The sequence below is a fragment of the Magnolia sinica genome, chromosome 4 (genome assembly GCF_029962835.1).
Source record: "Magnolia sinica isolate HGM2019 chromosome 4, MsV1, whole genome shotgun sequence".
NCBI classification, from domain to species: Eukaryota; Viridiplantae; Streptophyta; class Magnoliopsida; order Magnoliales; family Magnoliaceae; genus Magnolia; species Magnolia sinica.
The window spans coordinates 20,775,441-20,847,529 of record NC_080576.1 but is presented as its reverse complement, the minus strand read 5'-3'; the positions used below and the strand labels follow the sequence as shown (position 1 = coordinate 20,847,529).

The window sequence follows — 72,089 nt, the reverse complement described above, 5'->3', positions numbered from 1 at the left end:
AAACACCTTGAAAATCTAGTTAAACGATCCCCGATCCCGAAGATCTCGGAATCGAATGGAGTCCAAAAACGGATTGATACCGAATCTCCAAAATATCAGGAGAAGAACCCTGTCATGGTAGGATCCTCCCCTTCCTATAAATACAGGAGATTTTCAAGGTGAAAGGTACGCAAAAACTCTCGCATAAACCCTCTTATTCGATCCTACACCTGACTTTGGCATCGGAGGGTCCACGGCTCTAGCCAGGGTCTCCTTTGTCTCCTTCTTGTGTAGGTGAAAGGATAGAGGAGGATGTACCAGTTTTTTGCATCAACATATATATATATATATATATATATATATATATATATATATATATATGACTTTTTAAATGAAGAATTGTCTATATTGAAATAAAATTAGTACAAGGCAAAAGTATAGACTTCGATTACAATTAGATATCTTTGTTAAAGATTATCGTTACTCATACGATAGAATTAAAACTATAATAAAGAAGGAAATATTGATTTGTTTGATTGGTTGGTACAGTACCTCTTAATTTAATCTTTTTACTATTTATAAATCTTTGTTGCCACTTCCCTTTAGATGCCTGCTCTTCCTTATTTTGTCAATTATGGCAGCTGAATCATTGTCACATCGGTCTTACCGCTTTGTCTTTTAGACTTTTCAGTCATACCCCTCTTTCCACTCGACCGATTTCGCCTCTTAGACTTCTCGATCACGCGCCTTCATCAGGTGGCGCCAGCTATACTTCCATAAAAATTACTTCAAATATCTCTAAGGATCTCACGCATGGTGTACATTACCCATGGAATAACACGTGTCTTCTTCTAATTGGCTTAGCCAGAATTATGGTACAATATCGCCCCCCACATCACTCGCCTTTAATTAAAAAGGTCAGAGCAACGTTAGTTTGTCGTTCGACACAATAAATGCACTACTCAATTGGAGAAAAAAATAAATCGAATTCGAACTTCTTGATCGAACTCGGCCATCTCAGTCGAAAAACATCAAATTCAACCATTTTGGTCGAACTCGACCATCTTCGTCGAAAAAAACATCAAAGTTGGCCATTTTGGTTGAACTTAGCCATCTTTGTCAAAAAACATAAAAAGCGGTCATCCTAGTTGAACTCGATCATCTTCGTCGAACACGGCCATCTTGATCGAATAACATCAAAGTCTATCATGATAATGGTGGCTGTCGGTCAATCCATTTACGATAAAAGCTTATGGTAGACCAAGGTGGTAGTTCGGCAAAAAACTTAACCCACCACCTCTTGGACTAATTACAAAATTTGGTCACAGTCCACGGGGCAAGGCTCGGTCACTTGAGATGGCTCGGGGCCTACCGAATATTGTTTCCCATTGTGAGGGATGTTTGTAGGAAAGGGTTGGCCCTCGTGTATTTCCGATCTCTGACCTTAGGAGCAAAATTTATATCTTTCTGTTTAGGTCGTCCAACTTGAACTGGTTGAAGAATACTTCGCAATTCCTGTACTGGAGAATGATGTGTTCCATTGTAAAATAGGTACTAACGCTATCGTTAGTGCCTCAATGCTGGTGCCAAATTTCTGACATAATTAGTATTAGCAGTTGGTTGAGGCAGAAATTGTTGCAGCATAGCAGGTGCTTTTTTAAAAAAAAATAGTCACCATCTGATTCAAGCCTTTAATCTGACTAGCCATCTACCTATTAAAGGTTTTAAGCTTGAATTTAAGATTGTTTACCCTAAGCTCATGACTCCTTTGCACCATGTTGAATCTCCATTTACATATCACGTAGTCTAGCCGTCATTATCTTAAGAGGATCAATACGAGATAAAGATGTCATATCCTGATTTGAAGGATTGGGTGCCGAGTTCTACAACATCTCAGGCATTGGTTGTACCTACATTTTCTCATATTGTGCAGGAGGTTCATTAGCACCAAAAGTGTTGCGACCCCTTTGACTCATATTATACCATTGCATAATAAATATTTATGATAACCTATTAATTTTTTATCCCATGGGGCATACAAAAAATTGTTGTCTTTTTACATATTAGATGTATAATTGATATTTTATGGCAACTAGGTAGTTTTTAAGTTTCACCAAGTGTGCCAAAAATTGTTATCCTTTTGCACGATGATGTACAATGGATGTGGCAACCAAGTAGTTTTTAGTACCACGTAGCGTGCAAAAAATTGTTGTCTTTTTATATGGCTAGTGTACAGTTAATATTATATGGCAACCAAGTTTTTTTTCCCCACCAAACGTGTCAAAAATTATTGTCTTTTTGCACGGCCATTGAATAATGATATTTTATGGCAATCAAGTAGTTTTTAGTCTCACCGGGCATGCCAAAATTTGTTATTTTTCGGCTTGTTTCTAGTCACGTGTGGTGTGTGCGGGCATGCCAGAACCAATTGTGCGGCTCAATTCAAACCGAACAACTTTGACCATAAGCACCAAGATAGACAGATATGTCGAATGTAATTATATATGATCGAGACGTGAGAAGATATGTTGCCTATTCAACCACTCACATGAGATTTATTTCAAAATGATCAGGCGACTTGTCAAAAGGTATGGTTCTTCCTTTGAAGATGAGTTGTACTCTACCTTTTATATGAAAGGACTTTTGGTATACTAGGCAATAAAAAACAATCACATATAAAAAGGAATACTCACATTTGACTACAATGAGCCTTTCTGAATGAAGAACTGTTTGTATTGAAACATAACTAGTTTAGCGTGAGAGCATAGGCTTGGATTACGACTAGAGATTATCGTTAAAGATTATCACTACCCCGAAAATGGAGCTAAAACTATAATAAGAAAATACAGGTTTATCTGTTTGGTTGCTTGGAACGAAACCTCTTGCTTTGTTGATATTTCTATTATTTATAGATCTCTGTTACTGCTTCCCTTTAGATATTTCTTCTTCCTTATTTTGTCGAATATGACACCTGAATTGTTGCCACGTTGGTCTTCTAGGTCCTTCCATCTATTCGGGTTCCTTAATTGTTCATTTTCACTCGACCGCTTTTCACCTTTCAGACTTCTCAGTTGTGCCCCTCTTTCTACTCAACCACTTTATGCCTCTCAGACTTCTCAGTCATGGCCCTTCATTGATGGCGTTGGTTGTATTTCCATAAAAAGTACTCCAATTATCTATAAGGATCTCATGTATTTTGTATATTTCCTATGGAATGACACGTATCTTCTTCTAAATGGCTTAACCATAATTAGGGTTCAACACATGTTATCTTTACTAGCATAAGTAAGTTGATAATCATTTTTTATTGGCGTTTCTAACTTTTTGATTTTTAGAGTTGAATTTAAGTCAGTTAACATTTTCATATTGTAATCCATCCATAGATAGTGATGGCCAAAATGCATGATGTAATTTTCTTACGTGACCACTCTTATAAATTAGATTCCACAACATGGACGGTTCCAATTGTCAGACCAATCATAACGTGTGTCCAGAGGGTGGCAACATATGTAGATCTTGAATCGTAATAGAGACAAACCACAAATAGAGTACTCAAGGGGTTATTTGTCCAGGTGGCCCTGTAAGGTAATGTGGTTGTGGCAGAGCCTGTATGGACTATAAATAAGGAATTCCAGCCCTGAATCTACTTCTTCACCTTTCGGATGACAAAAATATCCCTTTTGCCATAATTATGTCTCGTATGGCGGGTTCTCATCTCGAAAAGTTAAATATCTTTTAAAAAGGGACGTGAGCGTCATCCAATATTGAAATTTGGCCCACCCCTTGGCCAATTTGATCCGTTCATTTAATCGGACAATCATTAATTGATGGAAGAGTCTTTCCATATCTATGCTTAAAAGTTCTCTGTAGCCCACAACTACATTAGTGTTGTCCATTAATTTTGAATTATTTTCTCCCATGTGGTCCATATGTGATGAGTTTTGCCCTCAAACTTGAGCCGACAATATAAAATTAAAACCCCTTACATGTGAACAGGATATATTTGTTTCAAGACAGTCCAATGAGCCCCGCATAAGATGTGCATAGGTTTAAAACGTGAGGCCGTCCCGCACAAGGCCCGTTTGTCCATTTCATTATTCCTTGATTTTTTCCACAAGAGAGGAGGATGGTTTTTTTTTTTTTTAACTCCATTCATTCTTCCTTCTTGCTCCCTTCTTCATTCATTAGTTTCTTTTATAATTATTTATTAGGCTTTTTTTATTTGATATGAATGGTGAGGGTTTGAAATGGAATAAGGTGTGGAAGAATACTGTAATTGATAATTTTTTTTTATAATGGAATGATATTGAAAAGGATGAATTTTATAATACAAGAATGTTGTAATGCGTAAATATTGTAATGGATGAATGTGATAACACTGGAATGGATGAATGTTGTGATGGATAACTATTATAATTGATGAATTGTAATGAAATAATATCGAGATGGAAGTGTGTTGTAATAGATGAATGTTGTATGGTGGATCATCGATATTTACTATGGATCACCCATGTTTATTGCGGATCACCGATATTTTCACTCTGGATCGTCGATGGTCAGTGTAAATTGTCGATATTCACTATGGATCGGTGATATTCAATGTGGATTTTCGATATTCACCGTTGATCGCAGATATTCACTATGGATCGCTGATATTTTCACTGTGGATCACTGATATTTCCACTGTGGATCGTAGATATTCACTGTGGGGTAAACGCCAATAATTCATTCGTTACAGGTTTAATTTGAGTGATTTTATATTCATTGGAAAGATAATTTGATAAGCTTTTAAATGGCTTCAGAATTATCTCGTTTCAAGACAATTTGATTTTCCGAAAGTATGCTCAAAGTTCATTATTCACTGTGGGATGTCCAATATTCACCACTGGACACCGGTCCGACTAAAATGGCCACATCTTTACATGTCTGATTTGGGTGATCTTATATTCGTTGTTTAAGTAATCTGATGAAATTTCAAATGAATTTAGAATCAAGTCATTTGAACACAATTTGCTTTCCCAAAAGTAAGCCCAAAGTTCATGATTTACTATAGGATCGCTGATATCCACTATGTGGTAACAATCAAACAAAATTGGTCATAACTCGCTTATTACGTGTTCAATTTGGGTGATCTTATGCTTGTTGGAAAGCTAATTTGATAAAAATTAAAATAGTTTTAGAATCATATCATTTAGATATCATTTTATTGTGCAAAAGTGGGCCTAAAACTAATCATTTGGTGTTGCTCAAATCGTATATGTAACGAGGAAGTTATAGTCATTTGAAAGTTCATCAAATTAGCTTTCTAATAAAATGGTATCCAAATGAGATGATTCTAAAGGATTTTGAAAATTTATCGAGTTATATTTCCAACTATCATAAGATCACCCAAATTTATACATGTAAAGAGGGAGCCATGGTCATTTTTATCATACCGGTACCCCACAATGAATATTAAGGATTCACCTACTTTTGGGCAATCAAATGATGTCTAAATGAGATGATTCTAAAGTCATTTAAATTTTTATCAAATTACCTTTCCAACAAGCATGAGATTACTCAAATTGAATATACAATGAGAGAGTTATGGCCATTTTCATTAGACTGGTACCCCACAATGAATATTAGGCATCCCACAATGAAGGATGTACTTTTGGCCTACTTTTAGGAAATCAAGTAGTGTCAAAACGAGATAATTCCAAAGACATTTGAAATTTTATCGTAGTAACTTTCTAACGAGCACAAGATCACTCAAATCAGACATGTAATGAGAAAGTTATGACTATTTTCGTTGGACCAGTGCTCCATATCGAATATTTGCGATCCACGGTGAAAATATCAACGATTCACAGTGAAAATATCAATGATCCATTGTAAATGTCTACGATCCACAGTGAATATCGATAATCCATACTGAATTTGTCAATTTACAATGAATATCAATGATTTACACTGAATATCGATGATCCATAGTGAAAATATCGACAATCCATAGTGAATATGAGTGATCCACAATAAATATCGATAATCCATAGTGAAAATATTAGCAATCCACAGTGAATATGGCGATTTACAATAAATATGGATGATTCAACGTACAATATTAATCCATTACAACATAATTGCATCTCAATATTCTTCCATTACAAAAATTCATCTATTATAATAGTTATCAATTACAACTTTCATCGATTCATCTATTATAACATTATTCCATTACAAAATTCATTCATTACAATATTCTTTTATTTTGACATTTATCAATTATAAAAATTCATCTACTATAATATTTTTCTACACTCTATTCCTTTCACAAACACCCACCATTCCTATCGAAAAAAAATCTTAAAAAACAATTATAAAGGAAATCAAAGAAATAAGAAGTAAGAAGGAAGGGAGCAAAAAGAAAACACCATCCTTCTATCTTGTGAAAAAACCAAGAATCTAAGAGGAAAACGACCAAATGGCTTTCACATAGAAGGGTTCCACATTTTAAGCCATCCACATCTTATGTGGTGCTAGGATATCTTGAAGCAAATCCATCATGTCCACATTTAGGAGTTTTTAATTTTATATCGTCAACTCAAGTTTGAGGACAAGATTCATCACTAATGGTCTACATAAAAGAAAATAATTCAAAATTAATATACAACATTAGTATAGCTGTGGGCCAAGAAAGCTTTAAATGTAGAACTGATATGACCATTTTGTTAGTGCATGACTATCCAATTAAAATGAACGGATTATGTTAATAAAAGAGTAAGCTGAATTTTAATTTTAGGTGGGCCCACATCCATTTTTAAAAAGGAAAATTTACTTGTGAACATAATATACAGGAGGCACAACCATGTTAGGAGGAGATTTTCATCCTTAGGAAATAAAAAAGCAAATTCAAGGGTAACTCCTTATTTCTGATCCATGTGAGCTCCTAACAACCATGCCACGTTAAGGTTACGGAGCACCAGGACAAATAATGGCCACTCAGGGGAAAGAATGGGAATAGGTAGGGAGTTCTAACTGCGACATATGAACGAATGCACACTAATTTCTCCCGAGGGCAACGGGACACAGAGAAACAGGATCCAATCCGCTCATCAGGTGGGACCCGATAAGTAGATTCCTTTATTAAATATTATGACGATGGAATTGTTAGGTGGGCTACACGTTCGGAAAGTAAAGTGAATGTTGAGTGAAACAAAAATGGATTGGCTACTCCCCCTGCCACCAGCCGGGTGGCTAGTGATCGGTACTTTGTGGGCCCCACCATGGTGTGTGTGTTTCATCCATGCCGTCCATCCATTTTTACAAATCATTTTATAGCAAGAGACAAAAAATGAGATATATCCCAATCTTAAGTGGACCACATTATAGGAAACGTGTGTTGAATGAACATCGACCATTTAAAACTTTTTAGGGGTCATAAAAGTTTTGGATCAAGATGATCTTTGTTTTTTCCCTTCATCTGGGTGTGTATGACCTAATCAACGGATTAAATATCAAATAAACAGTACAGTGAGCATTAAGAGGATTTTAATGGGGGATATCCAATCACTATTGTTTTCCTGTGATGTGGTCCACCTGAGATTTATATCCCTATCATTTTTGGGATCAATTACTAAAATGATCTGTAAAAATGGATGAATAGCATGGATGAAACATATAAATCATGGTGGGGTCCACAGAGCACTGACCACCACCCACGGGGTTGGTGGCAGGGGAGTAGCCAATCCGTTTCCGAGAGAAACCAGCTAATACGCGAGGGGCTTTCTCAGTGGTGAGACAATCCCATCCAACCTACCTCGGACGTTACAGGTGGCAGATCGTGGGGTGGACGGGCGTTGTTTGGTGAACGACAGCAATCGGGCAATCCCAACGATCATTTCTGCCAACACCTCCCCGTCGATTGTCAACTGCTCGTCGGTTAAGCGTTTTCTTTGTGCGGGCCAACAATTCGATGGCGGTGATCGTCTGATCATCTTGGACTATTGGTCCATGGGTAGAGCTGGGCACCGGACCGAGTCGGATCGGATTTGGTCCAACTCGACCAAGTTCGAAATTTGTAGGTCTCGACCCGAACTCGTTCCGATTCGAGACCGGATCCGGGTCATTTAACTTGAACAGATCCGAACTCCTGTTGGCCTGAATCGATCCGAGTCCGACTCGGTCAGGAAAACCGAGTCAGATCGGATTGAGTAAGGTTTGGATAAAAAACCGATGGATGGCATGGATAAACCAAAAAAAGTTCAAGATGGGCCCCACATTTACTCAGTAGGGAAAAAACGGACAGTTAGCTTCTTGAAGAAGCTTTACACCACAGACAGATAGCTTCTTGGAGAAGCTTTACACCACAGACAGATAGCTTCTTGAGGAAGCTTTGTAACTGCCAAGTGGCTAGTCACTTGTCGGTATTCTGTGGGGCCCACCATGATGTATGTATGTCATCCATGCTGTCCATCTATTTTTATATATCATTTTATGATATGAAAAAAAAAATGAAGTATATCTCCACTTAAGTGGACCACATTACAGGAAATAGTGTTAAATGAATTTTGACCATTAAAAATGTTTTGGGGGCAATAAAAGTTTTGGATCAAGCTTATATTTATTGTTTCCCTTCATCTGGGTCTTTATGACCAAATCAACCGATTGGATTTCAAATAAATAGTACAGTGGGCCTTCGGAGGATTTTAATAGTGAATATCCATTCATTATTGTTTTGTTGTGGTGTGGTCCACCTAAGATTTATATCCCTATGATTTTTTTATCAAGCCCTAAATTGATCTGTAAAAATGGATGAATGGAATGGATGAAACACGTACATCATGGTGGGGCCCACAGAGCACTGACCATCAGCCGCGGGGCTGGTGTCAGGGGGAGTAGCCGATCCGTCTCCCTCCAAGTACTCTTGCTGTCTGTAGCTAGCACCAGCTATATAGCTGATCTAGTTATGTGTGGGGCCTACCGTCACACATACATTTTATCCACTCTGTCCATCCTTTTTACCAGATAATTTTAGGGAGTTATCCGAAAAATGAAGCATATCCAAAGCGCAATTGGAACACACCACCAGAAATAGTGTGAATTGAATTCTACCGTTGAAAAGTTCTTAGGGGCCACAAAAGTTTTAGATCAAGCTGATATTTGTGATTTCCCTTCATCCATGTCTGTGTGATCTTATAAATATCTTGGATGACAAATAAACATCACTGGGGGCCTTAGAAAGGTATCAACGGAGGAAATCAATACTTTCACTCTTTCCTGTGGTATTGTCCCCTTTGAGATTTTTATATGCTTCAATTTTGGGATCAACGACTAAATTGATCTGTAAAAACAGATGAACTGTGTGGATAAATGTCATGCACTCAAGGTGGGCCCAACAGAGTTTGCTCAGTACGATAAGAGCGTACTGAGTAAGTCAGTACGCAATTCGATTTCTCCAAGTACTAGCTAGCACCAGCTATATAGCTGATCTAGGTACATGTCGTGCGAAGACGAGCACTGACGCTCCTCGAGCTCCGAGTTGTACAAACGGTTCAAAGGAGATCCACGTTACATGGCCCCACAGTGACGTATTTACTATATCTACACCGTTCATCTATTTTTAGAGATCATTGTAGAGCATTATCCAAAAAATGAATCATATCCAAAGATCACCTGGACCACACCATAAATAGCAGTGGAGATAATGATTTTCACCGTTAAAAATTTTGTAAGGCCCGCCATAATGTTTATTTTACATTTAATCTATTCATAAGGTCACAAGTACCTGAAAAAACATATTTCATAAGGTCACAAGTACATGATTGAAGAGGAAAAAGAAATTTCATATTGATCCAAAACTTCTGTGACCCTAAACAGGGTTTCAATGATAGACGTTCAATCTCCCAGTGTGGTCTAGTTGATGGTTAGAGCTATCTTATTTTTTGTCTCAAGCCTTAAAATGAGCTCGCCAACTGGATGAACGGTTTGGATATAACACATACCTCGTGATCAGACCCACAAAACTTGCTAACGTTACCTGAGTCCATCCGCTTCGTACACTGATCAAGCTGCGAGTCTCTTTCTCTTTCCCTCTTTCTCTCTTCCAAACACAAGTATAAATCATTTCTCAGTACACTGATCAAGCTGCGAGTCTCTTTCTCTTTCCAGCAGATAAATCCAAGCCTTCTTCTTCAATAGAAATACAGAAGCAGATGTGGAGAGAGAATTACATATACAGAAAGATGGAGAGAGATAGAGAGATAGGGACGGGCTCAAGTGTACATTGGGCGGCAATTTTTGGAGCCAAATCGTAAAGCCTAGGTGGTAAAAGTAAAAAGAAAAAAAATATACACACACACACACAAATATATACGGTCCGGATCGGGTTGGTTCGAATCGGATCCAATCAGATCGGGTTTCGGATCGGGTCGGTTCGGAACGGGGCCCATCCGGATTCGATCCGAAAATAATTCGGATCTGGATTATGCTACCTGATCCTGACCATCAGTTCTGTTCGAATCGGGTCGGATCGGGCCGGATCCACTGGTTCGCATATGAAATGCCCGGCTCTAGCTCGAACTCATTTTCAAACTCAAAAAATCAGCTTGACTCGGCTCAAACTCAGCTTCAAACCGAGTGGAATCGAGCTTTTTCGAGTCGAATCGAGGGAGTAGTTTAGACTTTAATGGTGGTAATGATGCCCACTGTTGAAACATTATTAGGGCCCACCTTGATATTTATTTGCAAATCTAATTCATCTAGCATGTCACATGAAAAACACAAAAATCAGCCTGATTCAAAACTTGTGGCCATTGAGAAGCTTTTAACGGCGAGCGTTCGATCACCACTTTTCCTATGCTGCCGTCCACTTGAGGCTGGGGTTTGCTGCGTTTATGGGCTAATGCCTAAAACGAGCCGGAAATGGTTAAACGGCCATGGATAAAACAGATACACCATGGTGAGCCGCACAGCGCTGCCACAGTGGATTTCCCTGATAGTCACCAGCATATCTACTTCCGTCAGCTGCTGGTTGAGGAACGAGAACGGGTGAGAACTGTCAAGGGGTTTCCCCACATACTGCACGTGAGGTAGATCCTAGCGATTCATCACGCAGGGCTGACCGTAATACTGCCCTGACTCAAAAAATAGCCTGGTCCATTCATCGCCTGGGCCGCAAGTGCATTTATTGCAACAGGTAGGCCACTCTTTCTAATCGTCCATCTGATAAGTGGATCATCCTAATTTTTAGGCCCAATGAATGGAACCCGAGTACCTGTGACACCTATTATAAGCGGCCCATAAAACACCCAAGCTCTTTGGGCCACCATGTTTTATATATGAAATCCACTCCACTCATCAGATGCACTTCTTGATGCTAGACCTTGGGACCAAAAGTTATCTAGATGCAAAACTCAGGTAGGCCCACAGCACAGGGAAAAATGGAGATGGGGCGTGAATCATGGGTTTGTGTGTGAGGCTACCTGTGGTGTGAATCTTTCATCAAACCCGTTCACCCAGTGCGATTCGCGGAGATGAATGGAAGATACGCAAATAAGCCTTGATCCAGAACTTAAGCACGCCACAGCTCGTGAAATTAGAGCCTTCAGGCTTTAAGTGAGTTTTATTGTCATCATCCAGTAGATGGAGTCGATTGCAATCGACAAGATGGTTTACCCCAAAGAGCTGGACCAGTTTGTCTGGTGACCCCAACATCAGCCAGCTAACTGGTGTCAAAACTCATGTGGGCCTTAATATATGCTTTTTATCCATGTTGTCCGTCCATTTTACTAGCTCATTTAAAGGCTTGGCTTGTGCCTAAAAAGAAGTAAATTTAAAACGTAAGTGACCACACCACAGGAAATAATGGAGATTGAATGTTTATTTGCCACGTAGCATCTTCATTAAGTTACGTAACCCTGAGTAAAGGGAAAACACAAATTCCAACTTGGCCGACAAGTTTTATGGCATCTAAGAAATATTCAACCGCGCGCGTTCAACTCCCTTTTACTATGTTGTGGTCTACTTGAGCTTCAGAGTGCCTCATTTTATATTGGAAAAAATAGATGAGCAATGTGGATAAAAATATATATATCATGGCTGGTATTGAGGCTACAACCATACCGCATCCCAAAGAGCTTGGGTGTTTTAGTGGCCAAGATGGGTGCTGTAGGCTAGTCCTACTCTCACCTGATGATTGGAACCACTAGTGGGATTGATGCCACTCCCGATTCAGTCCGCCTGATTGGACATGGTTTGGCTGGTGACCCAGCACCAATTAGCCAGCTGGTGTCAAAATTCTACGAGATCCATTATGATGTGTGTGTTTTATCCAGGCTATTTATTCATTTTTAAACTTATTTTAGTGATTTTTCATTATATATGTAATCCCCGCAGTAAGTAATTATTACCTCTTCACATGCTTTGAAAACGGTGGATAAATCCATCCCAAAAAATTGGTGAAAAATGTTGACTTAAATGTAGATATATCTGCGTTATTCATTTGTTTTATCCAAACATTTTGGAGCATGAGCTGAAAAAAATGACAATCCAGCACATTAAAATAATGGCCTTAATTCATCCACTATTAAAAATGATTCCATTCATTGGATTCACATTGAGGCTTATTCATCATCTAGCCTGTTTATAGGGTTACATAAGCATCAATAGAGGAAAAACACAAATATCAGCTTGATCCCCTACTTTTAGGTCCCTCAAGAAATGTTTAAGGGTAGGCATTCAATTCTCACTATTTATGTGGCGTGTTTCAGTTGAACTTTGGATCTACTTCATTTTTGGGCTAATGCCCTAAATTCAGCTAGCATAGCGAATGGCCGGTGCGGATAAGCCACATACATCATAGTGGGCCCTTTATTTACAAGGTATTCACAAATTTTTTAATTTAAGTGCTGAAAAAGTAAGCAATCATGTCCAAGTAATTACAGTTGAGCTAAAAAAATCAAATCACACATGTGGACCACACTACAGGAAAACAAACAGTCCACTGTGATGTTTATCTGCTGTATAATAAGGTCACATAGGTCTGTACCAAGGGAAAACACAAATATCAACTTAATGTAGAACTAATATGCCCCCCAAAAGTTTTCATTAGGAGGAAATGAATCCCCAGTGTTTCGTGTGGTCCACTTGAGAGTTGGATCTACCTTATTTTTGGGTTAATCATATTAAATGAGCTGGTAAAATGAATGGACGGTGCGGATAAAATACATACTTCACGGGGAGGTCCACGGAGCTTTGAAACCAGCTAGCTGGCTGGTCTTGGGAACACTCGCCGAGCCGCGTCCCGCGCGATCCCGTTAGTAACGGCTCTTCGTTCTCATTTTCGGCTAACATGCGGTAACCACGAGTTCGTTTTGCCTCTGTTGCGAGTCAGACTGGAACTTGTGTCGTCGCCCACTGGGGCCTACAAGCTGATTGATCTGATTATCGGGTCCGTCCATTTTGTGGACTCTGTGCTATCCATAGATGAACTTATAAGGATGAAAAGAAAATCTTGTTTCTAGTATTCATCTGTAAATATCAACGGATAGGATGGTCACCGAAGTTTGATGGATAATCCCTTATCTATAGCAATAAGGAGAACATGGACGGTTCAAATCATCGGACCATCTCAGCATGTGAGGCCCAGTGGGTTGCGACACATGCTGGAATCTAAGTCGCGACGGAGGCCAAACGAACTCGCATGGAATTCAGCGACAACAGAATTCCCCTCCTATTCGTGTGGAGAGAGATCTTCCTCTCTTCATTTTCTACCGTGCGACGTTTCTATCGACAAAACGAAGTTCCCTCTATAAATGCCCTCATCCCAGCTTCTTATTTCCAGAAAACGAGAAAACGAGATTCTTTTTTTCTTATTCGTTTCTCTCTCCTTCATCTCTCATGGCTCCGATCCAATTCAAGCAATCTCCTACGCCAGCTCAAACCCTAGAGAGCTCCCAAGACGCTCGGATTCTCGTCCGAGAGACGTTGCGAATAAGCGCGGATCTCGCATCGTCCTCTCCGTACTCTCCTTCTTTGATTGCCGCAGCGAGCTGCGGCGAGAGGCCTGGGGTGAAATTCGGGCTGGTCGAGGCGGATTTCCTCGATTCGAGCCTGAGTGTCTTGTGCTGCGAGGAGATTGATGGAAGACGATGGAAGTACGTGGCTGCCAGAGACGGTTCTGGAGGGTTCCGGAAGAGTTCAATCCGTGCCATTGAATTGCATTCGCCAGAAGCTCCTTTCAACGTGAGTTGATTTCAGCTTAATTTTCTTTTCCTTGAATCTCATTTCGATGTTGGATCAAACTAATTTGCAATAACTAAATTCGATAAGGAGTGAATTACCTAATTGGGCTAGCTCCGCTCTGTTCACAACGAGGGAGTAGCCCCTAAATTGCAATTACTACAATTCAAGTCCAAGTTGAGCTCGGAATTGCAATTAGGGGTTTGGTTGTCATTTACAGGTTAAAACGGTGGCATCTTCAGTTTTGTCATTTTCACTGTATTGGATAGAACGAATTGCAGTTCAGTTCAACTGAGTGTTTAGAGGCTCGGCCGAACTTGATTACAAATTTACAATACTACAATCAAGTGTAAAAGAACAACCGAAATGGAGATGGGATTTGTCTAGACCTCAAGAAATGCTGAAGTGATTCATGTGAGAAGAGGTTGAAGAGGCACTCTTGATTTTTGTGAGAAGAGGTTGAAGAGGCATTCTTGCCAATGTGGCAAGCCTATTCAGGATGCTGGGATTGGGGCAGCTTGTTAGTTGGGACCCATTGTGAACTTGCCCCCGCCCATAAATCAAGGTCTACTCATTAGGTGAGCCACACATGATGTTGAAATAAGACTGTTGGCTGTGTTTTATTTTTTAACAGTCCATTTTTCTTCTACAAGCATGGTCCACCTGATAAGCAGACCAGTCTGATGTTTGAGCCAGGGCAGGTTCAACTGTAGGCCCCACCTGATGAATGGCCCAGATCTCATATAAAGTGTCTCACTTTAGTATGTATGCTGCTAATTGTCTCTCTTGTCTCTCCTTGCCCGAATTGCTCATCACTTTATGATCCACATATTTTCATTTTTGTAATGAAAAGACATACATTATGAATCAGCCATTCAACTCTGTTGCAGGATTTGATGTCGTTTGTTAGATCTTATGTAGTACCTGAAGGATTCCCAGACAGCGTCACTCCTTCATATGTCCCATACATGACATGGAGAGCCTTGAAGGTATCTCATTTACTTGTACATGAGTTATCGTTTGAATTTCAACTTTTAAAGGGAATGAACAGGGCCAATGCTGGGCCACAGCCCATCCAGTTGATATGAAGGTATCTCATTTACTTGGTATGTGAGTTTGAATTTCAACTTTTAAAAGTAATGAACAGGACCAAGGGTGGGCCACAGCCTATCCAGTTGATAATCAGCCCCCAAAATATATTTGATGGGCTGGATTCAAGGTCACTTTGGCTGATGGCTCCCACAATGTGATATGATCAAGTCATGGGCCCCAAGTGTGTATTGTTTACATGTGTACTGCTCATGCACTTACTGTTCACATGTGTGCACTGCTCATCCTTACACATGTATGCCTTAAGCGTTATTCTCTATTTCTGATTAGTACTCAGTACCCTTTTTTGTTTAAACTTGCTTAGCAAGCAACAAGTGGTGTTATAATCAAACTAGGAAAGTGGTGTGTGCAAGGTCTATATAAGCATGGCTATAGCTATACATGGTTATTTTGATGAAAAAGAGATAGACTAATTGTGGGGTGTAATGCTCCCAAAAATGGTGTTATGCGTTAGTTCTATCCTTGCTAGTGGTACGATGCCTTAGTTCTGTCCTTTCTAGTGTGGTGATGCCCTAGTAGACTGTTGACGTTCTTCAACCCCCCCCCCCCCTTTCAATTTCCGCTATTTTGTGTTGTTTTTTGGAAGAACTTCTACAGAAATTACTTCAAAATTGGTACGTAAATTTTAGATTCAAATTCTTCTCAATTTGCGCTCTATTTCCACTCCATACCACATCACAAGCATTGTTTATCGAATTTGTTACAATAAGTTTTCATGGCTCTGGTACTCTTTGATACTATTTTAATAATTGACTTGGTCTCTGTAGCACTTTTTTGGTGGAGCAATGGGTGTTTTCACAACACAAACACTGTTGAGTTCAGTTGGGATGTCTATAGATAGTTCCACTTCAGGTGCTGTTGCGATCAACTGGATTCTCAAGGTAATCACATAATCTACATGCTTGCAATCAGGGAGATACATCTACAATTTGGCGCTCTTTTTGTGTTTTAATGCAAGCTGTTTGGTGTTTGCTTCCCCAGCAGGAGATGCAATTTGTGCATTAGAATTAGGCATCATTTCTTTCTCATATTTGCTTATTTGTCAAAAATAGTTCCGTATTGGCTCAACTGAGATGGTTAACCTTAAAATGTTCTTTGATAATTGACGTAGGACAACTAACCACTTGCTTTAAAAGCTTGAATTGATAGAGCATGGCGAATCAATTCCTTTATCTCATAGCCCTGTCCAGGTCCTTGGTTGAACCCCCCTCATGGGCCTCACTTCGCATGGGTCCACTTCACATGGGTCTCGCCTCATACGAGCCACTCGCCTCACATAGGCCGCCCACCCTGAGTGTGCCCCCGCTTCACACAGGCTACCCCACTTGAGCCCGGTGTGAAAACGCTTTTGCATTGATCACCCTCGGTGAGGAGTATCGAACAGGAGACAACTTGACTCTGATATCACTTTTGACATAGGACAACTAACCACTTGCTCTAAAAGCTCAAACTAATAGCACGTGGCGAATCAATCCCTTTTATCTCATAGCCCAGGTTAGGCTCTCGGCCGAACCCCCCTCATGGGCCCCATTTCACATGGGTCTCGCCTCACATGAGATACCCGCCTCACACGGGCCGCCGACCCCGAGTGTGCCCCCACTTCACATAGCCACCCAACTTGAGCACGGTGTGAAAATGCCCCTGTATTAGTAATTTATGGTTGTCAAGGAACTAGTTGTTTCTTTCCATAATATGAGATAATTATTGTCTTATGTTTCTTTTGGAATAAAAATTTGAGTTTATTCCTTGTTTGACATTTGCAATTTGAAGTAGGCTCATGACCCTTAGGCTCACTATAGGTTCCAACAATGACCTAGGTCAAAGCCCACTGCGGACCTAACATATGTTGATTTTTGGATGGTTTATTTATAGATTTAGGGGCCTAAATCAAGGATTGCAATTTACTATTTCTAGAAAATATGGGGCTGATTTAAAGATGTGATTGGAGATTCAAGGGGGATATGTTTAAAGATATGGGACTGATTAGAGATCTAATTGAAGATTTTAGGATTTATTTGCTACATTTGCTTCTACTATTGTAGGCTTTTACTATCTTAGATATATTAGATGATTCGAAGTCAATTTGTTAGTTGGGAGGATTCTCGTTAAAGATTCACTTAGAGTTTATAGAAATGGGTGGTGGTGTAGGAAGTAGTCATTCCAATAATTTTCTAAGGGTTCGTTTAGATGCTACCAAATAAGTAGTTTTTTTAAAAACTAACGCAAGTTTTTTTTTTTACATGCACTCACACCCCACACACACCCACGCACTCACACCACAGTGGAATTTCACCATAACGGGTACTCGAACCCATGACCTCGTGTTGAAACTTTTGTGAGTCTACCACTGAGTAATAAGGACCCAACTTACGTAAGTTAATAGGTTACTTTTCTTAAATAAGTTAGTTTGGTTATTAAGCTTAAATAAGTAGCTTTTTAGAAAAAGTAACTTATTTTTTTAATTGCTATTCAACTTCCAAAAATAACTTATTTCCTTCATTTTCATTGGTGACACAACAACTTGAGAAATTATTTAAGAGCATATGCTCTCTGTGGTCATGAACCCCTTCTAAGTTCATGAGATTGGAAAGTCATCCAATGAATGGGTAGACGATCTAGTGGGCCCTCACATAATGATGGCCCATATTGAGGTAGCCCCACATGATGGACGATTTACATCAAAGGTCCACCCCTAATGATGGGCAACCCACACTGAAGGTGGGACTGGCATGATGGGCAACCCACATTGAAGGTGGTTCCACATGATGGCAATTAATAACGGTGGGTGTCACGCCCCAAACTCGGAAACCGGGCTCACAAAATTTTCGATTGCCGAATCCGGCGCCGACAGCCTCCGTAGTACCCCATTCTCGGCTCCCAGCGCCCATACACCAGATTCCGATCCTGGGATCCTACAAGGAGGATTTTCAATATGATTTTTTTTTTTTTTTGTAATGGAGCATAATCACAAGCATAACCAAGTCACAAAACAACAACACCACATATCCACTATATTGAAAACTTTAAGTACAATGCGTATGAAAGGGAAATACAATATAATGAAAGTAATAGAAACTCCAGAAGCTCGGTTGCACGCTCCAAGCTCAACGTTCCTGTAACCTAACGCCACCTGCACGCATCTATCGTGCATAAGCTTATAGAAAACTTAGAGGGTGGTGAAAGTGTGTGTAAGGCGAGTGCCAAGTGTACAATATCAGAGTAATGCGAAAATATGCGGGTAAGTCCATGAATGCTATCAACTATACCAAAGCTATGTGATGCAAGGCATGAATGCTATCGGCCATACCAAGGCCATGCGATGCGAGGCCTATGTAGCCAAATGTTATATGCGAGATGCAAAGCAAGCGTGCCAGTACTCATCAAGTACACATATCAGTACAGTTCCTCTCTGGATATCACCGGGGTCTAATACACCTCACACTGACTGCCTCCTCCCTAGCTGCACAGTCAAGCAAGTGGAAGAGACCACATTATCCGCCTGACCAGTAGTCTGCCAATACCTACCCGGCTCGTCAATAGCGGACTCATTTGCGAGCTGGTCAAACTCAGCCTAGCTTATAGCCCCCTCACTCGGGCGGATAAGGCCACACCCTCTTCCAATCGACCACGACACAGTGGGAGACACAACCTCATGGTATACTCACAGGCGCTCATTTCCACTCGGTCTAGACGTTGGAGCATCTCCTGGTACCAAAGAGGTTTAGGGACTTTCACCCAAGGACATCCTAAGTGCCCACAGTGCTAGAACCAAGCATTTTCGGTATCCGATACGATCATCCACGATGTGTCTGTAGAGGTCACAACCCTGATGTCACTAGGGCGTGCAGTGATCAAGTCACACATATGCGAGATGCATGAGTCACACCGTACAATCATGTAACAATCCTGCGCGTACCACGCGATCATGTGGGGCACTCCGTCTCATAAGGAGTCCCGTAAATGTCTCAGCCCAACGGCTTATGCTATGATCAAACATTCCTCATATCAAGCATACATATGATGCGTATGGGCATGAATTATGGAAGTGCACTAAGCATGTCATAAAGTAATGAACTATCAACAAGTATGAGCCTATCAATGGGTCTTCAGGAGAGTTACAATGCGGACATTTAACTAACATTGTACTTACAATGTGGACGTCAAACCAACATTGCTCCCAAGGCATGGCTCGCCATAAAATATCATTACACAAACCATAGGGAATCACACATTGCAATGGACCTATATACATCTCATTGGGCCTCGACCCACAGTCCTCAGATACATTAAATGGGCCGCCTCATAAGGGCCTTATATAAATCAAGTGGGCCGCATCAATGGGCCTTATGTACATTGCAATGGGCCATGTCCCATGGGCCTTTGAAAACATCACAATGGGCCTTGTAACATGGGCCTTATGCATGCAAAATGGGCCTAATCATATGGGCCTTATGCATACCAAATGGGCCTAATCATATGGGCCCTAGATATATACCGAGGTGGGCCTACTGGGCGGCCACAAATAAATCAATATGGGCCCCATACATATACTAAGGTGGGGTCCACTTGAACCATAGGTCTGTCTTATTTCTAGTCTCAAGCATCTAAGACAGCTTGCCAAATGGTGGACGGTTGGGATGCAACACATGCATCATGGTGGGTCACATACCTCATGGTAGGGTCCACGTGTGGCCCACCAGATAGGACGGTTGGATATAACACAGACATGGTGGGGCCTACTGGCCGTCCAGCGAGTGCCTGGACGGCATTGATAAAACACATAAATGTGGTGTCCACCGTCCACAGCCGTGGACGGTGCAAATAAAATACATACATCATTGTGGGTCCCACATGGGGCCCACCATAATGCTTATAAGCCATCCAATCTGTTGATAAGGTCAGAGTGACCTGAATGAAAAGGAAAAACAAATTTCAGCTTGATCCAAAACTTCTGTGGACCCAAAAAGGGTTTCAATGGTAGAGTTCAATTCACACTGTTTCCTATAATGTGGGCCACCTGAGTCTTGGATGGACCTGAATTTTGGAGGGTGGTCCACTGCCCTGAGGGCCCACCATATGAATGGATTGGATGACAAATAAACATCAAGGTGGGGCCCACGGCTGGAGCCGTGGGTTTTTTTTTTTTTTTGAAAACCTTTTTTTTTATGGTTTTTCACTCGTAGGGCCCGCATCAAGCAAATCCACCCCGTCCATTGCTCTCTATGGCTCAAGACCGTTCTAACAAGTCCAATATCCGATATTTTTCGGTGCATAAAAAATGACAGGGTGGCTTTCAACGGTAGAAACCACTACTTTACATGCTATGACCCACCCAAAGTTCGGATGGATTTCGTTTTTTGGCTCAACGCCTAAAATGAGTTGGTAAATAGGATGGATGGCATGGATTGAACTCATACATTAATGTGGAGCCCACACAAGTGGCCCACCAATAAGCTTTGGAAAAGCTAATATTTGTGCTTTCCTAGTTAACGTCCAGAGACGTTGGACTCTCCTTTTCTTTTCCTTATATATATATATATATATTTTTGTTTGGGCATACAAATAAAGTTAAGGTGGGCCACCACATGGCTACACATATAAAGTGGGCCCCCACTTATGGATTACTTAGATAAAATACATGCCTCATCGTGGGGTCCATCCGGGTTGGCCATACGGCCACATCATCACACACACAAAAATAAATAAATAAAAAGGGAAGGAGAGAAAGAGGGACACGTGTGATGGAGGGACCCCGACACTATGGGCCCTCCTTGCATTCAATCATACATCAAGTGGGTCCCAATACATGTGGGCCCACTAAAAACAAAAATCAATGGTGGAGATCTTTTCTCCACCAAATGTAAGGTCTAGACGACCTCTTTTCATGTAAGGAAAATAAACATCATGATGGGGTCCATGGAGAATGGCCCCATCATGGAATGATCATGAGCATCAAGGTGGGCCATCGACCACACCTAGGGTCCAAAATGAGATCCATACCATCAATCGGTAGGCCTCACTTGGCCATTTATCAAAAAAAGGAAATCTAGGCCTAATAGAGCACCCACCGGTCGATCTTCTCGGTCCGTTGGAATGCCGGTCTCCTTGTGCTCTTCTTTGATGGTGGAAGATGAGAAATGGGTGGCTAGGATGATGGGTTTTGAGATGGAAAAGTGGGCCACACAACTCACTCTCTCTTAGAATGGCTTGGACGTCCACCACTTCCTTAGCTTGGAATTTGTAAAGAGAGAGAGGGAGAGATGGGATGTAAGGAGAGGAGTGATGGATGTGAGTGATGGGTGAGGTGATGGTGTACTTGACTAGCATGGTGTGTAAGAGAGGGTGAGAAAGGGTTGACTTTGGAGAGAGAAAGCATGGGTTGCTTTGTACTTGACATGAGGTGATTGATGGGATTGATTTGACATGTTGTAGAGATTCTCTTGGGATTACAAACGCACGGCGTTTTCTTCGAAATAGACACCGGCGCACATTTTCCTGCCAGGGTATCGGATCGGTGCGAGAGACGCGGCGTCGGAACCGCGGCGAAGGTGCGGTCGCAATGGTACAAGTCTCGAATTAAGCCGACTCAAATTTACAACATGAGACTTAGGGTCGATCGCAAACGTCGATTACCAATCGCAGGTTGCCGGAATTCGACGGGAAGGATCGCGGGATTTGATGGAACAGTACGGACTAAGATAAGGGTCTTACAGTGGGCCCCACATGATGGATAGTCCACATCAGAGGTCGGCCTAACGATGAGTGGCCATATCCGAGGCGGGTCCCGCATGATGGACAACCCACATTGAAGGTGGGCCCACATGATGGGCAGTGGATATTCAAGATGGGCCCCACATGATGGACAATAACATTGATGGTGGGCCCCATATGATAAATGACTAACATTAAAGATGGGCCCTACTTAATGAATTGTGCACATTAAAGGTTGACCCCTAATGATGAATGGCTCTCAACTAAGGTGGGCCCTGCATGATGGACGACCCACATCAAAGGTGGGGCCCACACAATGAACAATCCACATCAAAGGTTGGCCCCATATGATGGATGGTGGATGTGAGCGAGACCAAACAGACTTAAAATGCTGGAAACCAAATATGCTTTTCTACTTTTTGGATGAAAAGTATGTTGTTTACCAAACATACTTATCTGTTGATTAAGTAGAAACCAAGATAAGCTACTTATGGCATAAGTAGCTTATCTAAAGTAACTTACGATCCAAATGCCCCCTGAGTGTGATTTCTTTCCTTAAGCATTGTAAGAAGAAGTTTGATATTCCTTGGAGTGGAAATATTCCAAGAAATCGGAGTTCTCAGTCCACTCGCTTTACTCTAAGCTATCTCAGGAGCTTGCTGATTCCACCCCTTGTCCTGCGTCTTTCCTTTGCTAGAAGAAACATAATCTTAACGATCAATAATCTACATAAAAGATCCTTCATCATTCCAAACGCATGTTCGCTTTGCCAATGCCTAAGAGTCAGTGGACCACTTGCCAGCTATGGTCCAGATGTAATTCTCTCTTGGTACTCTGATCATGGATGATGTCTAGGTAAGAGGAAATGGATATTGGCTCTTCTGGCTTTGCTCGGGGCTATATGGTTAGAGCGCAATAATCACAAAGAGTGAGGAGGGAGAGTGACAAACAGGGTAGCTGCTTTTGTTAGGGATTCATATGTCTATTGTTGAGGGCTTGTTCTATTTGTAGTTTAGGTTGTTCTGTTCATAGTACCGTATAGTCATAGGGTCTCGGCTTGTATTCTCCAATTTTCTTTTTTGTCTTCTTTCTTTTGTCTTGGTTTCCTTTTTGGCTGCGTGCCCCATAATCAATCATCTTTCAAAAGAAGAAGTTATGATATTAATAAAGTTATTTCTCCCTCTCTACTCAAATATTTATGTGAGTGTAATTCTCGTTTACACCTTTGCGATTTGGTGTCGATATCTCATTGATTCAATAATCAGGTTGCACCATTTTGGTATCAAAGCGGGTTGTCTTTGGGGATTTTCGACTCTACATCTTCTAGTGGCTTTGAAAAGGGTGACACAGGAAGAGTTTGTGCAAGTAACCTAATTGAGCGGGATACTCACACAGTGAGTAGATCAACTCCCGCATATGGTAAACAATCTTACTAATCAAGTGGAGAGCTCCGAGATGGAGGGAATCTGGAAACCGAAGTTCTAGTACGTGTACACGTAGGGGGAGGTCCCCACCAAGGTCTTAACCAACAACGAGCGTCGTCGGCTTATGAAGACACCAATGATCGAATCACTCGATTGTTGGAACGTGACAGAGAATCCATAATAGAAGTAGAAATTCTGGAAACAATGAAAAGATCCATAGAGTCAAAGGAAAAGTTGACATTTGAAGTGATCGATGCATCAACGTTGGACCTACACTTGAATTCACCAGTGGATCAATCGATGGATCCACTAATAGTGGTAGTCACATTGATAGACATGCAAATAAGTTTTGATACTCAAATTAAAGAACCTGTGCAAAAGATGATGTGTTATGGAAAAATGGGGAAAATGTTTCACAATTTATGAAGAACCGTAAATCTACAACAAATAAGTTGGCATCTGCAAAACCACAAGCGAAAAAGGCATAATCTACAGTGGATTCCAAAGGTTTTGCCGAGCCAATGCTTAGGGTTACACCGCCAACTTCCACCAAAGAAGGAAAAGATTTATCATAGAGTTAGTACGAGTCTAAAAGGTTGATATTGATTTCCAACTCAAGGACGAATTCTTTCAAAGCTTGGAAGAATTGACGCAGGCCCATGGCCCACTTAGGTCCACTATAGGGCCCAACAATTATGTTGACCCACGGCCCAACATAGGGCCCAACATGTGCTAATTTTTAGACTGTTTATTTATAGATTTGGGGGCCTAAATCAATGATTGTAATTTACTATTTTTAGAAGATATGAGGGTTGATTTAAAGATGTGATTGGAGATTTGAGGTGGATGTGATTGAAGATATGGGACTGGTTTAGAGATGTAATTGAAGATTTTAGGGTTATCTGCTATATTTACTTATACTATTGTTAGGCTTTACTATCTTAGGTGGATTAGATATTTGTAGTCAACTATGATTGATTTGAAATTAATCTCTTAGTTTGGGGGATTTTCATTACAAATTCACTTAGGGCCTGTTTGTTTTTTCAAAGCCAGTGTAAATACACTGGAAATAGGTAATTGTTACGATTTACCGTGTTTGAAAATTCATAGGTATTTGTGCCATGGAGACTAGTTCAAAAGAGATAATTTTAATTTTTTAATGGTACGGTAATGTATATGATATATCCGTTCCGTCCACCTATTTTACTACAATATTTTGAAGCATGAGACAAAAAATCAAGCAGATACAACTCTCAGGTGGCCTACACCAAAAGAAACAGTGGCCTCACAAAGTTTTTAACGGTAAGTATTCGATTTCCTTGTTCGTATGGTGTGGTCCACTTGAGTTTTGGATATACCTCATTTTTTTGCTCATAATATAAATTCAAATGGCATAATGGATGAACGGTGTGGATAAGCTAAATGCATCACAGTGGGACCCATATATATTTTGTAATGTTTTCGGTTTCCTTGTCAAAAAAGTAAGTAGTCAAATCAGATATGTTGTAAATACACGGGGAAGTAATTATTACTCTTTTACCTGGTATTTACTAGTGCACTGGAAAATCAAACAGGCCTTTAGGGGGTGTTTGTTTTCTTGACTTCCACCATAAATGGTGGTAAATTGGCAATAATTACATTTTCCCATCATTTGAAATAAAAAGTATTCATCAGGTGAATTGATCCTTAAATGCTTCTCGACAAACGTGTTGGCTCTAATGGAAATTATGCAAGGATAATTAATAGGTTTTAACACAATGCGAGCTACTAATCCACACCGTCCACCTTTTTTAATAGATCATTTTAGGGCATGAGCCCAAAATTGAGGTAGATACTAAGCTGAAGCGGGCCACACCACATGAAAAAATGGTGATAATAACGTCCACCGTTGAAAACTAAATCCTTATTAGGGCACACAGTGGTGTTTTCTTGTCATCCAGCCCGCTTATAAGATCACACATATGGATAAAGTTTAAACACAAAATTCAGCTTCATTTAAAATATCTATGGAACTTAAAAGGTTTTCAATGGTAGACGTCAATTCCCACAGTTTTCTATGTTGTGGTCCATTTCAAACATGGTGCAGGCTTAATTTTCGGCTCATGCTGTAAAATGAGTAGCTAAAATAGATGGACGGCATGGATAAGCCACAAAAATAATGGTGGGCCCCACAGTTCTTTTAACCTTTTCTTGATTTTAGCAAAGATCTTTTCACACAGGTACCTGTCAACGCCAACATAGAAAATGCTGCTGGAATTAGTTGTGTAAATAATTATTACTTATTTTCAAGCATTTCTCATTCTCTACTCAAATATTCTTATGAGTGTAATTCTTGTCTACTCCTTTGCGATTCGGTGTTGATATATCACTGATTTGATAATTGGGTTGCACAACAATTGTAGACGGGCAAGCCTATCATTGATGATGTTAAGAGCATTCACACTATTAGGGATTGGAGCTTAGTGGTTGTGTTTTTGTTTGCGTTTTGTTTGGTCACCTGTTGGATTATTGACTCATCACCATCATTTAAGCCTTATCCCAATGAATTGGGGTTGGCTACATAAATCCTGTTGAAGTACATTCTGTACATAATTGAATAGTTGGATACACCCAGTTGAATAAGTTGTGAACAAAAGTTGAATAGGTTAGAGAATTGGGCTCAATCCACTAAATAAGGCCCAATGGCCATACACGGTTTGTACTCGTAGAGTCCTCTTCTAAAATAAAGGAGCTCAGGGTTTAAGAGGGATTCTCTCTTCCCTCTCATTCTTTCACACCATTACACGACCCTTCTCTTTCTCTTGCTTTCTCCTTCTTCTACATCTTCCCTAGCCTTTCTACATGGTATTAGAGCCCCATCTCTAATTTTGTTTCATGAGGCATTAGCCCACCCTAGTTGGCAAAGAGCCATGGAGGAAGAAATTGCTGTTAATGCACCGGATAGGCACGTAAAAACTAGTCCCTTTACCTTATGGTGAACATCTATTAGGTTGTCGGTGGGTTTTCTCCATCAAGTACTTACCTGATGGCTTGATTGAATGTCTAAAAGCAAGATTGGTGGGTGTTAATTTCTCCATCATACACCTGGCCTAGATTATGAAGAAACTTTTTCACCAGTTTCTAAACTGAACTCTATACGGGTGTTAATTTCTATGGCTGCTAATTGATCATGGCCATTATTTCAGCTCGAAGTAAAAAATGCCTTTCTAAATGGTGATATAACTAAAGAAGTCTACATGGAGCAACCTTGGGTTTGTTGCTCAGGGGGAGAATGGGAAAGTTTGTAAGCTTAAGAAAGCTATATATGGTTTGAAGCAGTCTCCAAGGGCATGGTTCAAAAAGTTTAGCTGAGCATTGGTGGAATTTGGTTTTCACAGATGTCGCGTGGACTACTCTGTGTTCGTGAAACAAATGTCAAAGGGAATGGTTGCATTGGTTGTTTACATGGATGATATTATCATCTCAGGAAATGATGAAACTGGTATAGCTAAAGCCTGCATTAAAAAACAATTCCAAACCAAGGATCTTGGGCCTTTGAGGTACTTTCTAGGGATTAAAGTTGCCTGGTCAGCCATAGAGATAAACCTGTCCCAGAGGAAATATGTGCTAGATGGCTAGACCTACTCAAAGAAACTGGACTATTAGGGTGTAAACCATGTGACAATCCAATGGATCCAAACAACAAGCTTGCGGATGATCAAGGTGAACTATTCGAAGACCCAGAAAAATACAAAAGACTAGTTGAGAAACTTATTTACTTGATTGTTACTTGACCAGACATCTCGTTTGCTGTTGGAGTTGTAAGTCGGTTCATGCATCAACCCAAGGTCCAACAATAGGAAACCATCATTCGTATCTTTCGATACTTGAAAAATGCTCCTGGACAAGGTCTTCTTTACAGATCTCATAGGCACCTCAAAATTGAATCCTATGCAGATGTTGATTCGGCAGGCTCCGTTACAAATATAAAATCTACATCTGGATGCTGCACCTTTGTTGGGGGGAGCTTGGTAACATGGAAAAGCAAGAAACAGATAATTGTCGGTAAATCAAGTGCTAAAGTAGAATACATGGCCATGGGGCATGCTGTGTGTGAGCTATTATGGATTTAATCGCTTCCAAGGGAACTTCAATGCTTCAAAGAAGAATTGATGCAATTGTACTGCAATAATCAATTAGAGTCTCATATAACTAACAACCCAGTTTTCCATGAACGAACGAAGCACATAGAGGTGGACTGTTACTTCATTAGAGAGAAGATAGCAACTAAGGAAATTCTCACCTAATATATTCCATCCAAGGCACAGTTAGCCGACATATTCACCAAGCCTCTGCCACATCCACAAGGAACGTCTATTAGTAGCAAGCTAGGCATGTTTGATATATATGCTCTAGCTTGAGGGGGAGTATTAAAGTGCATTCTGTACATAGTTGAATAAGTAGATACACACAGTTAAATAAGTTATGAACAAAAGTTGAATAGGTTAGAGAATTGGGCTCAGCCTGCTAAGGCCCAATGGCCATGCATGGTTTGTACTCATAAAATCCTCTTATAAAATAAAGGAGCTTAGGGTTTGAGAGGGGTTTTCTTTTCCCTCTTATTCTTCTACACCATTACACGTCCCTTTTCTTTTTCTCTAGCTATCTCCTTCTACATCTTCCTTGGCATTTCTACAAATCCTTTATGCCATTCCACTCTGTAAAGGGCCATAACTTCAGTTAAACCATAGGTCATCAAGTCTTTCTTACTAATACCACCCATGCCCTTTTGAGCCTTCCCCTTGCCCTTTTAGAGCCTTCAACTTGTACCAACTCACTTCTTCTAACTCGCTTTGTTCTTGGTCTCCGACTTGTTGGATTGTTGACTGATTGTAAAAATTGGAATAAGTTGTCGTGATGCTTTCTCCTTGCATTATAATAACCTCTTTCTTCCAGCTTTGCTTGTCCAATACTGTTCTATTCTTGTGTGTCACTAGTGGGCTTAGTCCCTTTTGAATCCCTTGTCTTATTCAACTTTTTGAATTGATTGGAAGATTAAGCAGTCTGATTATTTTTTGTTATCTTTATTTGGATCCTTGCCGTTGCTGCTTATCTGTACATGTAGCCTACGAGACTCCTCACCGGGGGTGATTAATGCAGGGGCATTTTAACACCGGGCTCGAGTGGGGTAGCCCATGGGATGCGGGGACATACTCGGGGTGGGTGACCCATGTGATTTGGGGCCCGCGAGGGGGTTTGACCGAGGTCCTAACCCATATGTTGTGGGGCCTAGGCTATGAGATAAAATGATTAATTCGCCATGCTTTAACAATTCGAGCTTTTAGAGCAAGTGGTTAATTGTCCAGCATCAAATTAGTATCAGAGCAGGACGTCTCGTGTTCGAGACTCCTCACCGGGGGTGATTAATGCAGGGGCATTTTCACACCGAGCTCGAGTGGGGTAGCCTACTAGCCCGTGGGATGCGGAGATACACTCGGGGTAGGTGACCCATGTGATTTGGGGCCCATGGGAGAGGTCTTGTGTTCGAGACTACTCACCAGGGGTCATTAATGCGCATTTCACACCAGGCTCGAGTGGGGTAGGCTGTGGGATGCGGGGACACACTCGGGGTGGGCGGCCCGTGTGAGGCGGGTGACTCATGTGAAGTGGTACCCGTGATTTGGGGCCCACGAGGGGGGTTCGGCCGTGGTCCTCTCATGCGATGTGGGGCCTGGGCTATGAGATAAAAGGATTAATTCGCCAGCTCTAACAGTTCGAGCTTTTAGAGCAAGTAGTTAATTGTCCTGCATCAACATGATGTTGTTTTATAGAGTTCAGTGGTTCTTCATCTCTCATCACAGCTTGCACTCATTATTCCACGCCCTTTCCTTTTGTTGAAACTTGAACCGTATTCCCACATTAATAATAGGGCATTTTCAAATACCCACATAAAAAAACTGTCTTTACAAATAACTATATCATTAATTCCCAGTTATTGCAAATACCCATGTTCAATCAAATTTTCACAACTTCAACTTCGGTTAACAATAGTTAAATGGTGATGAAAATGCCCATATCCATAAGATGATGAAAATGCCCAGTTAGTATGAATGGTATAAACAATAACCTCAGATTTTCTTTTTTGACATCACCATTGATTGTGGGGCGTTATAGGTGGACGTTGTTGATTTCATGGATGAACCCCACAAACAATTCCTCCAAATCTTGAGGGGGAAAAATGAAAAAAGAAAAAAGAAGAAAGAAAAAAAAGCGTTTACCGTTAAGACATCTTTTTTTGTCTTCTCACTTTTTTCTCCTTTCCCCTTTATGCTTTCTTCTTCTTCTTCATCTTTGTTCGTCTTTGTTCTGCTTTGTGAACAAAAGAAAGATAGGTCAGTAGTTGGAGGGAGGGAGAATGGGAGAGAAGAGGTGAAGAGGAGATCGGGCAACCATTTTTTGGTTTTTCATTTTTTGTGCAAAGATTAGGGTGTTTGTTTTTGGTTTTGATTTTTAACCCTCAAAGGGTGAGGATGTGGTGCATTTTAGGATGGGGCTAATTTCGTCATGTTAAAAAGATTAATCAGAAGTTAACAATCGTTAGCAAAAACTAATGAGAAATGTGTACTTGCAATAATGACATATTAATGTTGTGGTCATTTGCAAAGTCAACTTTTTGATGTGCGTACTTGCAAAGACCCCATTATTGATTTAGGTATTTGCAAAAACCCCTTTGATTTATTTATGTTTTGAGGCCAATAGTTTCAAGTGGGTCATTTCATTTTATTGGTGTATTTGGGTATTTCATTTATGTTATAGTTTCTTTATTATAGGATGGGGCTGGCCGTGTTGGGAAAATGCTTTTTGCACGGCAAGGAAAGAAATTTGACAATGATCTGAAACAGGTAAAATGATGTATGCATCTTTTACATCTTACACTTTTTCATTGAACTTTTGTCAATTACTGCTCCCTTTAGAAAAAAGAAAAAGAAAGAGATATACTTGAGCTTGAAAATTGAAATGTGCTTCAGCTTCGGTTTGCGAGTGATCTTGTAATGGAGTTGGGAGCTGGCGTAGAGTTGGCAACGGCTGCTATGCCACATCTTTTCTTGCCATTGGCATGTGCAGCCAATGTGGCAAAGGTAAGTAAGAACTGTTTTACCTGTGTTGTATACATTTTGTCGAAGAAACTGTGTCCAGCCTGATCTTTGTACCTTTTGTCAAAGAAACTCCATATTCCAGCCTGATCTTTATAGTTTATTCGTTATAGAATGTTGCTGCTGTGACGTCAACATCAACTCATACTCCAATCTATAAAGCCTTCGCTAAAGGAGAAAATATTGGCGATGTCACTGCTAAAGGAGAGTGCGTTGCCAATATTGCAGATCTGGTATGCTGTTCAAATGCAACCCCCCTCTGCTGGAATTGTAGATGAATGGATTAGATTTAGCAGTGTTGGAGTGAGAAGGTTTAAACCATTGGGTGCTAAATTTCTCCTGTCATTTATGTGGCTGTAATGTGATGTATATCATCGTAGTGCAGTCAATCAATTCTCAGCTTTTTTGTACCTACATTCTTGCTGGAGTTCTAGTGCAATGGGTATCTGCCAATCCAGTCTGAATTGCATTTTTCCTCAGACCTAAACATGAAAATAGTGCAGACTAGTTGCATATAAGGAATAAGACCGTGGGAAGGGTGCTATACGACTTGGAATGATAATTTTACCAAAATGTTATTCATTCTTAGCATGATTATAATGATGGTTGCATGCCCATGAGGCTTCATATAGCTTAGCAACATCATGAAACCCTAATCTAATGGGAAATACCCAAAATGCCATTACGGAGCAATTCACAATCAGCTCATAAGTGAGGATGTTTTGGTCAATTCCCCTAACAAAAGACATAAAAGGCCTAATTATTCAATAACCAAATGACTTAACATAATTCTCTACTTGCTTAATTCTCTACTTGCTTCATCAATCAGGGCAATGTGATAGGATTGGTGGATGACAAGAACCAATTGGACCATTGAATCAGGTCTACATGCCTCATCCATCCTCCCTTGATCTGTTCCAGGTCACCGTACGAAACAATCAGGACCTCTTGATGAGGTCCATATGTACAATCTGGAATCAGGATGGTCAGATCTGATAGATCTTTGATCTGGACCATTGGTTGGGCCTGATCTGTGTCTGATTTTCAATTTAATTGTCTGGTATTTGATCAGGTAGCATGTAACTATCTGGTTGCATCAAGGTCTCAGTTCTGGTTATTTAGCCTAGAGCTAATTGTTATATTTTCACTACTAAAATCAGATTGTTAGAAAAAAATAATTTGAAGAATTTAAGAGAGAAGTTTATGGAAATTAGTAGAGATGGGAGATGGGTTTGTAAGAGGAGAAACATTTAGGGAGCCCATGGGAAGAGTAGGCAGTTGGTACCTGTCAGAGGAGGAGGAGAGAATTTGAGAAAGAGAGGAAGAGAGAATACGAGAGAAAGAGAGCACATAGGGCTGGGATGTCCTATGTGCTTTCTTATTTCTAATAAGGTACAATTACATATATGCCCTTATTATGAAGGAAAAACTAAAGAAATACCAGAAAGAAGGAAAGAAAGAAAGAAAGAAAGAAAGAAAGCAAGAAAGAAGGAGAAGGGAAGAGCCCTAGGAGCACTTAGGCTCTGATACCATGTCAGAGAAGGAGGAGAAAATTTGAAAAAGAGAGGAAGAGAGAATATGAAAGAAAGAGAGCTCATAGGGGTAAGGATGTCTCACTCTATTTTATTTATAATAATAGGAGGGAAGGTACGATTACATTATGTCCTTATTAGGAAGGAAAAACTAAAGAAAGACTAGTTAGCTAATAGGGAAAGCATAAAACAAAGAGAAAAAGGGAAAAAAAAAGCTAAGGTTAATGTCCGTAACACATAAGGCCCAGGTGTATGCAGTGTTCAAATTGTCGGCGATATTATCGAAATATCGCCGATAATTTCGGTGTCGCTGCACTGGCGACACCGAAACCCCAATATTTTGTTTCGTTTCCAGATTTCGCCGAAATCTCGCCGATATTATCGATATTTTCAAGATCAGGACGACATATCACTGTTCCCACCAAACACGGGTGGGAACTGTAGCCACCAACCCACTTTTATAGATAAAAGATGGGGTTGTCAGCGAAAAAATCACAAAAAACATAAGAAATACCTGTTTTTTCGCCCGGATTTGGAGGAAGACGCGAGTTCAGCTGCTCTTGAGTGCAGATCGACATTTCCGGTAAGATTCAACCCTAAAAATATCTTCTTTTTTCGTCGAAAAATCCTTTGCAAGTTGCGGAAACCGCTTGCAGGCCGAGATCTTGTACCAAAATAGAGGTTTTGTTTGATTTGGGATGAGGGAGAGAAACTTTCGGGTAAAAAATCTCGGAGAAATCGGTGGGAAGGAATGAAATTTCAAAAATTTCGGAAGGGGAGAGGGAATTTGGGGTTTTTATCGCGATTTGGGGATCGGGAGGGCCGCGGGCAGATGCGTACTCGGTTACGCGGTACGCTCTTATCGTACTGACTAACGCTGTGGGGCCCACCGAGAATGCATCTAGTCTATCCATGCGGTCCATTCGTTTTTCCATATTGTTTTAACGGTTGAGACCAAAATTTAATGGCACCAAAAGATCAAGTGGACCACACCATTGGAAACAGTTTGAATAATGACTTCCACCGTTAAAACTTTTCTAGGGCCCACAGTGATGTTTATTTCTCATCCAACCGTTCATAAGTTCACACAGACATGGATGAAGGGAAAAAAAAATAGAAGTTTGATCCAAAACTTCTGTGGCCCCCAAGATATTTTCAACGGTAAATGTTCAATTTATACTGTTTCCTATGGTGTGGTCCACTTGTGGTTTGGATATACTTATTTTTTAGGTTCAAGACCTAAAATTATCTGTTACAATGGATGGACGGAGTGGATAAAATACATAAATCATGATGGACCCCACAGGTGGGCTTGGACGGTGCAACCTCACTTGGTTGCACACCACCCCACCACGAGCTTTGGCGTCTTGGGCTCTGGGTGCATGCTGGTGCTATGTGGGCCCCACCACGATGCATCTGTTGTATCCATTCTGTCCATTAATTTTTAAATATTATTTTAGAGCTTTAACCAAAAAATGAGGTAGATCTAAAACTTAGGTGGGCCACACCACGGGAAAATAATAGTGATTGGATATCCACCATTTAAATCCTCCTAAGGCCCACTGTACTGTTTATTTGACATCCAATCCGTTAATTAGCTCATAAAAACTCAGATGAAGGGAAAAAACAAAGATCAGATTGTTCCAAAATCTTTATGGCCCCCAAAAAGTTTTTAATGGTCATAGTTCATTCAACACTGTTTCTTGTAATGTGGTCCAACTGAGATTGGGATATACCTTTTTTTTTTTTTTCTAAATATCATAAAATTATCTATATAAATAGATGGACGGCATGGATGAAACACACACCTCATGGTGGGGCCCACAGAACACGGCAGGGGAGTAGCCAAATCCCTCTCTGTAGCGTGCGGACCAGGGACGCGGATTTCCTGCCGAAGACCGTCCGCTAACTCAGGTGGGGCAGGTGGGGCCCACTGTGATGTTTGTAAGAAATCCTCTCCGTCCATCGATTTTGTGATTTCATTTTAGGACTCCTTGTAAAAAAATGAAAGATATCCAAAGCTCAAGTGAGCCGTACTAAAGGAAAATGTGGTTTGGAAAATTCCTACCGTTGAAACCTTTCAACAGTGATGTTTAGATGCAAACCATACCGTAAACTCTGTTGGACCCACCGTAAATGCATGTGGTTCATCCACGCCGTTCATACGTTTTTAAAGATCATTGTAGGCGTTGAGACCAAAATTGAAGTATATCCGCACCTCAACTGGACCATACCACGTGAAACAGTGGAAATATTTATTTCCACCGTTGAAACCTTTCTAAGGCACCTGGTAATGTTTATTTTTCATCCAACCTGTTCATAGGATCTAACAGATATGGATGAAGGGAAACAAACAAATATCATCTTGATCTAAAACTTCTGTAGCCCTCAAGAACTTTTCAACGGTAGAAGTTCAATTCACACTGTTTACTTTGGTGTGGTCCACAAGATATTTTTATAGGCTTCTTTTTTTTGGCTAAAGCCCTAAAATTATCTGGTAAAATGGACGAACGGGTTGGATAAAATGCATGAATGAAGGTGGGCCCCACAGAGTTTACTCAATACGCTTAGGGCCTGTTTGGCCGGACCGATCCCACGGTGTTAGGTGGGATGGGATTCAAAAAACATCTTCATTACCTATGGCAGGGACTGTTCCCTGTTATCATGGGATTAGCGTAATTCCCTTTTTTGTTTGTAATACGGTGGTACATTGAAAGGATGTACCCACCATCATTTGAAACTATTGGCAGTAACATACGTGTTATATCTAAACCGTTTATTTGTTTTTTAACCTCATTTTATGGCATGGGCCTAAAAATGAGGCAGATCCAAAACTTATGTGGTCCCAAAGAAGTTTTCAACGGTAAGTATTCAATCCCCATTGCTTTCTATGGTGGGGTTCACTTGAGCTTTAGATCTACCTGATTTTTTGGCCCATGCTCTAAAATGATCTCGAAAAATGGGTGGACGATGTGGATATAGCCCACACATCATGCTGGGACCTACACAACTTGCTAACATTGAGTGATATTAGCACGGGACCCAATACGATGCCATCTGGCCTACTTCCAAGCTTTTCCACTCTTCCCAAACATGGCGTGGAATTGGCACAGGACCAGATGCAATTCCATCCCACCTAAGCCCATCTAATCCAGCCGGCCAAACAGGCCCTTAGGGTACCCGGGGGTACACCATCCGAATCCGCCAGGGCGCTGGGAACGGATTGGCTACTCCCCCTGACACCAGCACCGTGGCTGGTGGTCGGTGCTTTGTGGGCCCCAACATGATGTATGTTTTTCATCCATTCCGTTCATCCATTCTTACAGATCATTTTAGGGCTTGATACAAAAAATGATTGGAATATAAATCTTAGGTGGGCCACACCACAGGACAAAAATAATGAATGGATATTCACAATTAAAATCCTCCTAAGGCCCGCTGTACTGTTTATTTGACATACAATCTGTTGGTTTGGTCATAAAGACCCAGCTGAAGGGAAACAATAAATATCAGCTTCATCCAAAACTTTTATGGCCCCCAAAATGTTTTTAATGGTCAAAATTCATTCAACACTGTTTCTTGTAATGTGGTCCCCTTGAGATAGAGATATACTTCATTTTTTTTATCATGTATAAAATGATATATAAAAATATATGGACAGCATGGATGACACACATACATCATGGTGGGTCCCATAGAGCACCGACCACCAGCCAATGGCTGGTTTCAGGGGGAGTAGCCAATCTGTTCCAGGGCGTCACTGAAGTGACGTCACCAAGCTTTGTGGACTCTGCCATGATGCATGTGTTGAATTCATACCGTCCATCCATTCAGAGAGAGAGAGTTTTATGGCATGAGAAAAATAATGAGATAGATTTAAAGTTCAAGTGGACCCCACCATATAAAACAATGGGGACAGTGATCCACCGTTCAAAACTTCCCCAGGGCCAAAGAAGTTTCCCATCAAGCTGATATTTTTGTTTTCACTTCATCTATTTCTATGTTAACTTATGAATAGGTTGGATCTAAAAAATACATAATGGTGGGCCTTATAAATGTTTCAATGGTGGGACCCGATTAGGGAAAAAGTGTTAAGCATCTATTAGTAGTATGGTGCACTTTAGCTGTATAGTACCTGATTAAATGCTTTTATGTTTGCCATCAAGCACCTCTCATCTCTTTACACGTGTGCACGTTTAGAAAATCTGGACCGTTCATGTGTTGGGACCTGTTATTGAGGGTCCATAGCCCATTTTCGATACTTGTCGGATATTCTCAGTATTTGATCAGAGAACTTGTTATTGCCATTGAATTTGTGGACGCTCCCTCTAATTGGCTTGGATCATCCATCCATTCAGTTACCAATGTTCTAGATCTAATGCTCCATCAATAGCTTTGAAGGATGAAGCAATATGCTCGATTTAGGAACCTGACTTGTTCAGGTTACAGTTGGTACTTGTACAAGTAAGGCCCATGATTCAGTGATCTAAGCCATTGATATGGTGAGCCAAATGTGAATGCTCCATGCATCAAACTTGCGATGGAAGAATAAATACATCAAGGTGGGCCCCATAATCAGGACCGCACTGTCGTGGATGAGGCTGGGGCTGCACATGCACATGCATTCATAAAGTAAAATTCAATCCATCCGCACTTTTTTTTTGTCGATTATTGCAAATTTGTATACTACTAGGGAGCACAATGTCGTCTGGATCGAGAAAAGGAGGAGCAAGGGACATAGGGTGGAAACATGGACGGCCAGTGGAGGGGAATAAATATGGAGCCATATGCAACTATTGTGGCCAAGTGATACGGAGTGGGGGAGTGTCTAGGCTAAAAGAACATTTTGCAGGGGGATACAAGAACGTGAAAGACTGTCCAAGTGTAACAAGGCCAGTGAGAGAGGAGATGAGAAGAGTGTTGACTGAAGCGAAGTCACGCAAGCTGCAACAAAATGATTGGGAGAGGGATATGAGGGAAGAGCTACGAGGCACTAGACGGGGCGTAGGTGCTATCGACGAGCATGATGACGACGACGATGAGGTGATCGCATACCCCGATGATTGTGTTACGGCTCGAGAAAGGAGTGATTTTAGACAAGTGATTCATGAGTCTCGAGCTTCAGAGTGGGAGAGGGAGCAAAGAAGACGGATTGATGAGAGTAGGCCGTCGTTTGGGACGTCCCGACATGAGACTGGTGGGACCAGCAGACGTTTTGAGGGAGGCAGCGGGCATGTCATACAACGGACGCAAAGCGCTCGTGTCCCAGATGCATCCATCGCAGGTGTTAATAAAAAAAGATTAAAAAATATGTGGAGCAAGGGGCTTATGGAGAAAGTAGGTGGTGCTATATCTAGGTGGTTCATCTCGAGCCATATAGCAGCAAATGCAGCAGCCAGTCCTCACTTTAAAAATATGATTGAGGAGGTGCAGCGTGCCGGGCCCGGCGTGAAGCCTCCCACGCCACAGGAGATTCTTGGCGTCTACCTCGATCGGGAGCACGAGGAGATGCAAGCTTGGGTACGTGGACTCAAGCTAAACTGGAAGCAGTACGGGGTGACAATCATGTGTGACGGGTGGACGGGACCCACGAAATTGTCCATTATCAATTTCATGGTGTACTGTAGAGGACAACCAGTTTTCCTCAAATCCATTGATGCATCGGCCAAAATAAAAGAGCACGAATACATATATGCTCTCATAAAAAGAGTGATTAGAGAGGTTGGGTCCCATAATGTTGTCCAAGTTGTGACGGACAATGGCAGTGCGTTCGTTAAGGCGGGGAAGAAATTGATGAAGAAGTTCAATCTCTATTGGACCCCGTGTGCAGCACACTGCATTGATTTAATGCTCGAGGAGATAGGCCAGAGGGATTCTGTCAAGAAGACTATCCAGGATGCGAGGAGAGTGACAAACTTTATATACAATCACTCATGGTTGTTGGCTGCAATGCGTGAGTGTTGTCGAGGGGACATTGTTCGACCAGGCACGACACGATTCGCCACGAACTTCATTGCACTCGACAGCTTATATAGGCACCGCGTGGGTCTGAGAAATTTGTTCAGATCCGAGAAATACATGGAGTGGAATCAGAGGAAGACCGATGGTGCAAAGACATGTTCGAAGATAGTGCTTTCCGATTCCTTCTGGGAAAAAGTTCACAACGTCGTTTCCTTTCTGCATCCGATGTACAAGGTCCTACGAGTCGTAGACAATGAGATGTGGCCTTCGATGGGGTCAATGTATGAGCTTATGAGAATTATGAGAGAAGGAATAATGATTGCAATCCCCAGTTCGTATCAATGGGTGATCAGTATCATCGATCATCGATGGACCAGGACCCTCGAGCATCCACTCCACCAAGCCGGTAAGTTTCTTAATACAACCGAGTACCTTAAGCATCACTTCTGTTTGCATGTTAATACAGCTGAGCAATTAATATTTGGGTTTCAGCATATTATCTGAATCCCAAATTTCATTACAAACGTCGGCTCCACGAGAATCAAAATTTGACGATGGCTGTCCACGAGGTGTTTGAACGATTGTTCCCAGAATCAACAGCGCATGCAGATTTCGGTAACCAGGTAATGCAATAAATTTTCTTCCTTATAGCCTCTAGAAATATGGGTGATTAAAAATAATGACCTGTGAATCCGTGTTTACAGTTATTGCGGTTTAGGGATGCGAGGGGTACGTTCTCATCTGCATTAGCAAAAGCATCGACTGAAACAATGATGCCATGTAAGTATGGTAACATAATTAGGTAATTGCATTTTTCGTTTAAACTTCATACTAAACTAAGCTCCTTATGGATATATAGGTGAGTGGTGGGCGATGTACGGAGTCGACACGCTCGCACTGCAGTTATTAGCAGTCCGTGTTCTCGCACAGACTGTATCCTCCTCACCGTGTGAGAGGAATTGGAGCACATGGTCACTCATACACACCAGCAAGAGGAACAGGTTGGCATATGAGAAGCTGCAAAAGCTCATTTACTGCCACTACAATATGAAGTTAAGAGAGGCAATTGAGGGTAGATCGAGACATGGAGGAAAATCAGGACCCACTGGACCTGTTGTCTATAGGTAACATGGCACAGATAGATGATGATGATGAAGACCCACTTTATGAGTGGGTCAAATCAGCTGATTTAGATGATGCGGAGGGAGGCCCTTCTCCACAGGTAGCCAAGGGAGCAGCAGCTCTAGGTATCAATGTCAATCAGGTACTAAGCCAACAAAAGACGGATACAGACTCCTTTGATCCTTTGGTGAGGAGTTCGGCACGTTCCAATGAGGGTGAGGAAGCATCTTCACGGCCCTCACCCCATCATCAAGTCGTAGTGAGTGATGATGATGATGAGACTCAACCCCCACTCAACACTGGTCCTGGGGATGACGACGACAGCGATGATGATGACCACGGCGATGACGACGGTGATGAGAGAGGGGACGGAGGCACCGACACTAGTATAGGTGGTACTAGTGGGGGTAGGGGTGGCAGGGGTGGGGGATATACGACGGCTCAGAGCCAACGATCCGTTGGCCAGTTCACTGAGGAGCAAAGCTTTGACCATGCCACTCAGAACATGGACCATGGATCTCGTCCACCATCCAAGGCGAGAGCATCGGAGCCCACATATATGTTCGAACGTCGTTCGAAAAAGAAAGCCGGACGCTCCGCGGCTGATGCCCTCACACGCAGCTTGTCATCTATGGACATAAGTTCAGATCGGGGGAGCTCCACCTCTGTCCCACCTTATGCTCATGGGGGATATCATGGGTATGGCCGTGACAGCTCTGACACGCTCATCTACCCATGAGTACAGGCAGCCAGAAGATAGTTCTTCGAGTCATGACCCTTTGACAGGTGGATATTCGGAATACCCGTACGACTGGCAGCAATACTATCAAGGAGTCGGGGTTAGACTTGATCTGTTCCCTCAGTACCCCGCTCAGGAAATGCCATCGATGTATGTCACGCAATTCCCACGTCTAGGCGTACTCGTACAGTTTGGGGAGGATGATTATCGGAGGTACATAAGAGAGTTCCTCAATTGGTACGAGCAGAGGATGACTTGGGAACAGTACTGCCAATATGTTGGGCAACAGTACTACTCTCAACTGCCACGGGATCCAGACAATGATTACGAGCCACCTCGTCACTCTATGTGGAGATGAAAAATGGCCAGAAATGTGTATTTTTTTAATTTATTTACTTTTGCATGTCTTAATTGTTGTAAGCTTGCATTTGTATTATATAAACTCATTTTGATTACTATTTGAGTGATTTCTTACAACAACGCATGCTTTTTGGCCCCCATTAAATGAAAACTTTTAATTTAATATATTCTTTTTGCAAATTTTTTCTTCCTGAATATGTAAATATATGTATTTGGGCATATCCTGAAGTTTCACTGAAAAATTCCACCATTTTCTCCATGTTTCCCCCTTTTTCCCTGCATTTCCGGTTATCGGCGATATTATCGGCGATAACGATATTATATCTTTATCTCCGGCCAGCGAAACTTGTAGCGACACCGACAACTCGAACACTGGGTGTATGTACCTATGGGTCCAGTCATAGGCCCAAAAGCACATACACCTAGAGTACCATAGCATAGACCTATCTCGTAACTTTCATCTCATGACAAGAGTAAGAGACACATGTGCACATTATTTAATCTCAAAGAAAAATCTAGTTGCACAGAGATTTTTGAGAAACAAGATGACTTTACTGCCAATAAGTTGACATGGCATAACATGTGACATATTGAAAGAAGAACGTGGAAGGAAGAGTTGAGCTTTGAATATTTAATTTTCAAGTGTTTAATAATTTTAACTGCATGTCCAGTGAGCAAGAGCTAATCATCTTGAGAAAAGTTCATGTTTTATTTACTAGATCCTCTGGATCTTTTCTTCCCATGTGCAACTGCAATAATCACCAACGTCTAATCTGTATATACAAATTTTCAACTGCAGGATCTTAGTATTGAATTGTCCTGGTGACACTGCTGTATCATTACTCTCAAAGTGGCCAATAACTCGTTGACCTTTTGTCCATGCATATATTTTAGTATTGCAGAACACACAGCTCATACTAATTTGGTGACTAACAAATATACATTACCCAGTTGTAACCATGGTACTGATCCCATCTTGAAATTTATGTCATGAAAAGTTGGGGACTGGACTGAGCATCATGATCTCAAAAAGAAATCCTTCCTTGGTGGCCACTTTTGCACTCCTATCATGTGGATATGTTCTCAGCTCATACCAAGAGGTCTGGTTGTTCAATCACTAAGATCTTTCACTTCTTTTTCACAGAAATTTGACTGAAACCTGCTCACTGTTGCAAGTCCCTGCATTTCGCCAGGTGAAATCTGTTGTCTTGCATACTTTGAACAGGGGGAGATTCACTATGGCAGTGGAGGCTTTCCTCAAGACCGGTATGTTGAGTTGTCTCAGTTGTCAATCATTGCTCTTATTACAGGGATGTGGATTGCCTGTGAAAGCCTTTCGCAGTAACTTACTGCAACAGGAAGCTAGGTGGGGCCCATCGTGATGTTTCTGAGAAATCCATCCTGTCCATCCATTTCGTCTGATCATGTTAGGTGATGGGCCCAAAAATGAGGCAGATGCAAAACTCTAAGTGGGCCGCAAGACAGGAAACAGTGAGGATTGAACTTCTATCGTTGAAATGTTTGCGGGGCCACAAAAGTTTTGGATCAGGCTAATAGTTTTGTGTTTTCAGTTCATCTCAGTCAGAATGAACTTATGAACAGTATGGATGGCATATAAACATCACGGTGGACCCTATGGAGGTTTCAACGGTAGGCATTTTCCTACCCACTTTTTCCTATCGTACGGCCCACTTGAGTTTTGGATCTGCCTCCTTTTTGGGTCCATGCCCTAACATGATTAGACAAAATGGATGGATGGAGTGGATTTCTCACAAACATCAAGGTGGGCCCCACCTAGCTTCCCGTCTCAGGAAGTTCCTGTGAAAGGCTTTCTCAGGCAATTCACGTCCTTGTTATAGAGGTGATCTGTGATTCTGTATCATAAAAAGTCTTTGTGCCAAAATACGGGTTGGGTATTGTTGCTTGGCTAGTAGGAGAAACCCTCAATTGTCATTTTTTAAAAATAATTTAAATGGACGCATGACATATTTTGGCGAAGTGTCAAAATGTTTCTTGGCCACCACATGTGATTTACATTTAATATGGTTGGGGCTATCCAAATTATGGGGCTCTACAATGTGGATTGGCTGAAGCACCATATTGGTCAGTCCTAATTGTAACCGTCCGATTGATGGATTTTTACCTGGTAAATGTGGACCATTGCCCATCTTTCTATCTGTCCATTTTCAAGTTGCTGATTGGATGGTTGGTTCTCGAATCAGCTTGATTATTTGGTTATGGCCCTTCCATGGGAAAGCTCTGATGTAACCTAAATTGGGCGGTGATTGGATTGGATGATTGTTGGGTCCATCTGATGTGACCCACTTGTCCACGGGAGCAGCTGATCAGTTCTAATGATCTTTTGGTTTGTTTTTAGATTTTTCATGAGTTTTAGGATTTTTGAGAAATGTTTAAGCTCTTTAATACTTTTTGGATTGTTTAGGGATACTCAAGGGTTGAGATTTAATAGAGATTAGTGGCTAAGATTGGCTTGGGGTTATGGTTTATACACACACAAGCAACACATTGATATACACGTTTTTATAGATGATATATGACTTGGAACATCAATGAAGAAAAAAAATTTCCTTTTTAAGAGGAGACCTCCTCTTGCAGAGGGACAAATCCCTAAAATCAACCTCGTTGATTTGTGTGATGTGAGTCTTTTCCTATTTTCTTCTTCATTTCACTCCCTTCAAAGAAACCTCTGCCTCCCATACTAGACTATCATTCTAGGATAATTCTAATTCATTATAATATTGAAATCATTCAACATTATTTTTCATTAAAAGCGGGCAATATTCTTCTTAATTTTGAGTTTGAAGCGAAGGTTGCAGATTTTTTTGGCTTGCTAGACAGTAGCAGAAATAATAACAAGATGCTTTGAAGAAATGATAGATGTTTCCGAAACTGTTGCAAGCAGCCAGATGTGGTTTTTAGAAGGGTGAACTTAGATGATATGTATTGTGCTCCCTCTGTAATGCCCCTCATTAGATGTGCTCTAGCCTCTGCTGTTTGTATGGTCTTAAGTTCTTTGGTTGTATATATATTTTTTAAAATTATTTTTGGCTTAGATCCTTATTCTTAGCCTTCAACAATAGAATGGTTTTAAAAAAAATAGTAACAATAATAAGGAAACAAAAATGCCATTTTTGGTCTAGGAAGGAGCAACCTTGAGGACGGGGAGCCAGTGAATGTTGTGTTTCCCAATACTTCTTTTAAAATTTAAAATTTTCCAGAATTTAGTATTTTAGGATTATTGGGGTTTTATTTTCTAGTTTCTAAGTTCTTACTATTTGAGTGAAGTGAGTTCCAGTAGGGTTTATATTGCTTGTTGTTAACTTATGACTGTTATTAACAAGTTGGATTAGTGATTTAGTATTGTTGGATTTAGGTTATAGCTTTCATGGTCTTTTACGGCCTGTTTGATAAGCAGGAAAAGAATGGAAAAGAAAGGAAAACAAAGAATTTTCCTTTGGTTAGATGTTTTCACCTTTTTGATATGCAAAGAAAAGAATGGATTCCATGGAATAATCATTAGCTTTTTCTTTACATTTCTCTAGCATGAGAGACAAGTTTGACCATTGTCTAACAAAATTGAGATTTCCACTTCTAAAACAAAGAAATCCCTAAATATGGATTTCATTGTTGAATAGTACCAATGGAAATAATCATTAAACAATGATTATGATTTTCTTTGGTTTGCCATCGATTCCACTCTATGAAATAGGCCCTTATAGATTGTAGAAGGCACATGACCTGTGAATCAAGAGAAAAAGAATAAGAGTTTTGGAGGTTCATACCCTCAAAGAGATCACTAATGACTATTTTTAATTAGTTGGGTTAGTGGTTAAGTGTGCTTAGACTTGGGTTGCTGTTATTGTTTTCTTAAAATTGTAGATGCTATATCGTTTATGAATCAATGGAAAATTAATCAGAGTTTTGGAAGTTTATCCCCTTGAAGAGATCAAAACAACTGAGATGGACAGAAACATGTTCTTGTGTGCATATTTATACTGCCAGGAAACTAGGACATGGTTTTTGCAGCAGAATTAGGAAATGCCTATTTCCCTTGGGTTTTCATTGGTTTTTATGTTAACTTATGATTTATAAGTTACAACTCTAGTTTTTGGTTTTTAATTTTGTAAATATTCTTAATTTTCTTATGCTAAACATTATGCACATAGCCTTTTAAAGTTAAACCTTTACAATATCGATCACAACTACAACTATCTCAAACATAGCTTTTCACGCTTCCAGGTTCCTGTACCCATTCATCCACCAGTCTGAGTTTCTTCTCTTTGGTTTTATGTTATCTTATTATTTCTTTAACTCATGTTCTTAGGTTTTTAGTAACTTATTAAATTTCTCACATAATGTAAATGTTACATGGTACACAGCGACAGGGACGCTATCTTTTCAAACTCAGTTCTTTGCCGCATCGTACATACCTTTTACAGTTCCCATTTCCCGTCGTCCACCCATCTGTGTTGCTGAGTTTTTCATTAGATGGGCCAAGTTGACATCAGATATCCAAAGACTGAAATCTGGGTAGATTTTGATTCTTCCAATGTTTTTCCTCTCAAATGGCTCCTTTGCCATCTTTCTATTTTGCAGGGCATGTTCCCTCCTTGAAGGAAGCAAATTCAAGGGAAAACATCTTCAGTTTCCCATGGGCGAAAGATAGGCCTATCGTTTTAGGTATGTAGATTATTTTATTTTATTTTGTAATTACTATTTTTTGGTATCATATATAATGATTATTTTCTTGTCTATCTTTAACTGTTTTGCAGGACCAAGATTTGGGGATGCATTTCAGGAGCCAGCTATGTTCCTTGCGATAGAGCCCTTGTTTGAGGTATGATTCAAGACCTCCCTTATACCATCTTCTAAATGACATTGATAATTCAACGACATCATTCTTGTCTCTTATGGATTGAAGAGTTCTTTTCTTGTATTGCAGAAAGAAAAATACATAGTCACATATAATCCTACAAAGGGTAATGTGTATGCATTGTTCAAAGATCTATCAAAGTCAGATGACATTCTAAAAGCAGCTTTTCATGTAAGTTTTTGCTTTTGTATATTACTTGGATGCGGGAAAAGCTCTTGTTGGTGTCTGCTAGCTAAAATATATCCAGCATTACAGGCACATGTGCTTTTGCATTTCATCCGTTCATCAAACGAGAATTCTTCTTGGAGACAGCATGGTGCAACTGACCAATTGGACTTTGGTGGATCCTTGTCAACCCATCTTGTTCCTACAACTACCAATTTTGAGTCTCAGATCGCCGAGACTTGCAAGATTGTTCAGATTTCATATGAGCTTTTCAAGAGGAAAGCTGCAGAACAGGTGACTTGTCAAAACTTTCCTTCTTTCTCTATGTAACTTGACACAAGGATTCGTCACGTGTCTGCTTCGAAAATGCCTGATATGCTGATGCTTCAGTGCCTTATATGACAATACAAAATATTTAATATTCAAATGTAAAGATAACAAAAAGCTAGAAGTACATGATCTCCGGGAAAAAAAGTTACTTTGTTAATTAGGCATGGATACAAAGAGTAAAACACAGTGACCTTTGGAAACCCATCCTTGGAATATACCACAGTATATGATAATACTAAAGGCATTGTGCATAAGATTATTTAATATTATTTTACTGAATAGAAGTTTGTGTGCATGTAGAATAAAATACAGAAACAGTATATAAATGTGGAAACTATATGTCGACCTGTAAGGGGTAATTTGGTCTTAATATATATAATTTTTTGGCCTGTGCATGCCTTTAAAAAATATCTTTAGTGACCATATTACTGTTATTGGGAATGACCCATTAATTTGGGGGTGGTAATATCATATTCCTATAAACAATACCAAAAGATAAGAAATAAAAAATTATGTTTCTTGCTTAACCAATGGGTGAACTTGTGTCCAAGACAACAATTTAGAAAAAAACAAGAGGATGTCTCCAAAAAATCATAAAATGTCCTAGAGCTATGTCTAATAACATTGACACTGCTCTGTTTTGGGAAGTACAGGCACATGCAAACTACCCAGTGAAATATGCTTGTATTTATCTTATCCTGATGTGCCATTTACAGTTTGGGTATATTAAATAACATGATCCTTTCAATGGTGCCATTGCAGGGATGGACGATGTCAGAATCACTGCTCAACCCTGGGCGAGCTCGGCTACTTGAAGCACAGATTTGAGAACCTCAGAAGGGTTTAATTTTATGCATGAGTGAGATTGAAGGAAAGGTTAACAGCGATGTGAAACGTATCTCCCATGCATCGAGACCATCAGCACTGCTACTTCAATACACTTGGTCTGTTCACTCTCACAGCGTACTCAGGCAATATAGCCTTTGCTGTCTTCATTCTCTAGTGATGGGTTTGTCCATCCTTTGTTTATTTGGAAACTAATTTTTTGCGGAAGCTGGAAAGTGTATCATGAATTTATTAGTCTTTCTGTATAGATAGCCTGCTGTTAGTAAAGTTTTCCAGTCTCATGTATTGATGGGAGATGTTACTTGTGAGCCATTTTCCTTCTAGTTTACAACTTAGTAGTAGATTTTGTGAGTACCTTGATGGCAATGCTCTCTGTGATTTTATTACTCAGGAACATCCCATATCGTCTGAAGCTTTTCAAACTATGGGGTTGGATGACTTTGAGATTCAAGATAATTTGAAGTTTTTCACTGTGGGATTGATTAGAGGTAACCTCTCTTTGACATGACTGTATTGAACACTGAGAAAACTCACCGAGACAACTAAACTTGGTCAAAGGATTTAGGTTGAGGGGATGGCTAAGTCTTATGGGGGAAAAAAAGGAGAAGAAAAGACTCGGAAAACTCTGAAAGTAAAAGAAATAAAAAACAGAATATGTCATAAGATCTTCAAACTTTGAAGTTGGAAAGCTTGGTCAAGGTCTCAATCTATTTCAAGTTTATCAGGTTTGGACCCTCATTTATCTCTGTGTTAGTGGGATCCGGAGATACCCAAAGTATCCAACTAGGTTTAATCAGATATGCATACAGATTTCGGGCTTGATCAATAATTGGGCGAGATTCGGGTCCACAGACTCGGATCTGATTAGAGATTGGGTTGGGTTGGCTACTCGATGAGAAAATATATGATTCTCTTTTAGTTTATCCTTTATTTAATATTTGTTATTAGAAAAGCATAAGAAAACGCCATGTTTCTGATGTGGGCCTAGATTTGGATATGGAGCTGGACTATAGATCTGATTCTGGATCCACACCCAATCTTGACTCCTAATTCGTGCTCAATATTAGGCCTGATAGGATTCAGTGGGATATGAAAGTATGATTGGATTCAGATCCAATACCTCATATACAAGTAGATGAAGTAGAAGAATATAGGATTTGGATCCTGAGAGTAAAAGAGAAAAACAGAATATATCATGAGATCTTCAAAGTTTGAACTTGGAAAACGTGGTCAAGCACTTGAACCTAGTCTAGTTCAGTTGGATTTGGACCCTCATTTGTAGGACAGTAGAGCTGTTGATCTGATATTTGGATACCCCAATTATCCAACTCGATCACACACATGAACACGCACGCATGTGGATTTGGATCCATTACCTCATATACAGGGTAGCCCTATCTTGAACACGACAGGATCTGAATCCAATTATCTTGGTTGGGCTCAGATATGGATACATTAATTTCCGACTGAACCTAACACATTAACAGTCCTACTCAATTAGGCCTGATTTTAGCTTTACTATTGTTACATATAGATTGCTTTGTCATTGTCATCAAATTACGGTAATATGGATATAACTGTTTGGACTCTTCTTTCTTCCTCTTGTTTTATCTCTAGCATATATTTTCTCATAGGTCAACTTGTGCAATCAAATGGATTTACTTTAGCATTCATTTTGAGCCACAGGTGTTTTCTAGTTTCATAGCTGTTTTCTGTTGCTACTGTCCTTGGCATTGTTTTCAATCTGAATGTTTTCATAGGATCTGTATAATCTTGTAAATCGTGATCAATTTAGGCTGGATGGGCCATGAATGCTTTTTGCATGCCCTAATCAAGTGCATTATCCGATGAGGTGGTTAACTTCGGTATGCCCGTCTTTTATACGTGGCTGTAGAAACATCATCGGCATCTTCATCATCATCATCATCTAAGCCTTATACCAAGTAATTGGGGTTAACTACTAGAATCCTGTTTTGCTATTGTCAGGATTCATGATAAAAGTTATGTCCAAAGTTTCAAGCTGCTGCCAACCTGATGCAAGTTACACAACCCTCCTGTATTCAGGAGGCCATGTTTTCAAGTCCCAAATTGAGGTTTTGAATTATTTCAGAGTTTTTCAACTACCCAGAAGTACCTATCTAGCTCACTTGTGGCATCCATTGAGACAAATGGAGTAATTGTTTTCCAAATATTTGAATTGAATTCCTAGGTTCAGAAGAAAGAAAGAAAGAAAAAGAAAAAGAAGGGAAAGAAAAAAAAAACTTTATTGAGATTGAAGTTCCTTGCCAACTACATGGATTGTTATCAGTAATACACAGTTTGAGATCGCATGTATTAACATCACAGTACCTTATGCATATTAGATGCATGTTTGTAGGCCCAATAGAAATGGATGTCTATAAAATACATCTTGTCTTGTTACATATTGCTCAGTTATCTATAAAATACATTTTGTCACATATTGCTCACTTACTAGTTTATTTTTCTTTTCAGAGGGCCGTGCCGTGCCGTGCCATTCCCGTTCTGTTGAATACTCTATAAATACCAGTATGGAGACAGTGATTTCTATGGTTTTCCAGGGCCATCCATGCAGGTAATTCATTTAAGTTTGTGTTAAATAAGCACAATTACCAGCAGCAGGTACAACCACTGTGGTAGTTGCTTGAATCTTGGCATCTCATAATTCCCGATACTTCAGGTTATGTATGAAATAAATGCTTTGATTCCCAATAATTTGGCCGCTAGGGCATGTTGATGCTTTTGGTAACTAGGGTCTCCACACATGTACCTGGTAACCAACCATATGCTAGTGTATCTATTCAATGGCTATTTTTAGTATCCAGGTTAGGATGATAGAGCTGTGGATTTACTCCATCTTTTCCATGTGGCTCTAGCTATGAATGCTGATTGCCTAGTACATAGGTTATCAGCATAATGCAGCATTATGCATCAAAATTTTATATGTTGTTTGGCATTTTATTTCAACATAGAAGTTGGACTCAAGTCCCGTTAAGCTTGACAGTCATACTCTACACACGCTGAATCAGTTGACATGTCTGTTATGTACATGTTCATGCATTTACGTATAGGATGTGTTGGATGCACTATCTAGTTGAGTTGGACTGTTATAATTTCCTCAGCATTCACATCAGCATTCTGGACTCCCAAGCTCTAAGTTCAATTACATTACTTTCAAGTCAAGACTCAAAAGAAGCATAACTGCAATCTGAATGCTTTTTTTGATCCTTGCCACTTCCTCTTGATGAAACTAAATGTTTGCAATTCAATTCACTTACATTCAAACGCAGCCATAACACACACACACACACACACACACACACACTTGTGTGTGTGCACACGTCATTATCTACATTCTTGGGTTTGAAGACCCTGTATATATATATATATATATAGACACACACACACACACACACACATCATTATCTACATTCTTGGGTTTGAAGACCTTGTTTGGTAGAAAATTGGAAATGGCCACAAGTTTACAGACATGCAAGCCAATGCATACTGTAATATCTCTATTAGGTTCGCGTCGAGCACTATCCACTTATGCTCAGGTGCAGTTAGTACATGGACGATTCCGTTGAATACGGAATAGTAATGTTGACTTACCTTGCTGTGAATGAAATATATAAAAAAGAAATAGTAAAATCACCACTATTTTGAATACAAATGTCTGTGGAATGAATATAAGGAGTATAAAAGAAATGGTAAAAGTGACACCAACAGCTCCACCAGCCACCTTTTTATTAGTAAGATATTAAGGAATCAATGACAGAGGCTATAAACAACTCAAGGTCATGGAAACATCAATTAGTGCCTATGTTTACCTATAATCCAAGCCCTAATCTTTTTTAATTGAGCATCCTAAGCTCTAAGTGGAACATTGGTATATAAATTATTATTAATATTTCACCCTCTTGAGTAAGTTATACACCATGTATATTTAAAAAACCCAATTTCAGCAAATAGTCCCTGATGCACATGCTTCCAAATGAGGTCTGTCTGTCAATGATTAGAAATTTAAAAACTATAATAACACTAATAGTTAAATAATTAGCTATAGCTTCTCTCATTTTTATATAGTTTAGCTATTCATCTCTTTAATACTTATTTTAATATTTAATTATTTATGAATGGTCTACGAATCTTCATTCAGACCAAGTTCAAAGAGGATTTCATTCGAATGATGACCTCTTGTGTTATTATTCTTCCTCTCTTTTGAGTTCAAGAGGGGGAAAAAGCCTTCCAAGTTTCGTGGTCTATGAAACCCGCACTTTACGTAGACCCCATCTTCTGTCGGTGGACCCTGTTGTGGATGATCCAAATTGCAGAAGTTGGACCGATCAGACAATGGATGATCCTCAGTGCCACCGAGGATGGTCCACTACAAGAACTGCATGCAATTTTATTAGTCCGAGTAATGGGCCTATGCTAGTTGAATGGGAGGGAACTTTGGGCTTTTTGCAGCCCATGTGGGCTGACTGGATGATTCAAATGGTGCGCCTTTTGCAGTGTGGCCCATCACTGATGAGGCTTGGCCTGTATCATTGACGGGCCTACTGAGTGAACGGTCCTGATTACTGTGAGTGGAGATCCTGCGAACTACAATATGAGAGATTTCTTCTAGCTTCGGGCCATTTCCCTTTCCTATTTGAGGTCGGTTCCTCTGAAAGTCCTTGTAGAATTGTTTATTCTAAAAGTTTCTCATTCACAACTTATGCCCTACTGCCTATATGGACCCACTGTGTTGATCGTGTGCTATCTAAGCCCGAGCTACGTACGCCCTGCCACGATGATGGAATACCCCAAAATTCGGGCCAATCCAAATATTAGGCGGGCCATACCATAGAACAAGATGGACCCCCCAAAAACACGTGGTGGCCCATGATGGTGGGATTTGGGCCTGATTTTTGATGAATCCAACTTTCATGGTGGGGTGAATCTTGTGGACAGTTTGGATGCCATACACATACGGAGGCGTCACTTGCAACCTTTTTAGTAAAGCTCATTGTCCAATTACTCGGGGAAGAACCGACCTTTTATAATTTTAGAAATAACGTCATAAACTCGTTGTCAGACCATTCAATTTGGCACATGTAATTACTGAGTCAACCCAGTAAGGAATATGTCTGGTGCCTGTTCCAGATCTAAATTTAGCACCAAAGAATCAAAGTTAGAGAACAAAATCACACCCTAATTAGAAAATCATAGCCTCGAAAATCTGTACGGATGCAAATCCGAACCCAATGAGGGAAGATAACCTGTCCACTTCTTCTTCCAATGTTCAGAGTAAAAAGACTGCTTTGCCCCTGTGACTTTGGGCTAGGTTACTCTCATTTTGTAGTTGGTAAAAGATGCATGTACAGAACTGTCATTTCACCCCATCTCTTTGGCCATTTAATGGACCTGCCCGAGTATTAAATATCACAAGGAAAATCACTTTCCGACATTAAAGAGCCTTATTGAATGAAGATAATTCTATTTTGCCCGTTCAAAACTTTTTGGAGTTCCATTTGAATAAAATGAAAATCACCAGAGTAAATTCTGTGGGGCCCATGTGTCTTATCCACTCCGTCTATCCGTTTTTCCCGCTCATTTTGGGACATGATACCAAAATTTAAGCATATCCAAACCTCAAGTGGATCACACCACACGAAACAGTGAATTGAACACCTACTGTTGAAAACTTCCTGGGTGCCACAGAAGTTTTGGATCAAGCTGATATTTGTCTTTCCCTTCATCCATGTACGGTGTGACCATATGAACAGGTTGGATGACAAATGGACATCAGTGGGCCCTTGGAAGGTGTCAATGGTGGACGTCACTGTCCCCACTGTTTCCTGCGGTGGGGCCCACTTGAACTTTGCATATGCTTTAATTCCGGGCTCATGCCTAAAATGATCTGTGAAAAGCGGATGGACGGCATGGATAAGACACATATCCACGGTGGGCCCCACAGAGTTTAGTCATGGAGTTTACACGCAATCTGATTCCAAAATCACTAGGGTCAAATTAGTCATTTTGGGGAAGTGAGCGTTTGGTCGCGTCACCTCTCGGGCTGAAGTTATTAGTAAAAGGATAGTAAGCCCCTAACCTCCTTGGGCGAGCGACTCTTTCATAAGCCTCCATTTCGTTGGACTTGTGTGGCCCACCTGATAAAAGGACCAGCGAGATCCATTCGATACTATCCTATGTACGTGTTTCCGATGCCATACATGTGCACCGTTGTCACGATGAAGGTTGGCTCGTGTATTAGCACGCATGCCGCTTTATTGTCTTGATGGTCACAGAAAACTATTGACTTACACACTGGAACTAGTAGTCTATGCGGCACAATTGCAATAGATCTGGATCGTCAATTACACTGACCCTTCTAACCGGAGTCTGTATACCAAAAGCCACACCGTTTGGGCCATCGATCGGTGGCTTACATTAAAAAAGGACGAAGACAAAGAAACCTTCCACATTTGTGGACCCACTTGTTTAATCGTACGGATCTTGTCCTAGAGTGACACGTGTAAAGTTCTTGAATCGAAGACAGTTTTTGCCGGCCCAGGCGAGAATAGCGTAGCATTAACCACAATTAATATTCCAACCATCCTGCTACTTGTCCATGTTTTTCACCATTTTAAAACATTGTAACTCGTCCACCACAAATTTATCATACGCGCATCAATCCAGAGCGTCCAAATCATGGAACCCATCAGTATAGCCCAGAAATCATACCAAGTAGATCTCATCTTAACCATCTGATTTTATCCGTTGAATTTGGATTGCTAACTGTTTTCTTTTAAGCTGTTCTTTCGATGGTCAACATTGGACTGCGAGGATCTTTGTATCAGTGTGGTTTCCACCGCTGTAATCACTGCTGAAACGACAACCATACATGACATTTGTGGTGGATAAGTTGCCACCATTTAATAATCAACGGCAAACACGTGCCGTAGCTTGATACACCAGCATTAAACTCCGTTGTTTTTGTATGGACTATGGGAATCTTTGGGAAACAAAAATGAGATTTATTTAATTTGTGATGGTAGAAAGAAGCATTTATGCATATGAAACTACTATTGCTTTTTCTGGCTTAGCAAATCCCGTGGGTGTGAAAGCATGAGACTTACCATGCATTCCATTCATTGCTACACACGTGGCATACATAGACAAGATCCAACCGTCCATTTAGTCGGCCCAGTATGAATAACAACAGACCAAAAATCACACCCTTTTGATCTGCATCATTCAAATGGGAACTATAGGATAAAGCGAGAAAAAGTTCACTTATTAAACTGTTAGGATAGATTAATTGATGCAAATGTTTAAAATTGGTCAATTGATAGCGGAGCTTGCAGGATGGATGGTTAGGATCATCATCATAACTTGCCACTTGTATGATAAACGTTCATTTCGATGGATGCTCACATGTACACCAGTTCTGGTAAAATGAATGACAATCATCAATGTCGAATTTTGTCCAAGTTTCTTGACTCTTCTTGGTCGCCAGAGAAAATGCAGGGCGCATTAGAAAATCCAGAACGCTCACATGCATGCATGTATGTAAGCACGCGTATGTCTCTGGACGAAAAAAATGCTGCCAGAAGAACGGTGCAGGGCTTTTATTTCTCTGTTAGGAACTCATATTTAAAGTTACACTGAACACATGACAGTAACGGTCTGATCTGCCCTTTGAATGTGGGCCGCTCAGTATTTTGGCTTCTAGCCATCCATTTGATAGCCATCAAATGGAAGGTTAAGATTGTTCTTTCAGTCTAGCTGTTAACATGTACCCCATCCACAATTTGGATGGCTTGGATAGCCGTCCATGACTGACACGTGAGGATGGTCTGACCTACATGGGAGTCTATCCTTGGCTGTTGATCTTCAATTTGCTCACATGGTTATATCTGATTAAGCACCAGTGTTCAGATCAGATACCGTCCAATCCACTGGTCCAAAGAAAACCATCATGATAAGTGGTCCACTATTCACACCAACTTATTGATTTGCACACACCCAATTTCCATTTTAGGGTGATATGGTACAAGTGCACTGTTTCTCTTTGTATTATTTCAATTCCCAAAATGGAATGGGTAATTCAAATACCTTAAAATATAGTTACAACTATATACTACCTTGATTAGGTACAACCCATCTGCTGATTCCATGCCTAGGAGATGTAGACAAAAAATGAAATCTAATCTGGATTAAAAGAAAGTAGAGGCATAAACATCTACAGACACAAACATAAAGAAGTAATAAGAAGAAAACATACTGATTAGACATTACAAAACAAGGACACAAACCTATCTCACAATAAATACACTGAACTAATTCCACAGTTCCTGGGATTCAAAGTTGAAACGTTTTATGTGATTTTCTTCCACTTTCATGAAAAAGAAAATAAACAATAGAACAAAATATAAAAATTAAACTGATAACTTGATTTTTGAATATAACACACATACAGAAAATCATTAATTTACAACTACCACAGTATGTCACCCCAAAGCTAAATCCCAAATGCAGCTGTGAGGAAGGGAGCTCAGTAATAGAAAATCAATTCAAGAGATCCTCATCACTTCAAATATCAGAAGACTAAGAACCCAAATGCTATACCATCTTAAACATTTAAATAAAAATTCTACAATGGATAAACACAAAGACCCACAACTCAAATCTACCAAACCCTTCCCTAAGCTACATTACCTTGCCATTTTAAAAAAAAGCAGAGAAAGAACAAGATTAAAATAAAAACACTAAAATCTGATAAACCCACCTGGCCCTCTGCATGAACTTTGCTATGATCTTCTGACAAAAGAAGAAAAATACAAATCTAACAAAGGAGAAATCATTTCAAGTTGTGGAGGTCTTCTTTGCCAGGCTGTGCTTGTTGTTGTGCATCCATACCTTGAGAACTCTCCTCTTCACTCCGATCTCCTGACAGAACTGCTGGACCACATCTTCTTCTTGCTTTTGGATTTTCCACCCCACCTTTTCTGCAAAACCCAACATCTTGTCCTTCTGTTCTTGAGTGAACTTGGTCCTAAATCTCTTCTTCAACAAAGGGGGCCTTGCAAGGGTCCCACCACCACCACCAGCACTACCACCTTCCTGCTCATCTGACTCTGAGGGCAGACCCATGTTGTAGGACAGTATCATATGAGGAGGTGGCCTAATCAGAGTGCCTGGTGTAGGGTACGCAAAGGCCTCTGACCCTGCAATGAAGACACCCTTGTGGCCCACCATCTTCCTGCCTTTGTAGCAATCACATGAGGACTCACCACCTTCTATATCTTTCCTGTGGAAGTTCCTGTGGCAACCGCAAGCTGAGCATTTGAGGGCTTCAAGGGATCCTTCCTCTCCACTGGGCATGAACTCACCACACCCATCTGTTGCATTCCCACCCATGGAAGCTGCATGGTTCTTGAGGCATTCCCTGTACTTGACCGCCATCTTCTTGTAGGGCATGTGGTCCTCCAAAATAGGAGGGGTGGGGCCATTCGATGGTAGAAGGGGAGCTGTAGATGGGATGATGTGGTTGTGAGGAGGGGGTTCATGGATGATGTGTCCATGACCATGACACCCACCATAGCTGCTGCTTATTGGGAGTGGGATGTCTCCTTGATGACCAGAAATATCCATTCTCTCTCTCTCTCTCTCTCTCTCTTTTTCTTCGAAGACAAAACAGACAAGGTAAGAAAGAAGAGAATTAGACCCAGCTGGATAAGTTAGCAACTACTATTTGGGTTTGGTTGATATTCTTGAGACTTTTTACTTAGAAAACCCACCACTCTCTCTCTCGCTCTCTCTTGAAGGAAAGAAAGAAACACACTAGAGAATTAGCCTTTGAGATTCTTCAGGCACCACGCTGAGTAACCATTTCTTCATTTTGCTTGTAGAGAGGCCCAAGAGAAGTTAAAGAAACAAGACATTGAAACTCTTTTTTTCTTTTTTGGGTTGGAGAGTAAGCTAAATTCACACGTTCTTTTCTTCTAATGACAGCAAAAACGAAAGAAGGAAACACACAAGAGAATCATACGCCCAAATGATTAAATTAGCAGCTGCTTTGGGTCTTTGATTCTTGGGACTCTTTAAGATCAATCCCATTTCTTTATTTCTCTAGCAAACCCTTGTTAGAGAAAGAGAGGAAGAGAGAGAAAGGGGAAAGAAGGAAAGAAAAAAGAATTAAAAAAGAGAAGAATTAAGAATACAAAACAAGTAGAATATGAAAGTTAGAGCTGATGTTTTGGGTCTGACATCACTCAGACACATGCATCCCATGACCCTTTTTCACACAGAAGAAAAGAACAACAAGGGGTGTCTTGGACTTTCTTGACTTTGGATGCACACTTCATTTCCTCAAGGACAAGAATTATACCAAAAAGAAAGAAATGCACCAAATTCAGATAACAATGCAACAATGCAGACTGCTGGTGGGTAAGGAGACACTTCTCTCTATTGTAAACAACCAACAGTCCCACCTTAGAACAATAACTAAAATGCCCTTATCTTTCTCACTAGAAATAGAGAGGGGATAGGAAAAATGGCAAGATGATAAAAACAAGATGGGTATTGTCTAGACCATAAGCAGTGACTAATGGATTATAACTGACATCAATTCTCTATCTTATTTATGAACTCTGAGGAAGGAAGGGGAGAGAGAATCACAAAAAAAAGAAAAAAAAAGAAAAAGAAAAGAAAAGAAAAGAAAAGGGGTTGAAGAGAAATGAGGGAGTTTTCTGAAGGTGGGTTTTGCTAGTGAGGTTCTGTAGGTGCGTTTTGCTAGTGAGGCGCTAAGCAGGAGCTTATAGTACTGACTCTGGGGGAGAGAGAGAGAGAGAGAGGAAAAAGCAGAATTTTTTACAAGGAAAAGAGAAGGACGGAGGAGTTTTAGAGGGTGTGATAAAAAAGGTGGGGAGCTTGCTTTGCTTGCACTATCAGGCATCAAGCTTACGCAATACAGAGAGCAGTGTGTCAGAGAGAGGTAGAGCGAGTGGAGTATTTTGAAACTAAAACAACACATAAGCGGCGCCTTCCTACAGTATACACGCCTTTGTAATATGACAGGTGGGGCCAATGGTTAGGCAATCCAGACCATTGATCTGTTGTTTTCCACCATGGATGGACTGTATCTCAAAATTTCTTTGATGTTATGATCTTGAAGTTTTGATATGTAGCGGACGCATAGACGGTTTAGAAGAGAAATACAATATAGGTCCACGTTAAACTGAAAAATGTCTTACATCTTTTGGAGGGAAATTCTCCATTCATGGTTGGATTAAACAGATCAACGGTCAGCAGTCCATGGGTCCACTTGTAAGAATATATAACCCTTGTATAATGTGAGGTAGGGGCACTTGGATGCAATGGACGCCCCTGAAGGCTCGCCTAAGTTGCCCCACGATGTGATGATCCAGACCGATCGTTTACCAGGCCTACCAATTGGCTAGATGGAATAATAAGAAAAAAAAAAGAAAAAAAAAAAGGAAAAAAGAAAAAAATCCCACTAATTAAAAACTAACGTCTACAGAAAAAGTTCCTCGCTCAAGTGATTGGCACGATCCAATTACAATACCAATTACAATCAGGAAACAAGAAATTTATGATTGTATCAAATAGAGGATGAAATTTTATTTATTTATTTATTGATTAGCATGTTGGTACATGATTAACGGTTTAGATCATTGAACCATGGCCTGTACGTACATGATCGTACATGCGTGATGTGTGGGTGAATTGTTTGATTGCTGATGTATTGGGTACACCTACCGCGGACGGTCCTGACAGGGCCTCTATGGTGTTCACCTTGATGTCTGTATTTTATCCCTACCGTCCATCTATTTTGACAGAGTATTAAAGGGCACGAGCCCAAAAAAGTAGGAGATGTAAGGCTTGAGTGGACCACATAACGGAAAGCAATTAAGATAAAAACGCCCACTGTTGGAACCTTTTTGGGGACCTTGATGTTTATTAGCCATCCAATTAGTTCATAAGGTCATGCATACCTGAATCGAGGGAAAACATAAATATCAGTTTGATTCAAAACTTATATGGCCCTTAAGAGATTTTATATGGTAACTGTTCAATCTTCACTGTTTTTTATGGTATGGGAGCCTTTGATCTGCCTTTTTTATTTAGCTCAGTTCTAAAATAATCTTTTAAAATGAACGATGGCATGGATAAAACACATACATCAATGTAGGCTTTACAGAGCCCCTGTCAGGACCAGCGTCTCTGGCTGGTTCCTGGTGGGGGTAGTACCAATCCGCGTCCATGAAGAGAACACTAAAATCCCAAATGGGTAGACTGAGAAGTGAGAACCTCAAATCAACGGTGGAAAAAGGGAACGTTTAATTTTTAAATATTCAGTTGGGTAAACTGAAGAAGAGTGATGCCTAAGATTATCTAAGGGTTTGATATTTCCATCTATGCTAGGGCCCAGCAGATGGACAGACCCATTTGGAGCATCTCCATGCTACATGTGCTACAACAGAATCAGAGAGAGAACTAATGAAAATCCCATAATTCCCTTTGAAATGGCACAAATATCCCAATTTTATTTGTAGTACATCAAAACCAGTCTCTAAAGTGGTAGCTTAAAATATTTGTGGACCTCTTTTTCTTTCCCCCCTTCAATTAACTTATTAGAGCTTGCTTTTCAAAAACTAGGAGGTCCAGCATCAAAGCCAATCATCAAGTGGGCCCCACTTGGATGGGTATATTACAGATCGCCACCTGTTGATATGAAAATTGAATGGTTGAATTCTTTTTATAACCATTGATTCTGTATCCCAGTAATGGTCATGGCTGTCCGTCACATGATCAATGTGACTTTCGGTGTATGGCCAATCCAAGATATAATCTAATTGATGAGCTTTTCCGATCTTGCATACATATTCTATGTGCTCTAAAATTGTTTCACTTATAACTTAAGTGAAAAACAAAATGAAAAATAATATGGTCTAAGCCATTTTATCCAAATCACTTTATTCTTCATCATCCTTTCCTTTATGCCATCTCTCCTTTTGTTTTTTTGTTTTATCTCTTTTTCTTGAGTAAATCTCCTTGTCAATTTGATGATGAAGACGTTTCACATTTTCTTGAAATGTTGATATTGACCCAAAAAAAAGAGATGCAAATGATTTGTATTTTTCACTGGCATTTGGCCCCCCTCTTCCTCAAAAACAAAATTTTTGTTAATGTCATGTCACATCTTCCATCTATCTACTGACTAAGATCTTAATTATAAGACTCATGATTGCATGGGTTCATCTTTTCTAAAAGGTTGATTTAAGGTAAGGAACTTATCAATCTATTAATTAAATGTAATAAAACGACTTTGATATGAAAATGATGAGTCCTTAAATGTTAAGGAACTCATTAATTTACATTAGTTGACTTGTTATGATACTCAATGCCTCATGTCAAGTTATCTTAGATTCGTTTAGTTGTTAATACTAATTTTTACATATAAAAAGGTTTACTATGTCAAGAAAATCATTGGGTAAGATTATTATAGAGATTTATATCACCTTATATAGAATCCAAGTTGTTTTAAGGAGAGTTATTAGGTAAGTGCTGTATATAAATTAATATTATCTTAAAAAGGGTCCAAATCAGAAAAGTTATCATAAAAAAAGTCATATATATATATATATATATATTTGTTTAATTGAAAAATAAAGAGGATAATAATTTTTCTTTATTACGTTTCCAAAGATATATGTTTAAGATTTATTCCATTTATTTAGAAGGCATTAAATTACAAGTTACTTTAGATAAATTACTTATGCCATAGGTAACTTATCTTGGTTTCTCTTTATTAAGGAGATAAGTACAGTTGGAGAACAACATACTTACCAGTCAATAAATAAAAACGCATGTTTGGTCTTCAATATCATAAGTATTTATCCCTCAAACATGATTGGTCCCTCTTATCTACAGTGTCCATCATGTGGGGCAAACTTTTGATTCGCACTGTTAATAATATGGACACAATTTTCATAGATGGGATGATCTTTGTGCCTGACTAGGGAGTCAGAATTAGCATTGATCAGCCGATCTAGTGACCAATTTGGCACTACCATCCTTGTAGGAAATGGTTAATCCCACTCAATCATATACCCATGCGATCATCAATCCATCTATTGAATGAATGGTTTAGAACTCATGGAGGGGTTCATGGCAATAGAAAACATATTCCCTGACAAAAAAAAATTGTAAGTTATTATGTCACTAACAAAAATGAAAGATATAAATTACTTTTAAAAATTAAAAAGCAATAAAAAAGACGAGAAGAAATAAGTTACTTTTCTGAAAGCTATACCTATTTAAGTTTAGTAACCAAATAAACTTGACTAAGAAGAGCAACTAACTCATATAAGTTAAAAAAACCACTCATTTGGTAGTATCCAAACAGGCCCAAAGGGTCCTTCCTCTTGCTCTGGTGGGAGACTCTTAAGGGCGTGTTTGGCCGGATGGATTGGAAGGGATTAGGAGGGATGGGATGGTAAAATCTTGGGATATGCCAAAGGAGCCAAACAGACACGATGAACTTGTCCCGGGATATAGTAAACCTATGGATCTTAAACCAATCCACTAACATCATCATCATTACCTTAAAGTTGATCCCATCCCTCCTAATCTCGTTCAATCGCGCCTGGGGCATGTTTGGTTGGACGGATTGGAAAGTAAAATCCTAAGATATGCTGGGCGTGCCAAACATACTCGGTGAACTTGTCTCGGGATGTTAGCAGTCCCATGGATCTTAAACCAATCCCCACTGACACCACCATCATTACCTTAAAATCCATACCATCCCTCCTAATCCCATGGGATCCGTCCAGCCAAACAGGCCCTAAGGAGTTTCGACGCTTGGTCAAGGGTTCAAGTACCCATAGGTGGTGAAATCCCACTATGAGTGTGTGAAAAAAAATAAAATAAAAAACTTAGTTGAGTGATTAAAGTAGCCATGCGAAAAATATGAAAAAAAAATGATATAGATGAATCCATCGAGTTTATAAATGTGGCCATCAGATGAGAGATGGCTGGGGCATGTACTTTGTGGTCCTCACCTTATGAGTGGTGACAGACACTTGCACCTGTGCCATTAATCACCTCTTGAATCTCTCTACAGGTAATACGCCTCAGCATTTCTCCTTCAAAGGTGACAAAAATGTCCGGACTCTGAGCATTTCATGTGGACAAATCGAAGAGTGGGTCCCTTTGCAATGACTCTCTTGCAATGGAAATGATTCCATGGACCTCTCTCTTCAACCTGCCTCTCACAATACAAGCAGAGGAGTGAACGGTGAATAGGGATCGTTTATCAGTGGTCCATAACATAGATGGGGTCTACGGTTCAAAAACCATATTACTTAATGTGATCTGCCCATCATCTTTTTTCACTTCCCCCATGAACATATACCATTGCCATTTTTTGCTGTCAATTTGAAGACAGAAAATTGGATGGCTAAGATCGATGCAGAACTTAGTTTGTAGGTCTTCCACAATGGGTCCAGTCCATGGACGGTCCTGATTCATCATTCCCAACAACTCCACCTAATCATTTGATTGGGTGAGATTTTTAAAGTTTTGGGTAAAGGTACTTAATTTGGGACCTGCAATAAATAAGAGTAAGTTGGTCCACCAAAGTAAATGATTTTGATGAAACCTTGATCATACTTTTCAAACAAAATAAAAATAAAAATAAAAGAAAAGAAAGGAAAATCTAATCCAACTGGCCCCTTGTAAAAAACGTCCCCATGAGCCAAGACCCAAATCAATCTAATCTATCAATCAATCCCCATTAGGATCTGCTCCACGCATTTCAATATAGCCAATCATCCATGCGCTAGATTCCTTTGATAGCTGATCACCGTTCTGAAAATGGTGGTGATTCATCATTCTCACGTGTGGCACTTGCGTAGAGCTATCAAGACCGTCCGTATTGAGGGGCACATTGTGGATGGAACATATACTGAAATCCACACTAATCAAACAATCTTAGCCTTCAAATTTATGGTTATTAAGTGGGTGGCTAGAGCTAAAGTAGCGAGTGGTCCAAATTCAAAAGCTAAAATCATAAGGTTATTTTCACTTACTTAGTGTGAAATTTTGATTTTGCTCCATCAACAATTGCTTCAGGGAATTGTACGGTCTGGATTGCTTTACAATTATGTCATGATGTGTAGAGTTGAAGAGTCAACACCGTATGTAAAACGGTTGTCAACTATCACAGAAGTCTAGCTCATCATCTATTACAAAAAAAGCTAACACCGTTTTGGATTTTTTTGGGATGCTATTTCCAAGTGAAACTACTTTGGTATTTCTGTGAGTTTGCTACCATTTACGAAATGGTACTAGCGAGCAGTTCCACAGCTCTGTTGGCAGACGTTTCTGTTGATCCAGACCGTTCAAACCGTGGGTCCCTCTGTACATGAAACAGAAACGAATATTAATATAAGTTTGGATATGACTAAAAACTCCATTGCCACTTGGAGATTGAGAACCGTTCCAATAGTGTTGAATCAAGAGCTATGGTTCGCCCACAAAGGGGACATTTGGGTGGTCTTGAAAAACGTTCATGTAGGTTGGGCGTACTATTGTTACGGCAACTTTTCGATAGAAGGTAGCAAAACCACACAATAGTGGTGCTGTGGACCGTCTATCTCAATTTTGTAATATTAAAATGGTTCTTATTATAATGGTACTTTACGAATTGATCATTTTTGCAGTATTTAATGGCACATACAGTGTATAAGACAAACAGACAGACTATAAAAGATAAATGAGAGAGTTGCTTGAAAGGGAGGAAATAGACAGAAGTCTCTTTGAGAGGTTACTTGCCTTTTTTAAAATCCATTTTATCATTTTCCTAATGTATTTATGATTGTTTTTGGGTCACAGAAGAGGTACAGACACATGTACTTAAGCCCTAGTTTAAAAACTAAAAAATCCTCAACCAATATTCACTAAAAATCAATGAAAAACTCAATCTTGCCATGACTCAGTCAAGAGTCTAGTTGGAACGACTCCAAATGATCTATACATTTTAAATAAAAAATAATGCTAAAAAACTTATCTAACCCTCTTGAGAGCCTTTGATAGAACTTCATATTTAAATACTTGAGGTCAATGTCCAACTTCTTGTAATTGACTAATTAAAATGGTTGATTGAGATCCATTTCTTAATTTGAATTCTTAATTTGAATAAAAGAATGAAATGGAAAAGAAATGCCTATAGGAGTCGGGTGTACATGAACCAAGTTAGCTTGGTTAAATTGCTTGACTTGACTTGAAAAAACTCGAATCGAAGCTGAGTTCAAGTTGAGTTGAGTTGATTTTTTTGAACTCGAATTCGAGCTTGGCTAACCTCGACTTGACTCGGATCGAACCTCGACTCAAATCAAACTTATATCGAACTAATTCTTTGATTAGGTTACTTTCATATTGATGTTGCTCACCAAGTGTTTAATGAAATGGCTTAACGAAGTGTTGGCTAATGGAAAGGAAGGTATATATATGAAACAAATATCATTTTTTCTTGATTTTGTTGTTGCCTAGAAGGTGTTTGATGAAAATACTTGTAAACAACTGCTGTTGTTTTACACATAATGAGAAATTGAAAGTGCATAGCATGTGTTTGTGAAAATGCTGTAGAGGCTCAATTTTGGCTCGAACTAGCTTGATTTGCTGACTGAACTGAGCCGAGTTGACCAATCAAGCTTGAAGACCGAGCCGAACTAAGTTTGAGCTGGGGTCAGCTAGTGGCCAAGCCGAGTCGAGCTGGGGCCAGCTCGACTCAATTCAACTCGTTCTACATCCCTTTATAAGAGAACGAATGAAATCTCTATTACCCTTTCCTTCTCTTGAAACTTACTTTAGCAGCTAGGTTTACCATTCGTTGATATTTTTCATTCATCATGATTGAATTCTGGAAGATCAAATGTTAGAGATTTCAAGAAACTAACTTAATTTTCTTAACACTAATTGAAACTTTGACAAGATATTTATTTTTGAAGAATGTTTGTAGCATAGCATCTTATTAAGTGTGATAGAAAATGAAGCCAGTATTGCTTAAAAACCTTAAATAAGCTCTTGAAGACTGCTTTTTATAAAAAACCATTTTTATAATTTTAATTTAGAAAAAAACTTCTCTCCATCTTTTTCTTCGGTTTGATCTTTATTTTATTATTTTCCTAGCATTGTATAGAATCATTTTTCTACTACAGGGACACAACAATGAAAGACCATCAGTAATGCAGCTAACGTACTTGTTTATTGCATGCCATCACCGTACGCGTGTCCTTTCCCTGAAGCACACACGTGTCGAAATATATGTGGCCCACAAGTATACAATACATGTACGGTTACTACCTAATCTTATCATAAACAATCGTACACACGTACGTCTCGTGTCCAAAGCCAGGATCGGGTCCATGAACCCGACACGGAAACAAATGGGCCATAGCCACCGGGACCAGGGAGAAATTCTGTCCCATTAAATACACACACGTGTGGACATTCAGCATCGATGCATCCCATTAAATACACACAGGTACACGTACATACATGTAAGCGCAATGCATAGGTACATACGTATGGGCCCACCGTTATGTGTGCAGGCCATCCAACCCGTTGATTAGATGCACCCTCGCGTTAGACGTATATCCCAAAACAAATGTAGCCGATCTATATCCCAAATGGACCACACCATAGGGAACAATGAGGTCAATCATCAAGGATAACTACTCCAAATCCACCAAGGTTCTTTGGATTCCTTAGAAGAGAGACTTCTCCACTATATGAGGAAAAAAAAAGCAAGGAAAATATAAATAAATTTTAAAATATACATAAATTGATTAATAATTGAAATAAATAAGTTTACAACCCTTGCGTGTGTGTGGGGTGTGTGTGTGCGTGTGTTAAAAAAAAAAAAAACCGCCTTGGGAGAAGTTTTAAAATTAAACTACAAATAAAATCCTAATCCTAGAAATCGTGGCTTAATAGTAAGTGCACATGGTTTCCATAAAAAATAGTAAGTGTCCTGTTTGGCTTCATCATGCCATTCTCCTAATTATTCTAAGCAATTTTTACCTTGGACACATCTCCGGTGGTACAAAATAAAACTTAATATAAATAGTAAAAATGGAAATAAAATGAAAATTTGACCATCAGTTAGCATGTAAATTTGGTATGCACACCTTGGCAAAGATGGGCTAAGTGGCTAAAGTAACTCATCCTGCCCCAAAATCATATATGACATGGTTTGCGAGATATGTCCGTTTTAAGGCCTGAACAGTCCGAATCACTTCCGCTTCCCATCGGGTCTTGTCTGATCCATCTTAGCCATGAAATTGTCCACGACCTGCTCTACATCAGGACGTTAGGGAGGGGGCGCACAGTAGAAACTTCCAGGAGGAATGTGGGTCCCCTAGGTTATTTATATGTCATTTAACCCATTCATCAAGTGTGCCCCACCTGGATTTCGCGACACACCAAAAACCAGACAGTCTAAGATTTAGGTGGGCCACGACAAATGAATACATATGCTGTAGGCGTGGTATGCCCTATCTATGGGCCCCAGTATTTGAAACTATGGTTGAGGGAACATTGAGTGTTTCTCTTGCAAGAGATGTACACGGGCTTGGCAGAATATACGTGCCTACATGTCACACGTGCAAGATCTAGGCTGTTCATCAGTTTAGGCCCAATATCAATATATCATAAACTGAAAGTCAAGCTGGTCCACACCTCAGATGACCACATGTGCAAGTTGAATATGGACAGTTGGTTTTTCTTTTAATTTTTCCAACCGCCGATTTTTTCTCATGAGTGAGTGGACCATCTTAATTTTGGGATTTTTGGGACCGGAGCATTCTACGGTTTAAATATTCGCCAAGCTATTACATGAATGGAAAGTCATACATCTGGTAAGTCCATTTATTCATATCAGTACGTAGTAGATTCAGGCCATGGTGAAAAAAATCACACCACCTAATGATCCTAACCATCCAATCAATAACATGAAAATGGACAGTCACGATTGACCGTAGAAACAAAATGGGTCAAATCATCATCTTGAAACATATTTCGAATCTCCACCACAATGAATAGCTTTTAAGTCCAAATGAGCACTCTTGTTAGACGGTGTAAACCGTCCGATTAATTGCTTGTAAGAAATGAACCGTTATATATAAAAAAGGCCAACAATCAAAGAATTAGGATCGTCCAATCAGCCTGAATTTTTGTACCATTGACAGATCCTAGTTGTATGAGTGAATGGACAATCCGGACCGATGATTGTCTGTACCACATGTGAATTGGGCACTGCTGATTTTTCAGGTTGGCATTCTGCACACCACTGCCTCATCCAGGGAAAACAAAAAAGACCACACAGGTATAGAGAAAATTAGAATACACTCTAAATTACTATTATACTTCCCTTGGATTAGGTCTCTTTTTCAAGGATCTAAACCGTTCATTTAATAGGGTTCCACTTGGATGGAGATGCCCAAAAAATTTCAAACATTTAATTATACAAAGGTCATGGTGACTGTCCGTATCCAAAGAGACAAATTAGTAAATGGTTGAAGCAATCTAATTTAAAAGATTTTATTTATTGTCTACCACTATACAAAGTGAGACCCATCATTTTAAAGGTTTGGATGGATGGAAAATGACTCAGATTGAAAGGTAATAGTCCCAATGTATCTCATTGCAATACGCTAGGGATGTACTCAAGCAAACCTTGAATCTTAATGCATAGATGCACTTTACATGCTTTTGTCTTGAGGATGTATTGATTTTGTTTGGAGAAGATATTAAAAGGGTATTTGTGGTGGAGCAGGTACCTGTACATTCTGGACTTTTAGGGACTCTGGGGTCCACCATTTGTATTCTGGGTAGTGATTTGATACTCGGCCTGCTTATGACTATTGATACACAAGCACTAAGAAATTATGCAACTGACGCTTGTTTGTTAAAATATGATCATTGGATAATTTTTATTTTCACCGAACAATAAATGGCCATGAATCTGAAGTCAGAAAATAAATATCCATATATATATATATATATATATATATATATATAGAGAGAGAGAGAGAGAGAGAGAGAGAGAGAGAGAGAGAGAGAGAGAGAGAGAGAGAGAGTTTTTTTGTTTTGTTTTTCATGATCTATCTAAATTGGGATCTAAATTCAGAAAATCAGGAATCTAATTACAATAAAGCATCATAAATGGTGTTTGTTTTTGAGTTGTAAGTTTTGGATTAAAAGGCCAGGCAATATGAGCCGTTGGATTAGGTTTTGCTAAGTAAAGCTTTTGATGATTGGTGTCCCTGTAGGCTTATGTTATGGAGTCTGTAAATCTTCACGATATCTTTGAAGGTGGTTTGCTGGGAGTACAGGCGCGTGCAGTTTTACAAGTGTCCATACGCTCCTATTTACCATTCTCTCGCGGTTAGAATGACAACGGGATGGGATGGTTGCCACTACAATTTAGATTCATAAAGAAACTCCTGTGATGCCAAAATTTCCAAGGGCTGATTTGTTTTTCCCAATTCCATAATAAAGTAATGTAAGTGGGCCATCTTTAGAGGTTTTTTTGGCACAGTAGATTTAGAAAGTTTTGAGGGTATTTCGAATATGTTGGTCGTTTGGCGGTCTGAATTTAGGGGATTTCAAATTCTCACTTTTGATAAGTTTTGCAATTCCTTACTTTTACTTGGATTACTAATCCTTCGAAATTTTTTTTTTTTCCACTCATTTTTAAAGATTGAAGAGTTGCATGTGCAATATGTGTCACTAGACTACTAATCTATCATACATGTGGTATTTGGATGGTATCCCAAATTAAAACAATCAAATTATCAACTTAATCACTAAACTTTAATAGAATGATATGACCAATCCAAACATGGGACAAGAAAATTAACAATTAAAAAATGTTGGTTAGTTGCTCGGTCGTGATCCTATGCTTGTGGCCTATCCGATTCTTGAAATTTCATCATTTTTTGCTAAAGTATATATGTAAATGGACTTGTTACAATCATTTTGTCAAACATCACATATATACACTAATTAGGGATATTAATGTTGATTTAGTACTTAAATTCACACTCTTGTAAATATATTACATAATTTAAGTGCATGGTTATTTTTGAATCTAAATTGGGAATACCAAACAGGCAAACGCAATTGGAAAATTTTGAATCCAGGGTATTCTAAATTCAAGGTATTTCTAATATAGATATTCCAAATCCACAGTGCCGAATAAGGCTTTATTATTTTCCAATGTTTGTTCAAATATTAGGCCACTTAATTCAAGTGTCAAATGCATATTTAATGGCTTTATTATTTTCCAATGTTTGTTCAAATATTAGGCCACTTAATTCAAGTGTCAAATGCATATTTAATAGGAGAGAGATATATGCTTTCGTAATCATTATAATTTTGCATTACAAAATCTCAATCCATAAAATATTTCATAGCTAAAACAAACAATCAAAGCATTTTATTATTGTGATCAAATGTAAATGACATCACTAGATAAGTAAAGCAAATTATAATTATATTCCATTTCTTTTTATTTACTGAGGTAATAGAAAAAACAAATACACCCTAACTAAAAGAAAATAAAGGTTTTTTTTACATAAGCTCATTATGTTGCTCTATAAAACGCCAAAACAAAGTCCAAACACTTGTTGGGAACCATTGCAGCAAAAAAACTTTGTGGGGCCTCTCGGGATCTTTATGTGACATCTACAATCCACTTGTTGCACCGGATCATGGTCAGAATTGAGTCTAAAAACAAGGTAGGTTCAAATCTCCGGGAGAGAGAGAGAGAGAGAGAGAGAGAGAGAGAGAGAGAGAGAGAGAGAGAGAGGAAAATTAGTTATAAAAGTATGTATCATTTGGTGAAGAGAGGAGTATAGTGCAACTTTATTTTAAATTAGTTACATGCCCTTTTAATTGCCCTTTATCACATCCTTTCATATTACATGGTTAATTGATTCTAATGACTGGTTGCACGTAAATTTTCACCCCCTACAAATACCAATACTTTCATGCATTTCAAAGCATTCACCTCAAATCCATCTTCTACTACTGCTTTTTTTTTTTTCCTCTCTAAACGCAAGAGTCTCTCTCTCTCTCTCTCTCTCTCTCTCTCTCTCTCTCTCTCTCTCTCTCTCTATATATATATATATATGCTTGTTTGGAATTTTTTGTCCAATAATCTTGTTATAAGTACCCTATGTTGGAATTAAGAGAACAATATATCGAGGCTAAGATGCTCTTGGAGTTGACCTACCACACGGCTCAGCCCCATTTTTACTCAAAAGTATATGAAAAACGTGGCTTCGTACAAAGGAAAAGCACTTGATTCATTCGAGTTGTGTTGAAGGATTTTTCATGACTCAGCGTCCCTTCCAAGTAAAAAGATAAAAGATAAAAGAAAAGAAAGAATGAAATCATTCTTTATCCCTATTGAATCCCGACTATGGAATATTACTGATTAAAACTTAAAGGGATTCTCATAAGTCAATTAACAAATCTGTTTTAGACACTTCGTTATATGGAAATATTGAATGCCTAGAAAATTAAATGAAAAAATTTTCCATGAAATTCTAATTTCTTCTTGTTTGAGAAAAAAAAAAAAAGTAGCTATGAAATTGTTTTTGATTTCCAAAGCTTTACCAACAGTACATATAAGAGATTGGACCATTCAAAGATGGTGGACAGTGATTTGGACCGATTCTTTCATTGATATATATATATATATATATATGAAAAAATATAAACACCTCTTAAAGGCATTTTTGTCATGTTAAAAAAGAAGCCTACAACTATGATGACTTGGATGCAATGGAAAGTGGTAAAATAAAGAGACCCTAATAATATGGGTGTTATTTTATTTTATTTATTTGTTTTTTAAAAATTTTTAACACATATCGGCACCACACATACTCATGCACCCACCCACACTACATGAGCACTCGAACTCATGATCTTAATGTGGATACAAATGCTGTCTACCATACTACTTAGCCGTGGAGCCAGACCTAATAATATAGGTGTTGACATCTAATGAATTTATTTATTATATAGTTCTATCTTACTAGGCTAAAAAGAAAAAAGAAAAAGAAAAAGAAAAATAAAAAAAGAGTGACATTTCATAAAAATCCCAATAAAGTATAAGTAAATACAACCTTTGATACTGTTGCTACTAGTACGTACTAGTATTATTAGTGAGCTGATATTTGTAACACGACTTTTTGAATGAATAGACTCTTCTGTTTGAAAAGAAAGCACATGTCATCGATTAGGATGTGTCTACAAAGAGGTGAAGGTGTGTAAAACAAAGCGTGCAGGGTCACTTTCCTCCTGTCGTTATTGTCATCATCATCTCTGCTATTTTAACAACAACAACAAACACATATATTCCATCACTCAACTTCCGATTTAGACTAACACAATAAAAGTAGGACCATCAATCTCTTGAGTCATGACTTGGGTCTCCCTTAATTCCAAAAGCTTACATCTTGGCAATGATGCAATGCAAGAATCTAAATTTATAATTACATAAATGCATGTGTTTGTAAATGAGGGATCAATATCAGAATCTGGTTGGGTGATCACAACTTAGTGATGTATGGTCCATGGTTCAAAATAATGAAACATCCCCCAATGGTCCAAAAATTCTTACTGGTGGTCTTTTTCCATAAAATGTCGTCGTTTAAACCTTATTAAGCTGTCTCAAAATCGCTAAGGAGATGGTTAGGATCCATCAGAGATTGAACTTTAGGTTTACCCATTTTTCACTCTTCACAAAAGTGGCTAGAAATGGCAGGCAGATCCCGCTGAAACCGGAGATCTTGAATCATGTTAACGACTTCGAGATGGCCCATTTGCTGTTTGTGCCAAATGGACCACATTTCTGAAGTATGGTTATATGCACTGAAGAGGTATCTCAAGAGCAAGACTGGGAAGCTATCATTTTAGCTGTACTCATTTAGTTGCTTTCTCTTTTTAAAGATAAATTCAGGCCATTTTCATCTTCAAGGTGTATTCTTTCCAGCATTTTCCCTCTTTGGAACCGTTGTGCATGATTTCTCATTGCCTTTTAAAAGGTTTATGAGTTTTTGAAGCCTCCCAAGCTATCATTTTGACTCATGTCACACTCATGGATCTCTCTCTCTCTCTCTCTCTCTCACACACACACACACACACACACACACACACACATTTCCTTCTTCTCTTTTTTAGCTAGTAGAATAAGCTTCTTCTACAAGGGTTATGCATGCGTCCCACCGAATTGTGTGTATGGCATCCAAACTATCTAGAGAAGTGCCCCACTGTGAAAGTTGGACCTCCAAAACAGGCCAAACCATCATACAGGAAACCATGTGATTTTGGAGGTTTTTGGGTGGTTGTCCATCCTTTCCTATAGACTGGACAGGGCATCCCATTATTATGGTAGCTAGGGCTTGCTTAATGCACATTTTGGATGGCATACACTGACACACACAACACTGTAGGCAC

The 72,089-nt window shown here is 39.6% G+C and overlaps 2 protein-coding genes across 12 annotated transcripts; one reads left to right on the top strand and one right to left on the bottom strand.

Annotated features, from left to right (window-relative positions):
* Positions 1–13,508: 13,508 nt before the first annotated feature.
* On the top strand, positions 13,509–49,773 carry LOC131242717 (protein root UVB sensitive 6-like). Of its 11 annotated transcripts, none has more exons than XR_009169696.1 (15): positions 13,513–14,202; positions 15,090–15,188; positions 16,077–16,190; positions 30,254–30,325; positions 30,452–30,562; positions 30,691–30,810; positions 41,290–41,391; positions 41,485–41,557; positions 44,909–44,992; positions 45,085–45,149; positions 45,255–45,356; positions 45,433–45,644; positions 46,443–46,624; positions 46,918–47,014; positions 49,020–49,773. XR_009169696.1 is itself a non-coding variant. In XM_058241542.1 (13 exons), the coding sequence occupies exons 1-13, from the start codon at positions 13,858–13,860 to the stop codon at positions 46,525–46,527; spliced, it is 1,584 nt and encodes a 527-aa protein (XP_058097525.1). In that variant the 5' UTR covers positions 13,514–13,857; the 3' UTR covers positions 46,528–46,880. The 11 variants fall into 11 exon arrangements, 5 of the variants coding, with proteins under 5 accessions (XP_058097527.1, XP_058097529.1, XP_058097528.1 ...); XR_009169695.1 differs by having other exon boundaries at positions 13,514–14,202; positions 46,443–46,830; XR_009169697.1 differs by lacking the exon at positions 46,918–47,014.
* A 5,360-nt stretch (positions 49,774–55,133) lies between these two features.
* Positions 55,134–57,373, bottom strand: LOC131242715 (zinc-finger homeodomain protein 4). The gene has a single exon (XM_058241541.1). The coding sequence runs from the start codon at positions 56,184–56,186 to the stop codon at positions 55,398–55,400; it is 789 nt and encodes a 262-aa protein (XP_058097524.1). The 5' UTR covers positions 56,187–57,373; the 3' UTR covers positions 55,134–55,397.
* Between the last annotated feature and the right edge of the window lie 14,716 nt (positions 57,374–72,089).

What these genes read in the sequence shown, in the direction of transcription:
- LOC131242715 (XM_058241541.1), bottom strand. Translation starts at nt 56,186, where the DNA reads ATGGATATTTCTGGTCATCAAGGAGACATCCCACTCCCAATAAGCAGC.
- LOC131242717 (XM_058241542.1), top strand. Translation starts at nt 13,858, where the DNA reads ATGGCTCCGATCCAATTCAAGCAATCTCCTACGCCAGCTCAAACCCTA. An exon ending in GGAGGCTTTCCTCAAGACCG is followed by an intron (nt 41,558 to 44,908) that starts GTATGTTGAGTT and finishes TCTATTTTGCAG; the next exon opens with GGCATGTTCCCTCCTTGAAG. An exon ending in TTCTAAAAGCAGCTTTTCAT is followed by an intron (nt 45,357 to 45,432) that starts GTAAGTTTTTGC and finishes AAATATATCCAG; the next exon opens with CATTACAGGCACATGTGCTT.